The sequence below is a fragment of the Babylonia areolata genome, chromosome 14 (assembly GCF_041734735.1).
Source record: "Babylonia areolata isolate BAREFJ2019XMU chromosome 14, ASM4173473v1, whole genome shotgun sequence".
NCBI lineage: Eukaryota > Metazoa > Mollusca > Gastropoda > Neogastropoda > Buccinidae > Babylonia > Babylonia areolata.
The window spans coordinates 27,607,876-27,667,875 of record NC_134889.1 but is presented as its reverse complement, the minus strand read 5'-3'; the positions used below and the strand labels follow the sequence as shown (position 1 = coordinate 27,667,875).

The following is a 60,000-nucleotide window of genomic DNA, read 5'->3' as shown; positions in this document are numbered from 1 at the left end:
TCATGTTAGACTTACGGCCGCTCCCTCTCCTTGCTTTTATTTCTTTGAGGCGATCGATGGTGTGATGGTGAAAGATTTGTGAACGCCTCATCACTTACTGAATTATGCCTCAAACTGCCATAAAAATATCGACAGAATCAGTCGGAATTCACAGTTTAAAATAATAAACCATGTGAGTTAATGCCCTTGAATTGATGAAACGTAAAAATTTTCAGTCTTTACTTTTCTCAAAATGAAGTCCTTTTCACTTCATACGACGTTTAGAAGTACCTGTACTTGGCTCTACGTGTTATTAGTTTAACAAAATACTCAATTTTCATATCAACTTTAAAACTATAAAACTAGAATGAACATAAAAGAGAAATTGAATCGACCGTGTCAACCGGGTATAACTAACTGAAACTTGTACATCTATCTAGATCCAGAGAAAACGGCTAAATGTTGCAGTGTGATTGCGGCGATAGCCACGTCTCCTTTACCGCGGACTTAAAAAGAATTTTTTATTGCCCTTAAAGATTTTTTGAATGCCCAAGATACACCAGAATAATATGATTTAAACAGCGCTCTGACTGCGAATACCGCAATCGATTTATCGCCCTTTAAAAAAAGCATGTTTAAATATTATATTTTTGAACGTCAGTTAAGGAGCCACGATAGTGCAATGGGTAAGACAGTTTCTTCTCACCCGAACACGCGGAGTTCGAATCTGCTGTTAGGACTCTTTCTTTTCCTTTTAACCCGAAGTTTTATAATAACAAATACAGAACACATTTTAACGATTAGATTTTTTTTTTTTAAAGTGTATCACAAGTGAGTCTTCAAGGCCTTGCCTCTCTTTTTTTTTTTTTTTTTTTAAATAATTTATAGATCATTGTTCACGACTATGTTCATAAATTGAAATGTTACTCTCTCTCTCCCTCTATCTCTATCCAGCACCCTCTTGCCCTCTCCCCCCTCACCTACCCCCCTCTCCCTCTCTCTCTCTCTCCCCTTGCACTCTCGCCCCCTCCCCCCCTCTCCTCGCCCCCCCTCTCTCTCTCCCCTTGCACTCTCGCCCCCTCGCACCCCCCCCTCTCTCTCTCCCCTTGCACTCTCGCCCCCTCGCCCCCCCCCCTCTCTCTCTCCCCTTGCACTCTCGCCCCCTCTCCCCCTCTCCTCGCCCCCCCTCTCTCTCTCCCCTTGCACTCTCGCCCCCTCGCACCCCCCCCTCTCTCTCTCCCCTTGCACTCTCGCCCCCCACCGCCCCCCCCCCTCTCTCTCCCCTTGCACTTGCCCCCTCCCGCCCTCCCCCTTCTCCTCGCCCCCCACCCCCTCTCTTTCTCCCCTTGCACTCTCGCCCCCCACCGCCCCCCCCCCTCTCTCTCTCTCCCCTTGCACTCTTGCCCCCTCCCTCCCTCCCCCCTCTCCTCTGCCCCCCACAACCCCCCCCTCTCTCTCCCCTTGCACCCTCGCCCCTCGCACCCCCCTCCCCTCTCTCTCTCCCCTTGCACTCTCTCTCCCTCGCACCCCCTCCACTCTCTCTCTCCCCTTGCACTCTCGCCCCCTCGCACCTCCCCCTCTCTCTCTCTCCCCTTGCACTCTCGCCCCCTCGCACCCCCCCCTCTCTCTCTCTCCCCTTGCACTCTCGCCCCCTCGCACCTCCCCCCTCTCTCTCTCCCCTTGCACTCTCGCCCCCTCGCACCCCCCCCCCTCTCTCTCTCCCCTTGCACTCTCGCCCCCTCGCACCTCCCCCCTCTCTCTCTCCCCTTGCACTCTCGCCCCCTCGCACCCCCCCCCCCCCTCTCTCTCTCCCCTTGCACTCTCGCCCCCTCGCACCTCCCCCCTCTCTCTCTCCCCTTGCACTCTTGCCCCCTCGCACCCCCCCCTCTCTCTCTCTCCCCTTGCACTCTTGCCCCCTCGCACCCCCCCCCCTCTCTCTCTCCCCTTGCACTCTTGCCCCCTCCCGCCCTCCCCCCTCCCCCCTCTCCTCGCCCCCCACCCCCTCTCTTTCTCCCCTTGCACTCTCGCCCCCCACCGCCCCCCCCCTCTCTCTCTCCCCTTGCACTCTTGCCCCCTCCCTCCCTCCTCCCTCTCCTCTGCCCCCCACACCCCCCCTCTCTCTCTCCCCTTGCACTCTCGGCCCCTCGCACCCCCCTCACCTCCCCTCTCTCTCTCTCTCCATGCACTCTCAATATGTCTGTCGGCTCGTCCACACACTCCTTCCCCCACCCCCACTCCCGTTTTTATTCATTTTTTATTTCTTTATTGCGGGTTACGTACTTAATGTTCATCATCATCATCATCATCATCATCATCATCATCATCATCATTATTATTATTATTATTATTATTATCATCATCATCATCATCATCATCATCATCATCATCATAATCATCATCATTATTATTATTATTATTATCATCATCATCATCATCATCATTATTGCTATTATTATTCATTATTAATGTTTATCATTTAGTAGTAGTAGTAGTAGTAGCAGTACCATTAATGTCAGTACTAGATGTAGTAGCAGTAGTTGTAGTAGTATATTGTCATTATTATTATTGTTGTTGTCGTCATCGTCATCCTCCTCCTCCTCCTCCTCCTCCTCATCATCATCATCATCATCATCGATCCTCCTCCTCCTCCTCCTCCTCATCATCATTATCTAGGCCTTTGCATGAATAAAGCATCCTGAATCATGTATTTCATTGCGTAGTCTTTTCTCAAGCTGAACGAAAATACACGAAGGGCCTTTCTGAAGCAAACAAAGACAGAAAAGAGGTGTTCCTCTTCAGTAAAGAGCCATTTTGAAGCAGACAAAACAAACAAAGCAGACAAAGAATACAAACAATCTTACTGAAGCAGTCATATGACACACAGAGCCTTTCTGAAGCAGATGAATATATAAGAAATATCCCCCCCCCCTCTCTTTTTTTTTTCCACACAGATAAAGAACACAAAAAAAGTCTTTCTGTCAAAAACTACCACCAGCATTGTTCAAGCTCACGTATAAAGTAAAGAAACAACGAGCCGTTCTTTAACATGCAAATCATATAAAAGGTGTTTCTTTTTAAACAGACCTAAAGATAAAAAAAAAATAGGGGTGTGTGGGTGGGTGTGTGTGTGTGTGGGGGGGGGGGAGGTGGAGATCTGTTCTTTAGCTGACAAAATCAAGACAGAAAGCAAAACAAAGAGACTTTTTTTTTTTTTTTTTTTTCAAGCAGACAATAAAGATAACCGTGTTCAATGTGGACTGAGACACACGTCTCTAAAAAAAAAAAAAAATTTTTTTTAAAGGAAGAAAAAAGAAAAAAAAAAAAAAAGGAGAAGAAAATCTAACAGGCAGTTTGGTCCAAGCAGCATAACGTTATTTTAATTAACATTGGAATGTCAGCATTTGTAAATCAATATATTTTTTTTTACGGTAGGAGAGGAGGGGGTGAGGGAGTTGTGCGGTGAGTTGGATGGGGTGGGGGGGGGGGGGGGAACAGGATAGACGCAGGATGAAGTCAAAGATGAATATCATTAAAATGAATAATTCTACAGTTAAAGACAATTACTTAATGCAACTGCGTGTTTCATTCATTTCGAGGCAAATTCTCGCACATAATTTTGAAATCATTGACATAAAAAAAATTAAGCGTCATTTTTTTTTTTTTTTTGCAAGCCTTACGTATCGTGGAAAAATTGAAGTGTTCGATACCTCCGAAAACGGAGTATGGCTGCCTAAATGGCGGTGTGTAAAAACGGCCATATACGTAAAAGCCCACTCGTGTACATACGAGTGAACGTGGGAGCTGCAGCCCACGAACGAAGAAGAAGTGTTCGATACTTGCTTTGGTTTTTGTTGCTGTTCATTTAGGCAAAGTTCTAGCATGTCATTTATTGACATCGAAAGTTCCGTTTCGTTTTTGCAGGCTTTGTGTACAATGGGTATATCGATCTGTACTTGGGTTTGATCTTCATTGTTGTTCATTTAGGCAAAATTGTAACACGTCATTCATTGACAACGAAAGTTCACTTTCGTTTTTGCAAGCTTTACCTACCATGGGTATATCGATCTGTACTTAGGTTTGATCTACAGTGCTGTTCTAACGTGTCATACATTGACAACTAAAGTTCAGTTTAATCTTTACGTACCATGTACTTGGATCTGGTTTTGTTGCTGTTGCAGAATGTAAAGCCAGAAAAGACACGTCGTCACCAGATGCCTCCCGTCTTTTTAGTGCACCAGCAGATGTCTACCCTGCCACGCGAAACGATACGCAGAAAACAGCGACCTCCACAAATCATAAGGCGACGTGGTGTGGGAGGCAAAAAAACCCCATCGATTTGCATTTAGTTCTGAGATGAAAAACGTTTATACGTAAATGTAGAGCGATATAAGTGTTGTTTATAGCCTGTGGTTGCTGGTTGTTGAAAATCGAATAACGCGAAGAAGAAGAAGGAACAGAAGAGCGACATCAACAACAACAACAACAACCACTACTACTACTACTACTACTACTACGACAGAACAACAGCATTGACTCAATAAACATCGTTATCAACAACTGACAAGCAACATTAACGACAGCAGCGGCAACAGCAGCGACAAGAACAGTAGCAAACCACCACCACCAACAACAACATCACCAACACCACCAACACCACCACCAACACCACCAACAACAACACCAACACCACCACCAACACCGGTTGCGAAGCCTGAAAGAACAAAGATAACGACAATATACTTCCATCAACGAAGCATACTGCATCTTCTTTGAAAGAACAAAGATATCGACAACATACTTCTATCAACGAAGCCATCTTCTCTGAAAGAACAAAGGTATCAACAATATACATCTATCAACGAAGCATGCTGCATCTTTGTTATTTTGCAAGAATCAAGGTATCGACACCACACTTCCATCAACGAAGCATACTGCATCTTCTTTGAAAGAACCACGGTATCGACAATATACCTCTATCAACGAAGCATTCTGCATCTTCTTTGAAAGAACAAAGGTATCGACAATATACCTCTATCAACGAAGCATGCTGCATCTTCTTTGTTATTTTGCAAGAATCAAGGTATCGACACCACACTTCTATCAACGTAGCATTCTGCATCTTCTTTGAAAGAACCACGGTATCGACAACATACTTCTATCAACGAAGCTTACTGCATCTACATTATTATTTTGCAAGAACAAAAGTATCGACAATAGACTTCTATCAACCAAGCATTCTGCATCTTCTTTGAAAGAACAAAGGTATCGACAACATACTTTTATCAACCAAGCATATATCTATAGATATACATATGTTGATAATAACTGATGCAACGACACCACTGCAATACACAGCTCCTTTACTTTGAGAATCTTCTGAAGACGACAACACTTTAGTCCGAAAAGAAGAACCAAGCCTTTGACAGATTAACCCATTGACCGCAGCTGACGTACACGCTCATCAGTGAAGGGACTGTCACCCCGAAACGGACTGAGCAGAGTCACAGGTGAGGGAAAGTGTCAGTCTTCATTCTTTTATTTGGACTTTTTCCAAGACTTTGGGGTCGTTACTGCATCGCTTTAGTTGTTTGTTTGGTGTGGGGTTTTTTGTGTGGGTTTTTTGTGTTTTTTGTTTTGTTTTGTTTTTATCGAAAATCAACGCTTAAAGATTTCACAACAACCGCACTTAGAACTGATGACACGCTGATCTCTTTTTCGCTCAGGCTCAGCAGTCAATGGGTTAATCAATCAAGTCACGCAGACATTACTTCGTGACCACATGGTGGAAAGACAGCAACAACAACAACAACAACAACAACAACAACAACAACAACAAGAATAACAACAGCGACATCAACAACAACAGAAACATCAAGTGATAGAAGAAGAAGAAGAACAACAACAACAACAACAACAATAGCAGCAGCAGCAAGAAGAAGAACAACAACAACAGAAACAGCAACAACAACAACAGCTGCAGCAAACTCATTATTATCAAAGGGGGACAAAAAAGAAGAGGCTCAACAACAAGAACAGCAAATACTACAACAACTACAACAACAACAACAACAACAACAACAAAACAACAACAACAACAGCAGCAGCAGCTGCAGCAGCAGCAACAACAACAGCAGCAACATCCAGAAGAACAAGAACACCAACAACAACAGCAGCAGCAACCAAACTACCATCACCACCACTACCACTACCCCACATCCCACCCACACCCCACCCACCCACCCACCCACCCACCCCTTTCAGCCATGGGCTCTGGCAGCGTCTACATGCCCAGCCTCCCCACTCCCAGGACCCTCCGCATCTCCCTTACCTCCCCGCACCGGAAGCCCTCCCTCTATGACGTCAAACCGCCCGCCATGACGTCACAGGACCAGCAGAAGCCCAAGCTGCTCAAGCACCTGGTGACGCAAGAGCAGATGAACGACATCGTCTCCCGGCTGACGAGGCCCACCTTGTCCACGAAGCTCAAGTCCTCTCGTATGCACCCCACCGTGAGCTACGTGGACATGAACTCCTATCGCTGGGACCGTATGGCGCTCTACTCGGACTATCAGAAGCAGCTGTACCACTCTTCAGGCACCGTCAAAAACACGTTCAGGAAGTGCACGGGACAGCGGCGGGTTTTTGTGGGTTACTCTTACGTGTAGAATGTTGAATGTTGTTGGTTGTCGTGCGTGCAGGGTTTTTTTTGGGGCTGGCCCGGGGTGGGGGGGGGGATCTTGGGGGGCGAGGGGAAGGGAGTAGGGGGTTGGAGGGAACAGGTGGTCAGTCTAAACAGACCCAAACAGACAAGACAAACAAACAGACAATTGATGACGATGTGGATACTTATGTAGGTGTGTGCTCAGAGAAGTCATTCCACTCCTACGTGTAGAATGTTGGTTGTTGTGCGTGTAGGGTTGGTTGTTTTGGAGAGGGGTGGGTGGGGAGGGTGTAGGGGAGGGGGTGGGGGGGGGGGGGGGTGGGGTGCGGGAGGTCAGTTCAAACAGACCAGACAGACAAGCAAACAAACAGATAATTGATGATGTTGATGATGTGGATACTTATAAGTATGTGCTCAGATAGGTTAGTCCTACGTGTAGAATGTTGGTTGATGTGCGTGTAGTTTTTTTTTTTTTTTTTTTTTTTTTTTTTTTTGGTTGGGGGGGGGGGGGGGGGAGCAGGTGGTGATTTTAAACAGACCAGACAGACAAGCAAACAAACAGACACTTGATGATGATGATGATGATGATGATGATGATGATGATGTGGATACTTATACAGATAAGTATGTGCTCAGAGAGGTTTCAACAGGCTTGGATCATTACAGCTTGAATAACTGATCGATTGATTGACTGTGATGGATACTTTAATAGCGCCTGTCTTCTTTCAGAGACCGAGTTCAAAGTGGGTGTTTTTTTTCTGTTATTTTATTTCTATTTTACGAACACGGAGTCATTTATATGACAGGCTGCCTGCCGACTAAGAGCTGCTTTTGGGCGATCATCATTCGTTTCCTGTGTTATTCCAAAAGGTTTCAGTCACGCCGCGCGCGTACATACACACATACATGTATGCACGCACCGCGCGCGCGCACACACACACAGACACACATATACGCACACACACAGACACACACACACGCATACACACACACACACACACACACACACACACGCACATACACACATACACGCGCGCGCGCGCGTATCTTTTTTTTGTGTATAACCTTTTCGCCCCTTTTTCGGGTATGAGCATGCTGGGGTTGTTCTTGATTCCATGACCCAACGAAAGTCGATGTGGACGACAGGATCTTTAACGTGCGTTTTCACCAACCAATGAGCAAACAAAAACTTTCAGCTGTTTTCAGATTACAGGAAAACTCATTGGACTGGTTTTTTTTTTTTTGATTCGTCATTTGATAGAAAGATGGTGTGTGTGTGTGTGTGTGTGTGTGTGTGTGTGTGTGTGTGTGTGTGTGTGTGTGTGTGTGTGTGTGTGTGTGTGTGTGTGTGTGTGTGTGTGTGTGTGTGTGTGTGTGTGTGTGTGTGTGTGTGTGTGTGTGTGTGTGCATCTGTCGCTTTTGACAACCAGATAATGAAAGGTGTAGTTGCAACTTGGTAGATATGTTGTTGTTGTTGTTGTTGTTTTGAGACAAAAGATAGATTTGACGTTCCCCAAAACCGACATCTACTGTGTATTTGGAAGTTGTGAGATGTTGGTATTCTTTTTGACTAACATGTCAAGTATAACACTTCAGAAAAACACAGACGTTTATTCTTCGGGTGATTTCTTTTTGTTACCATAGTTTAATGTATTCAGTTCAAAACACTTTATCGTATGCTTCAAACCATTGAAAACAGAAAATTTTCTTCGGTCTCATTCAAATGTTCGTCAACAGATAAGTAAAATACCATTTTCTTTTAAAGATGAATATCCCCTACGCCTTTCCTTGCTTGCAATGCACACATCAATCATAAGATAAAAGGAAAACATTTAAGTAAAACAACAACGGCTAGGGCTGTACCGGTTGGGGTGTATTCCCGGGGACCGCTTCGGTAGCCGGATTGGCCTAGCTGGAGATGCGAACACACCAGTGGACCTTGCCCAATCTCCCCTATCAGTTAACAGAACATCCCTCGGTAGCCCAGCTAAATTGTGCGCCCTACAGCAACCTCCCACAACGCGACAATTTTCATCAGCATACTGATGTTGGTCGTTAAGTGAAAGAAGAAGAAGAACAACAACAACAAGAACAACAACAACAACAATAACGACCCGTAACTTTTATGACACATTTGTATCACACCTTTTAATGATTGCAATACCTTTCAACAATTGCAATGCACAACAGAGATAATAATAATAATAATAATGATCATAATGATCATAATAATCATAATAGTACTAATGCTGCTCAAAGCGCCTTACATCATCGAGCCAGATATAAACATAACATAAAACATTACAACAGCTCAATCCAATGCTTTCAAAGAATGAATTTTTAAAAAAAAGTATGATCCACCAAACAATAAAAATATTAAGTAAATGATGCTTAGATATTAAAAAGAAATACATTCCATAAAAACACACATTTTTTAGACACACACATACACATACTACTTGCCAGTAGCTCGATGGGTGGACAATAAGACGTGAGAAAAGACGTGTACTTCATTTGGAGGACATCAAAAGATCCCAAACCTTTCTTGGACACAAAGCGGGCGCTCATCCAGAGAATTCAGGAAGCAGTTTTCAATCAATCTTTCAGGTTGTCACACAGGCACCAAGTATCGGGTTCCTCTGTTGTAAAGACTCCACTTTGTAACAAGATAGAATATTTCTTTTCCTTTTTTTTTTTTTTTTTTTTAAAGATGATACAGTACAGGTGTGTAGAGTTTAACGACCCAAATTGGCTGACGCCCTCGTTAAGGTCACGTTTGTTCAGGGTTGGAGTGTTGTACTTATTTACTTACTTATTTTGGCCCTAGCACCCTCTGAAGCATAGACCATCACATAGAGGGTGAGGTTGAGGGTGATGGAGAAAGAGCGGTCACGAATGGTTCATGTAAATCCTAAGTTCTTCTTTCATGCAAAAGCACCTTGAGCTCATGGAGAGAAAGGGTGCTGTTATCATTAGTATTGGTAATAGTATTATTATCATTATTGTTGTTGTGTTGTTGTTGTTGTTGTTGTTAAAATTGGCCCACTTTTTCCTTTTTTTTTCTTTTTTTTTTTTAAGCCATAGTTGCATGTACGTCCGTGGAGCGCATTGTTTCGTTTTATTTTCTTTGGTTGCTGTGTTGTTCTCTCTCTGTCTCTGTCTCTCTGTCTCTGTCTCTCTCTCTGTCTCTGTCTCTCTCTCTCTTCGAAACGAAGTTTTCTTTACTGGCCAGAAAATAAGTAAACACACACACACACACACACACACACACACACACACACACACACACACACACACACACACACACACTGCACTCAGGTGGCCCCTTCCTTGCTGAGGTGAGCAGCTCAAATTTCACATGGTAAAACATGTTGCGACAAAGAATAACACAATACAATACAAGACAGTACAATTCAGTACGGTACGGTATGGCACAATACAACACAATATGATACGATACAATACAATACAATACAATGCGATACGATATGACACAACACAACACAACACAGCACAGCACAGCACAGCACAACACAGCACAACACAACACAACACAAAACAGCACAGCACAGCACAGCACAGCACAGCACATTACAACACAACACAGCAAAGCACAACACAACACAGCACAGCACAACACAACACAGCACAGCACAGCAAAACACAGCACAGCACAGCACAGCACAGCACAACACAGCACAACACAGCACAGCACAGCACAGCACAGTACAACACAACACAACACAACACAACACAACACGATACAGTGGATACAAGACAATACTGTACGGTTCGGTATGGTAAATAGGTATACAATACAACACAATACAATACAATACAATACAACACGGTACGGTATAGTACGTGACGTTACGATACGATGAGATTCAATACGATACAATACAATATAATACAATACAATATAATATAATATAATATAATATAATATAATATAATATAATATAGTGCAATGCAATACAATCCAATATGATACAATGCAATACAATCCAATACGATACAATGCGATACAATACAATACAATACGATACGATGCGGTATAGTATGATACGATGCGGTACAATACGATACAATACAATACAATACAATACAATACAATCTGATGCAACACAACACAATACAACGCAATGCAACGCTCACGGCGTGGAGAGTTCTCATGCCAGTTTAACCCACTTTACATCTTCATCCTAGCCCTTCGGATTATGTTGTATCAAAACCTTTACACCTTCCTCCTAGCCCTTCGGATTATGTTGTATCAAAACCTTTATATCTTTATCTATTATCTTCGGTATATGTTGTATTAAAACCTTTATATCTTCATCCTAGCCCTTCGGTATATGTTGTATCAAAACTTTTGTATCTTCATCCTAGCCCTTCAGTATATGTTGTATCAAAACCTTTACACCTTCCTCCTAGCCCTTCGGATTATGTTGTATCAAAACCTTTATATCTTTATCTATTCTCTTCGGTATATGTTGTATCAAAACCTGTATATCTTTATCTATTCTCTTCGGTATATGTTGTATTAAAACCTTTATATCTTCATCCTAACCCTTCGGTATATGTTGTATCAAAACCTTGATATCTTCATCCTAGCCCTTCGGTATATTTTGTATCAAAATCTTTATATCTTTATCCCAGCCGTTCGGTATATGTTGCATTAATACCTTTACATCTTCATCCTAGCTCTTCGGTATATGTTGTATCAAAACCTTTATAATTTCATCCGGGTCCTTCGGTATATGTTATATCAAAACCTTTAAATCTTTATCCTAGCCATTCGGTATATATTATGTTGTATCAAAACCTTTATATCTTCATCCTAGCCCTTCGGTATATGTTGTATCAAAATCTTTATATCTTTATCCCAGCCCTACGGTATATGTTGTATCAAAACCTTTAAATCTTTATCCTAGCCATTCGGTATATATTATGTTGTATCAAAACCTTTATATTTTTTTTCCAGGTCCTTCGGTATATGTTGTATCAAAATCTTTATATCTTTATCCCAGCCCTACGGTATAATTATGTTGTATCAAAACCTTTAAATCTTTACCCTAGCCATTCGGTATATATTATGTTGTATCAAAACCTTTATATTTTTTTTCCAGGTCCTTCGGTATATGTTGTATCAAAATCTTTATATCTTTATCCCAGCCCTACGGTATAATTATGTTGTATCAAAACCTTTAAATCTTTATCCTAGCCATTCGGTATATATTATGTTGTATCAAAACCTTTATATTTTTTTCCAGGTCCTTCGGTATATGATCGGTGTATCAAAGCCACACCATCGCGTTTCGTGAAGATATCAATCAGTCCCGCTAGGTTTTGTTTTGGCAACACCTGTTGCTGTTGCGAAAGTCATATGGGTTATATTCCCGCAAATTAGTTCTTAGCTCAGGAGAGAGAGAGAGAGAGAGAGGGTAAGGTGTGGGGGGTAGCAGGTATGGAGGAGAGCAAAAAAATATGTTGTGACAAAAGTCAATACAGTAGAACACGATACAATACGATACGATACAATACGATACTATAATGATAGCGATACCATACCACACCATACCATACCATACCATACCATACCATACCATACTATACCACACAATACGATACGATACGATACCTGTACGATATGATACAATACGATACTATAATGATAGCGATACGATACGGTACGATACCACACAATACCAAACCATACCACACAATACGATACGATACGATGCGATGCGATAACGATAAGTAAACGATACGATACGATACGGTACAATACGACACACCACGATACCATACCATACGATAACGATAGCGATACGATACTATACGATACGATACGATACCATACCATACCATACCATACGATGTGATTCGATACGATACGATACGATATGATATGATAACGATACGATAATAAAAAAAAAGAAGATAATAATGAATATTTGCACACCCTAACTCCGGAGAGTCCAGAGCGTTTACAAATTCAGTTAACACACATGCATTGATGCAGATACACTTCATCACATTCATTTGCCTATACGCATCACAAACTAAACAGGTCACACACACACACACACACACACCCCACACACACACCAGGCATTCATACCAATACAGCCCCATCCCTCTCACCACCTACCACCAACAATCGCAGACAGCCACACAGGGCGGGAAAACTAATCATAACATCTGTGGAAAAGGTGAGTTTTAAGAGCTGATTTGAACGAGGACAAAGACTGAGCGTGTCGGACAGAATAAGGAAGTTTGTTCCAGATGACAGGTCCAATGGACGAGAAAGCATGGAGTTTCTTTCGCTTGTTTGGTATGCGAAAAACGTGAGTGTCACAGGAGGAACGCAGAGACCGAGACGGAAAATAGATCTGGAGGAGTTCCTGAAGATAAGGAGGAGCAGAGCCAGAGATAACTTTATAACAAAAAAAAATATAGCATTATAACAAAGGAGAAGCTGTGGGTTTACACACGATGCGATGCCGAAGCTAAATGATACGTTTCGATAATTATGGAGTGACGGCCTAGAGGTAACGCGTCCGCCTAGGACGCGAGAGAATCTGAGTGCGCTGGTTCGAATCATGGCTCAGCCGCCGATATTTTCTCCCCCTCCACTAGACCTTGAGTGATGGTCTGGACGCTAGTCATTGGGATGAGACGATAAACCGTGGTCCAGTGTGCAGCATCCACTTAGAACACGTAAAAGAACACACGGCAACAAAAGGTTTGTTCCTGGCAAAATTCTGTAGAAAAATCCACTTCGATAGGAAAAACAAATAAAACTCCACGCAGGAAAAAATACCACCCAAAAATGGGTGGCGCTGTAGTGTAGCGACGTGCTCTGCCTGGGGAGAGCAGCCCGAATTTCACACAGAGAAATCTGTTGTGATCATATATTTTTTTAAAGAAAAGAAAGAAAAAAATACAAATCGATTCTATTACGATAGCAGTAGGATACGATACACTAACGATACGGTAGTGATAACAATACGACACGATAACGATAACAATACGATACGATACGTTAACGATAACGATACGATACGATACGATACGATACGATACGACAATGATAACGATAACAATACGATACGATACGATACCACACGATAAAAATACGATACGATACGATAACGATTGTAGATCTGTGGGATCATTAACTGTGGAAAAATAGAGCTGACTCGACTATAAACCTGTAGAAATATGGGTTAATTCAAAAGTGGGAATATAGAGTTGTGGAATCATGAACCTGTGGGAATATAGACATGGGATTATAAACTCTGGGATTATAGATCTGTGGGTTCATGAACTATGGGAATATGTAGCAATTGGAATATGAAAATATGGGAATGTATAACTTTGAGATAATCCAAATGTGGGAATATAGAGCTATGGGATAACGAAACTGGGAATATAGAGCTATGGGATATTGACACTGTGGGAATATAGAGCCGTGTGCTAATAAAATGTGAGGATATATACATGGGATCATAAACCTCTGGGAATGTAGACCTGTGGGACTCGACCATAGACCTGTAGAAACATAGACATGGGATCATAAACCGTGGGAATATAGAGCAATGGGTTCATAAACTGTCTGAATGAAGAGCTATGGGATAATTAAACTGTGGGGATATAGAGCTGTGGGATGATTAAACTATGTGAATATAGAGCTGTGGAATTATAAACTGTGGGGATATAGAGCAGTGAGATCATAGACTGTGGGGATATAGAGCTGTGAGATCATAGACTGTGGGGATATAGAGCAGTGAGATCATAGACTGTGGGGATATAGAGCTGTGAGATCATTGACTGTGGGGATATAGAGCAGTGAGATCATACTGTGGGCATATAGAGCAGTGAGATCATAGACTGTGGGGATATAGAGCTGTGAGATCATAGACTGTGGGGATATAGAGCTGAGGAATAATAAACTGTTAAGCTATAAAGCAGTGCGTTCGTAATCTGTGGGAATATAGAGATGTGGGATAATGAATCTGTGGGAATATAGAGCTGTGGATTCATAAACTGTCTGAATGAAGAGCTATGGGATAATTTAACTGTGGGGATATAGAGCTATGGGATGATTACACTTTGGGGATATAGAGCTATGGGATAATAAACTGTGGGAAAACAGATCTGTGGAGTGGGATAATTAAACTGTGTGAATATAGAGCTATGGGATAATAAACTGTGGGAATATAGATATGTGGAGTGGGATGATTAAACTGTGTGAATATAGAGCTGTGGGATGATTAAACTGTGGAAATATAGAGCTATGGGATGATTAAACTGTGGGGATATAGAGCTATGGGATAATAAACTGTGGGAATATAGATATGTGGAGTGGGATAATTTAACTGTGGGGATATAGAGCTATGGGATGATTAAACTGTGGGGATATAAAGCTATGGTATAATAAACAGTGGGAATATAGATCTGTGGAGTGGGATAATTAAACTGTGTGAATATAGAGCTATGGTATAATAAACTGTGGGAATATAGATCTATGGAGTGGGATAATTAAAATTGGGAATACCGAGACAGAGACAGTGACACATAGCGACACTGACACAGAGACAGAGACAGAGAGACAGACAGAGACAGACAGAAACAGAGAGAGGAAGAAACACTGAGACAGAGACAGTGACACAGAGCGACACTGACACAGAGACAGAGAGACAGGGACAGAGACAGACAGAGACAGAGAGAGAGACAGAGAAAGAAATACCAAAACAGAGAGACAGAGAGAGAGAGAGAATACCGAGACAGAGACAGTGACACAGAGCGACACTGACACAGAGACAGAGAGAGGAAGAACTTGTACCGAGACAGAGACAGTGACAAAGTGACAAAGAGTGACACTGACACAGAGACAGAGAGACAGAAACTGATCGTATCTGAATTTTATCGTGAATTTGTCTGTCGATTCCCCCGATCACAGCGACTTGCCTGCGGCGGGTTTGTGTGACAAGTTTTATTAACGGCCAACTCGCATTTCTTGCCACACAGTGCACAGAGACAGAGAAAGAAATACCGAGACAGAGACAGTGACACAGAACGACACTGACACAGAGACAGAGACACAGAGAGAGAAAGAAATACCGAGACAGAGACAGTGACACAGAACGACACTGACACAGAGAGAGAGAAAGAAATACCGAGACAGAGACATTGACACAGAACGACACTGACACAGAGACAGAGAGAGACAGAGACAGAGGAAGAAATACCGAGACAGAGACAGTGACACAGAACGACACTGACACAGAGACAGAGACAGAGAAAGAAATACCGAGACAGAGACAGTGACACAGAACAACACTGACACAGGGAGAGACAGAGACACAGACAGAGAAAGAAATACCGAGACAGAGACAGTGACACAGAACGACACTGACACAGAGACAGAGACAGAGAGACAGAGACAAAGAAAGAAATACAGAGACAGTGACACAGAACGACACTGACACAGAGACAGAGACAGAGAGAGACAGAGACAGAGAAAGAAATACCGAGACAGAGACAGTGACACAGAACGACACTGACACAGAGAGACAGAGACAGAGAAAGAAATACCGAGACAGAGACAGTGACACAGAACGACACTGACACAGAGACAGAGACAGAGAAAGAAATACCGAGACAGAGACAGTGACACAGAACGACACTGACACAGAGACAGTGACACAGAGACAGAGAAAGAAATACCGAGACAGAGACAGTGACACAGAACGACACTGACACAGAGACAGAGAGACAGAGAAAGAAATACCGAGACAGAGACAGCGACACAGAACAACACTGACACAGAGACAGAGAGAGACAGCGACAGAGAAAGAAATACAGAGACAGAGACAGTGACACAGAACGACACTGACACAGAGACAGAGACAGAGAGACGGAGAAAGAAATACCGAGACAGAGACAGTGACACAGAACGACACTGACACAGAGACAGAGAGAGACAGAGATACAGAGACAGAGAAAGAAATACCGATACAGACAGTGACACAGAACGACACTGACACAGAGACAGAGACAGACAGAGGAAGAAATACTGAGACAGAGACACAGAGACAGAGACCAACAGAGACACAGAGACAGACACTGGAGACAGTGACACAGAGTGACACTGACACAGAGACACAGAGACAGTGACACAGAGTGACACTGACACATAAACAGAGAGAAACAGAGAGACAGAAACTGATCGTATCTGAATTTTATCGTGAATTTGTCTGTCGATTCCCCCCATCACAGCGACTTGCCTGCGGCGGGTTTGTGTGACAAGTTTTATTAACGGCCGACTCGCATTTCTTGCTTGCCACACAGTGCACAGAGACAGAGAAAGAAATACCGAGACAGAGACAGTGACACAGAACGACACTGACACAGAGACAGAGACACAGAGAGAGAAAGAAATACCGAGACAGAGACAGTGACACAGAACGACACTGACACAGAGACAGAGACACAGAGAGAGAAAGAAATACCGAGACAGAGACAGTGACACAGAACGACACTGACACAGAGACACAGAGAGGCAGAGACAGAGAAAGAAATACCGAGACAGAGACAGTGACACAGAACGACACTGACACAGAGACAGAGAGAGATAGAGACACAGACAGAGAAAGAAATACCGAGACAGAGACAGTGACACAGAACGACACTGACACAGAGACAGAGAGAGACAGAGACAGAGAAAGAAATACCGAGACAGAGACAGTGACACAGAACGACACTGACACAGAGACAGAGACAGAGAAAGAAATACCAAGACAGAGACAGTGACACAGAGCAACACTGACACAGAGACAGAGACAGAGAAAGAAACACCGAGACAGAGACAGTGACACAGAACGACACTGACACAGAAACAGAGAGAGAGACAGAGACAGAAATACCGAGACAGAGACAGTGACACAGAGCGACACTGACACAGAGACAGAGAGACAGAGACAGAGAAAGAAATACCGAGACAGAGACAGTGACACAGAACGACACTGACACAGAGACAGTGACACACAGATGGAGACAGAGAAAGAAATACCGATACAGAGACAGTGACACAGAACGACACTGACACAGAGACCGAGACAGACAGAGAGAGACAGAGGAAGAAATACCGAGACAGAGACACAGAGACAGAGACCAACAGAGACACAGACACGAGACAGACAGAGACAGTGACACAGAGTGACACTGACACAGAGACACGAGACACAGAGACACGAAACACAGAGACAGAGATAGTGACACAGAGTGACACTGACACATAGACAGAGAGACACAGAGAGACAGAAACTGATTGTATCTGAATTTTGTGGTGAGTTTGTCAGGTGATTCCCTCGATCACAGCGACTTGCCTGTGGTGGGTTTGTGTGACAAGTTTTATTAACGGCCGACTCGCGTTTCTTGCCACATTTTGCACGGCCGACCTCTCGCGCACAGATGGCTCTTTATGTGTGAACGGTAAGGGAGTGTCGGTTTTTCTTTCAGGTCTAGTTGTGCTTGTTGTGTATTTGTGTATCGTTTGTGCGTTGTTTGTCTTGTGTGCTTGCGTTGTGGTTGTGCGAATTGGAGACGTTAGATGAAAACAACTATCAGGCAGTATAATCATTTTCCTCTCTCTCTCTCTTTCTCGTGTGTATGTGTGTGTGTGTGTGTGTGTGTGTGTGCGCGCGCGTCATCATCCGTGCTATTGATACAGTGGGAAGGTCGAATATCACACAGGAGAGAGAGACCCCAGTACTTGCTGACTGAGTCACAGCAATAGCTTTCAACAGTGCCTGCCTGTTCATTCATGAATTTTCGCTAGTAGTGCCTGCACACGCAGGACATGTCACCTGTAAGCCCCCACGCCCCCACCCCGACCCACCCCCACCCCTTACCTGACCCCCAAAAGACGCGTCCACATGACATGAAAGGCTGGTATTGTACAGGTTCATTTTTACATGAAAGGTAGCTGTTTACAGCCACTGTTTACATGAAAGGTTGGTATTGTACAGATTCATTTTCACATGAAAGGTTGGTACCTTGTACACACCTTGTTTCCGCACGAAGGATTAGTGTTGTATACTTTTTGCTTTCATGAGTTGTTTGGTATGATACTCTCTGTGGCTGCCTTCACCTCTACACTCCATCTCACAACGATCAGCATCGGATCCACTCTGTTTACGCATACCCAGATTCAAACACTCGACTGTTGGCCGCCGTTCTTTCTCTGTCTCTGGACCTTGCGATTGGAATGAACTTCCTCTTTCGCTTCGTCAAGTCTCCACACTCAGCTCTTTCAAGTCTGGACTTAAAACCCACCTCTTCTCAAAATAGCCTCCCTTGCCTGCCCTTCCTTGTCTTTAGTTTCTATAGTTTTAGAGTTATGCATGCGTGTGAATGACTGGTGTGAAAGCGCTTTGATTTGTCTCTGCACAAGACTCAGCGCTATATAAATACCATTATTATTATTTATTGTTATTATTATACACTCCCGCTTTACGTGAAAGCTTGGTGTTGTACGCCCCGTGCTTACATGACAGATTGACAGCATACATTCCTTGTTTCCATCAAAGTTTCACAATGCACACCCTTTGTTTACATCATTATTATGTCGGTGGTGTACATTCCTTGCATACTTGAAATGCTGATGTCATGATGTTACGCCTGTGAAACTTGGACAGTGTACCAACGACATGCCAAGAAGCTGAACCACTTCCACACAACATGCCTAAGGAAGCTACTGAACATCAAGTGGCAAGACAGGACCCCAGACACAGAGGTGCTTGCAAAAGCCACCCTTCCCAGCATCTTCACCATCCTGATGCAGTCCCAGCTTCGCTGGGCTGGACACGTGGCGCGCATGCCAGACCATCGGCTGCCCCAAAGGCTCTTCTATGGCGAGCTGCAACAAGGGAAGAGATCACACGGAGGTCAGAAGAAGCGCTTCAGAGATTCTGTGAAAGCATTTGATATCAACCCTGACTCCTGGGAGGAATCTGCAGCGGACCGTGACAAATGGCGCGCTGCTGTGCACAAAGGTGCCAAGTTGTGCGAGGCCTACAGGACTGCTGCTGCTGTTCAGAAGAGGCAGGTCAGAAAGTCACGGGCAAACAAGCTCCCTGACAATGATATGCCTGTCTTTGTCTGCCCCAACTGTCAGCGAACATTTCGTGCGCAGATTGGACTATTCAGCCATCTGTGCACTCACAGATAGATTCATGAGCATCCCCCCCCCCACACACACACCACCCTCCCCCCATCCCCCAGCTGGATGACAACGATGGTCATCATTGATCTCGATGGACACACACCACCACCACTTGAAATGCTGTTATGAAAAGTGGAGTATTGTACATTCTTTGCTCACAAGAATGGTTGGTATTGTGCGCTTCTAGGTCGCATGAGCGGGTCTGGTTTATCTATTTATGTATTCATATATTTATTTATCTATTCATTTATTCGTTTTTGCTGGCCCATCATCAGCACCGTTTCAGTGGCACTACTCCCACGCCGCCCATTCCGAGTCCCCCGTTGCACAGCAACACCCGGGTTCGTCTGTCGCAGTCCCAGCAGTGGGGCAGTCCAAAGAAAACTGATGATGATAGGCCGCCAGGAGGTCATACACCAGAGGAGACCCTGTATTGCTAGGCTGGTTGAGAGTCCCGCTCCCCTCACCCCCTCCCCACAGTGGAGACCTGCCGACATGTCCCTCGCAGTAGTGCAGTGCCCCTTATTCGTTGGTTGGCTGGTTGACTGGTGGATTGACTGATTCATCCATTGATCTGGTCGTTCATCCGTTTATTTAGATATCTTCTTCTTTTTTCTTTTTTTTTCTTTTTCTCTCGCTGACGAAACGAGTCATTGGCAATTTTAAGAGGACCAAAGAGTAAGCATTATCACATTTTCATATTCAGCCCTCTGGGCGAAGGATAAAAGAAAAAAGGAAAAAGATTAATGAAAAATACAAATTATAACACGTGCACAGATCATATCATTACAAACACGTCCGTCACCTCGTGTTTTACCTCCTCTTGAATGACAGGAGGTGTGTGTGTGTGTGTGTGTGTGTGTGTGTGTGTGTGTGTGTGTGTGTGTGTGTGTGTTCGTTCGTTCTTTTGTTTAACGATTTTAAACTGATGCTCGGCAGTATTTGAAATTTGAACTGTTGTACTTCTCAAGATATACCTTGCTGATGCAAGTTTCATCTATACTTCAAAGGGTAAAATCTTTATTTCTGTGTATGTTTTTAAAGTTGAAGCATGAACTGGAACACCAGTTGCAAGCTAAAGTGCTTTACTATCCACACTTTGTATTTTGTAACATGTATTTTGGTGCGTAAAAGAATACCTCTTGTGCATAGGTTAGTTTTGAGCGTACTCGCGATGTTGTTAGGTGTATGCGTACAGACGCATCCTAATCCCTAGCTTTTGTCAAGAGGTATTCTAAGTGTAGATTCCATTTTAGATTTATAATGCGAGATATACGCCAAGGAATTTTACTACTTGTTTATATTCAATCACTGACCCACCTATTTCAAAAGTAGGTAATGCGTGTGGGCCACAACAGGATGAAACAGAACCGTGCAAGATTTTTTCTGGTTGCAGAATCAACCCATTTTCTGATATTATAGTTAGTCAGCTGATTTAGTTCTTCTTGATGCAGCCTCTTTGCATAATTTATGTATCTAAGAGGAGTATGTTTATTCATTAATAGTTTTATCCATATGCATATATCGTCTGCATATTGTACCTTTTCAGCATTATTTGACAAAGATTGTAAAAGATCATGTGTCAAGATGTTGAAAAGTATTGGTGCAATTACTGATCCTTGTGGGACTCCCATGTCAAGTGATCTGGAGTTAGAGTAAGTATTTCCTACATTTGTTTGGATTATCGCTTAAAAGAAAAGATTTGAAATGATTAAATATGCAACCCGATAAACAGATTAATTTTTATTTCATAGAGTAATCCGAAATACCATACTTGGTCATATGCTTCTTTTATGTTTAAAGAAAGTGGCTAGCACATTTTGTCTACGAGCAAATTGATGTTTGATCTAGTAAGTAAGTTTAACTACGTGGTCAGCCACTGTTCTCTTTTCTAAAACCTGCTTGATTAAATGGACTTATAGTTTGTGTGTGTGTGTGTGTGTGTGTGTGTGTGTGTGTGGTTGTTGTTGTTGTTGTTTGTTTGTTTTCCACAGTAATGAAGAAACCTATTTAGCACAATTCTTTCCATTAACTTCCCAACATATGAAGGCAGAGCAATTGGTCTGTAATTGTTTCTATCAGTTTTTTGTTTGCCTTGTTTGAGGAGAGGAACCACTATGAACTGTTTCCATAAAGTGGGCAAAGTACCGCTTGACCAACAAGATTGAATTTGATTATGTAAAAATCTGAGGAACTTATTCGGTAAATGCTTTAACATTTCATTTGAAATGGCGTCTGGTCCCACAGACGTTTTTTTTTTCTCCGGTACCAAGTGAATATACAGCTTCCTTCATTTCTATAAAAGTGATTGGGGCATTTGTATAATGTTTATAGGTAATTTGTGGATCATCATATTTTTCGTTTGCTGCTTCCTTTTTCCTTAGAGGTCTTTCTTTGTCTGGCAAACCCTATGTACAACTGAATTTTGCAAACATCTGCAAATGCTTCAGCTTTTTCAAAAACTGTTGAGAAATCTTTATTTTCAAATTTTATGTTGTAAACAGGATTTACACTTTTTTCATTACTTTAAGTTTTCTCCAGACTTTGAGGATATCTTTTTTTTTTTCCTCCGAAACATCTTTGTTACATAAAATCTGACCAGTATACCTACTGTGATTTGGCCTGTGTCAACATCCGGTTGATTTTTTTTTTTTCAATTTTTTTTTTATCTCCTTCATTTCCGTGTGCGTCACCACTGAGCTTATAAATTACTGAGCTCGATGGGCCTCACTGGCACGAGTTAATACTTTCCCAGTCACACTTTGTTGCCGGAGAACACACTGCGGTGTTTCGTTTCTGTACAGAGAAAAGACGGGGCAGGTGATTTCTCTTCTTTTTTAATGGCACATGTACATAAATGCTGACTTATCTAATTAGATTATTCAACGCAAAAGCAGCAGACTATTTCGCCGAGAAAATACACTACACATTTTAACGAACTTAAAAAAAACCCAACAACAATCATTTATATTTTTATTTATCTTTTTTAAGTGCATATTACATGTGAGTCTTGAAGGCCTTGCCTCTCTTGTTTTGGTGTGATTTTGTAGATGTTTCTGTGTCACATATGTGATTTATTAGCAGCCCTGAAAGAGAATAAATCCGCTGGTAGATTTTCAGTGCGTCACACTTGCCTTGCTTGCTGGATAAAAGGCGTTCCGATCTGCGGGTTACTGTCCAATTTTGTTGGAGATTGTTGCGTCAGTTTCAGTTTCAGTAGCTCAAGGAGGCGTCACTGCGTTCGGACAAAACCATATACGCTACACCACATCTGCCAAGCAGATGCCTGACCAGCAGCGTAACCCAACGCGCTTAGTCAGGCCTTGAGAAAAACAACAACAAAAAACAACAACAAAAAACAAAAAACAAACAAACAAAAAAAACGGGCGAATAAATAATAGATAAGCTTGCATAAATAAATAAATAAATAAAAATTATAATATAGAAAAAGGTAGTAGTAATAATATTAGTAATACTAATAAAATGATAATAATAAAACATAAATAAATAAATAAATAAGACAACAATGGTGATAAATAAGCGAATAGATGTAAAATATGAAGACACACATTCACACATACACCCACACATGCATAACAGAAATGCACCAAACATGCAGTTTCACATATATGAAAGCACAGTCAGATACATATAAACGTACATGAGCTCCAACACACACACACACACACGCATTACCGTGCACCTCCTTTACCCCCCTCCTCCACACACTCATTTCTAGTCTAAGTATCGCAGCTTCCACGGCACACACACACACACACACACAAACACACACTCACAGAGATGAACACTTACTTGTACAAGCACATATGAAAGCACAGTCAAATACATATAAACGTACATGAGCTCCAACACACACACACACACACACACATTACCTTGCACCTCCTCTACCCCCTCCTCCACACACTCATTTCTAGATCTACGTATCGCAGCTTCCACGGCACACACACACAAACACACACTCACAGAGATGAACACTTACTTGTACAAGCACACACACATACGCCCATATCTCCCACCCCCAACCCCGCACATACAAAGATATATATATATATATATATATATACACGTTCCAATATCCTGTTGCTCCCACAGTGTAGGCATGCATACACTCACATACCTCATCCTCTACCCCACCTCCCTCCGCACTCCCACCTCCCCTCACACACACACACACACACACGTACACATATCTCTCCTGACACTTGTGTACACTTTCACTCTCGCGCATTCACAAACGCACTCAAAAGCACAGACCCACACATACACGCAAACACACACAGCCACCACTGACTGGCCGCAAGAGGGATGGGAAAAGATCTCTGATGCCAAGAACGTGGCGTCTAGTGTGTTGCTCGGTCTATTGTAATTGGAAAGGCCCACAGAGACTCTGTTCCGTTTTGAAGAAATTTGCGCAATGTTGGTTTGGAAATGATGCCGATATTTGTTTGATTTGCAAAGCATCGTGCTCTACCTTTCATGTTAGACTTGCGGCCGCTCCCTCTCTCTGCTTCTATTTCTTTGAGGCGATCGATGGTGTGATGGCCTTGTACCTGTTCTTTTTGGTATTCTTTGACTTTTCTGAGGATTTCCGATTTTCCTTGATGTAGGCTGCTCGTTGGTGTTGCGTTACCAGCAAGTCTGTCAGCTCGCTCATTTCCCTTAACACCTGCATGTCCCGGGCAGTATGACCATGTGAGTTTTTTAATCTGAAAGTTGCGCATTGCGTTATGCCACTCTGGGCTTCCCATTCCGTTTTCAATTTTCTGTATGAGGTTCATTGAGTCGGTTAGAATCATGGCATGTTGGTTTCCGGGCGTATGGATGGACGATAGCCACTGGAGGGCATGTGTCACAGCTTCAACTTCCATCGTTAGGCTGGAGGTTGTGACTTTGTAGGCAGCATTCTCTTCCCAAATTGTTTTTCCTTTTTGTTTCGCAGTGAATCCCCAACCAGACTGGTCTTTGGTGACTGAGCCATCTGTGTATATGATGATGTCCTCTTCTTTACTGTTTTCTTCTATAAGCAGCTTCACTTCCGCATCAGTTTTGCCCTCTGGCCATTCCCGACAATGTCTTCCTAGAGTGGGTGAAATGACTGTGTTGAATAGATGGTTGAGGTTTTCGGGGTTTTTCTCCCATTCTTTTGTTTCTTTCAGGTCTTGTAGTCGGCATACTAGCTGGATTGTGTCTTCTGCTTGCCCCATCCATGATCTTCCTCGTCCTAGACGGCTGCCTTTTGGTTCTTTGACTGCGTCATGCAGTGGGTTTTGAGGGTTTTCTAATGCTTTGAAGTAGGTCTTGACCTGTTCTAACTTGTTTCTGGTCTGCACTGAAGGAAGGTCAAGCAGGTATCGCATGGTTTCTGTGGGCGTGTCTTTTGTTGTTCCAAGGATCAGCCTCATAGCTTCATTTTGGACTCTTTCTAATTTTAGGAGGTTGCTTTGAGACGGTGTTGTTAGCCCAAGTCCGTAGTCGATCACACTGAGGACGAGTGATTGGTATAGCAGGAAGAGGTGGCGTTGTTCAATGCCTTTGGTTGCCATTGCTTTTAAGACTGAAAGGCCCTTTTTGCATTTGAGAACAGTATTTTCCGTATGTTTTCTGAAGGTCAGCATCCTGTCGAAGTGTATTCCTAGGTAGCGTAGGCATTCAGTTTTCTCAATTTGAATCCCATCGAATGACACAGAAGGTGGTGATTTGCTCGCGGTTTTGTTGTTGAGGGTGCACAGCAACGTTTGGGCTTTCGCTGGATTGATGGAAGATCCTGTGTCTTTGCACCATTGAGCAATATTGTGTAGTTGTTTCTGGACGGCTTCAGTTCTTTCCTGAGCATTTTTCGAAGTTTTGAAGACCAGGCCGTCATCCGCAAGGGTAAGCACCCGTGTTGCGTCAATGTCCAGCAACAAACCAGAATCATCAATATGTAGTTCGGCACATTCTCGAAAGTTTTCTTTCTTTCTTTATATATATATATATATATATATAATAAAATGGATACACTGGTATGTATGACCATCAGAACAGCAGAGGTAACTGCTTTCCCGACTATCCGGGCTAGAATTTGATTGTAGTGGAGAGCCAGTGTCCCGTGCCCAAGTTACATCCCCACTCTCTCGGTTTTTAGGACGGTTGGCGTTGGGATGGTTCCCAAAGGCCAGCTAGCCCCCACTGCTGCAGCACTAAGCGTCAGTGCAATTTTGCCTCCTACTTCGAGAGTCTTAGTCCTTCACAACAGACTATAAGCTGTAAATGATTTCCCATCGCTATGGGGAAACCATTGATAATATGACAGCTCTCATTTTGTTGTTGGCCCAACTGTAAACTTATATCAATCTGTGATGTAAGCTGAGCGTTGGCCTAACACAGGTAAGTCAGTATACACCCAATACTGTCACTGCATTCCGTTCAGTGTATCGTGTGACAGTTGTTGGTCACGTTTCTCCACAAATGCACTGCTGGTTGATGTTTCTTTCCAGAGAACTAGGGCATGTAATCACCTCCCTTTTGTTTCCCTTGTTTTTCTCTCGCCGAGTTCTTTTCCTGTTTCAGTTTGGGCTTTTTACGACCGTCTGGAACGGGTCAGTAAATACAAAGTTAATGCTAATTAATCTCATACATAGTAATCACAGCAACAAAGCGATAAGCATAGTAAGAGAACAGATGAAAACTAGTACCATACTATAATTAAAACAACGATGTACATGGTTAAAACCAGCTGTTATTCAACAGTATCTAAAATCAATGCACAATTATATAATTCACATAACCTCGCAGAAGGGATAAGGTAAAGAGAGCCAGTCAAATTGGCCTGCATAATCAGTTTCCGAGGCACAGTCGAAGCGTTGAGCCGTGTCAGCGGCGCGCTATTGGCAGGCGTTGTTGATGGCTTGTCGGCCGGGGACAGTCTTGGTTCTGTTATAGACACTAATGTCTCATTTCGGAGAGTGCTGCGTTGTTAGAGAGGGTGACTCAGCCCTGTGACGACTTTCACAACTCTTTCGTAGTCCGTCGAACAGAAACTCAATCAATTCTCGCGAACTCGCACGTAATTGGCTGGATTATCTACTTTGCTTACTGCTTCCGGGTCACAGGTGAGATCTGTGTTTGCCTCCGTCCACGTTTCACTTCCGTACATTCCAGTTTGATGTGATTTGTTTCGTTTTGTTTTGAAGCACGCTATAGTTTCCTAGATCTCGTGCCAACCCATTTTGCGTCGGATGCAACAAAACGTTGATCGGCGGATTCACAACGTCTTCAAACGTATGCTGTCATGGATTTCGACAGCGATCTGAAGTGCAGTGGATCAGTAGGGATTTCCTTGTGAATCTGGAAAACTTAATCGTAAGTTCGGCCGATAGACTAAGGGGGGGTAAAAAGGGGAAAAATAAGTAATTTTGATACTTCTTCTTTCCCTTGACTACCGCATTCATCATTGTGAAGATTCTGTAGACCATAGATATACTCTCTCTCTCTCTCTCTCTCTCTCTCTCTCTCTCTCTCTCTCTCTCTCTTTGTTATTGTTGTTGTTGTTACTTGAAATTAGGGAAAATGTGATTTTGTTTCGAATTTTATATTAATTTACTACAGTTTGACAATGTTTTAATACTCATTTAAAAACTTTATTGATTGAAGTTTTTGAATCAGTCATTATCAGTGGGATTTCAGGCGTTTTGTCAAAGACAGCAGTTGAAGAATACCAACAGAAATGAGGATAATCTGGCTAGGTCAGTTGATGCCATTAATGAATTACAGGGGAAAGTGATTAAAACAAACCGATTTCCGGGGTTCTTTTTTCTTTCTTTTTTTTTACTCAGTACACAAAACACATATATATAAATTATATGTGTATATGTATATATATGTGATAATATATATATTTGATAATATATATGATATATGACTGATATTGATATGATACTTGTATGTGTATATATATATATATATATATATATTGTATCTGTGCATATGATTATATACAGATATTATTATTATTATTATATAATATATATATTGATGTATTGTATTGTATTGTATTATTCTTTTTGTCACAACATATTTCTCCATGTGAAATTTGGGCTGCAGTCCTCAGGGAGAGCACATTGCTACAGTGAGAGCGCCACCCTTTTTTTTTCGTTTTTTTTCCATGTGCCTGCAGTTTCTTATTTTTCCTATTGAAGTGGATTTTTCTTAAAACATTTGCCAGGGACAACCCTTTTGTTGCCCTGGGTTCTTTTATGTGTGCTAAGATAATATATATATTGATATATATCTGTCTGTCTGTCTGTCTGTGTCTCTCTCTCTCTCTCTCTCTCTCTCTATATATATATATATATATATTTGTGTGTGAGAGTGTTTGAAATACTTATGTTATTCTGTGTATATCATTGACACATATATTATCAATGTGCAAGTGCTCTCTGGTGAATTTTATCCAGAAATGTCAAGATCAACTGGTGTAATTTTGCAGATTCTTTAACATATTTTTGTTGAATAGCTTTAATTCCTTTGGAGTGGACCTTGTTGCTTTGAACTGTTATGACTGAGTCCTAATGTTTTTTGGTGCTTTTTTTCCACAGCAGCTTGTGTTAGTGAGAAAGAAAAAAAGTTGTCCAGTTGTGAAGTATTCAACCTTTTGAGCAATGTGCTATGTTTATTTGTATTTCATTGTTGGTATTGTAAATTAGTACACAATCAGGCCTATATACACTCTAGATTGTGCCTATTATTAGTTTATATTATTCTCATACTGTACCTATTATTAGTTTATATTATTCTCATACTGTACCAGTTATTTATATTATTCTCATACTGTACCTATTATTAGTTTATATTTTCCTCATACTGTACCTATTATTAGTTTACATTATTCTCCTGCTTCCCCCAACCCCTCTATTGTTATTAACTAATTGAGGGTTCTTTTTTTTTCACGTGTTTCTTCTTCTTCTTCTTCTTAATCCTCTTCTACTTTTTACTATATGTGTGAAATATATAGACTATTAGAAACCCTTGCCTTCTTCTTCTACTTCTTCTTCTTAATCCTCTTCTTCTACTTTTGACTGTATTTGTGCAATATATAGACTATGAGAAACCCTTGCCTTGTTCTTCTTCTTAATCCTCTTTTTCTTCTACCTTTTACTGTATTTGTGCAATATATAGACTATTAGAAACCCTTGCCTTCTTCTTCTTCTCCTTCTTCTTAATCCTCTTCCTCTTCTACCCTTTACTGTACTTGGGGTATATATAGACTATTAGAAACCCTTGCAATAAAAGTTAAATGCATGTTTGTGAGAGAGCAAAGAGCGAAGGTGGGGGGGGGGGGGGGGGTGGGGGGGTGAGGAGGAGTGAGGGAGGGCCTGGGGGTGTTGTAATGGCTGCTTTAAAGATGTTCATATTACAGATGCAGAACTGAACTCACACACACACACACACACACACACAAATCATAAGAATTATTTGAAATTGTGCCTTTAATTTCTCCAGGTGAACTGGCCAGTCCTAGATGATAGAACACACAGAACTACATCTCAAAGAACTGGAGATCACAGCTGTCTAGATTTCTGCTTTAGTAAGTACAGAGCTGTAATATTTGAGTGTGTGTTTGTTTTGTTTTGATGTTTGCTTTTTTCTTCCTTTTCTTGAAATAATGGTAGAAGGCATGTTAATTATTGTAAACACTTCCATTTGAACTCTTGGTTACATGCAGTTATATGATTAATTTTGTCTTCTGATGTGAAGATTGTTTCTGTAAAATGTACTTGAATTCCCTCATAAGTAACAGTCTATGAGACAGCACTTTTTCCTGTGGTGAAATAGAGAATGCAAACTGTGGTTTTTCACAGAGTATCAGTTATATGTCATACAAACACTTGACAAGCAAGACTGATTTCCAAGTGTAGAATTTAGTTGATGCTACTATAATGGTAGGTTGCAGTGTTTTCCTGCTCCAGGGGTTGGCATTGTTGTTATCCTTGACCTTTCAGACAAGGGTGAAGGTTACAAGGGTCATTATCTCCCTTGTGTCATCTGCTATACATATTGGCTTATTATTACATTTACATTTTTGTGTTTGATGAGGGATTTTGTGTTGCAAATCACTTACATTTTGGCCTTTTTCACTGTGTTGTGTTGAGTCTGGTGATGTATTGCATATGAATTTGTAATGTGTGATGTGCAGTACAAATCTACCGACTGCTATGTTTTGAGTGTAACCCCCCTCCCCCACCCCAAAAACAACAACAACAAATAAACTAAAACAAAAGCAAAACATTTTGAGCGTAGCCTGCCCCATCAAGTTTAAGAATGCTACACTGTAGTGTTGTGCTTGCATTAAAAATGCCATGCTGAAGTATTAAGCTCTAGCACTGATTTAGAACGATAAGACAAGTACATTTTGAAAAACTGATACAGTACAAATCTACCAGCTGCTACGTTTTGAGCGTAGTTTGAGATCAGCTACTTTGTGAGTACAGTCACAGGCTATCTATAGAAGTCATTAAGAAAAGAGTGTACATCTGTACATACTGCATACTGTGTCAAACACTTTTCATGTACGCTTTTCTAATATATATTTCTTTTTCTTTTTTTGTTTGTTGTTATAAGTGTTACTGAACTGCGTGTTATACTTAGAATCAGCAGGTTTTCAAACAATGCACATCCTACTTTGGACATGGATTGTGAGCAGTGTATTGAATGTGAGGCTTACTGAAAAATAGTTAAAAGCATAACAACCCTTTTGAATCACAAATGCCCATTTTGAAGTTCTTTTTATGGCAGAGGTCTGTTTAAAAGGATAACCAACCTCATGAAGCACAAATGCCCATTTTGAAGTTCTTTTTATGACAGAAGTCTGTTTAAAAGGATAACCAACCTCATGAAGCACAAAGGCCCATTTTGACTTTCATGTGGCAGAGATCTTTTGACTTTCTTGTGGCAGAGATCTTTCAACATTCAAATATTTTCAGTCACACGAATGTTCATGCTTGAGAATAGCTCTCGTTACTGCTGTTGAGCAGTACAGTACAGCATTCTTCCCTGTGCAGATGGAATGGCAAGGGGGCGTGGGGGGTGTCTTTCAGACTAAAACACTGCCCTCACCAGCTATAAATCCTGAACAATAAATTTCCCCTTTTCTGTTGCTCTCTCTGTTTCTGTCTTCTTTTTTTTTTTTTTTTTTTTTTTCTTTTCTGTCATCTGTTCACTTTCTGTGTTTTTTGTTGTTCTTTTTTGCACCTAGAATGTGTGAGGTGCTCAATGGCTTTTGTGTGTGTGTGTGTGTGTGTGTGTGTGTGTGTGTGTGTGTGTGTGTGTTGTTGTTGTTGCTTTGTTTTCTATGCCTTTTGTTATGTAATACTTTGTAGGTTATGTGTAATTTTCTTAATGTTTAGGTGAGTACTTTTAATCCTCTGTTCACAAATAAACAGAATGTTCAACATCTTGAGTATGTCCTAGGTTTTTGTACATGGGTATGTCTACAGTTGTGCCTACTTTTGTTTTCAACAATTTCAACCAAGGTGTGTTTTGTGTGTGTGTGTGTGTGTGTGTGTGTGTGTGTGTGTGTGTGTGTTTTCTTTGTTTTTCCAAATCTGAGAGGATCAGTTGGTTTTTTTTGTGTTTTAGTTGTTGTTTTTTGCCCTCAAAGGGCTCTGAGTGTTAGGCTGGGCTATAAGCAACAGTGATATGGCTATGAATAATATGCAAGGTCTATGGGAGTAGTGGTAACTTTGTTACATGTGAGCCTTCAGATCTTTGCCTCTTGTTTTTCGTCGTATTAATCAATTTTTGTGACCAAAAATGTAGGTGCTATATTGATGATTTGTTGCTTTATTAGTGTAACTCAGTTAGGATGTTTGTTCAGAGTACTTAAGTTAACTTAAAGCATTGAAGAGATGGATTCTGCAGGTCGGTCTGTCTTCCGTCTACTTGTGTTGTCTGTCTGCCTGTTTCCCCACTACCCCTTCCCTGTGTCTATCAGTGTCGTGGCTCTCTGTCTGTCTATGTGCATGTGAGTGCTTTGACTGCACAAACACATGATCTCACTGTCTTTCTCTGGCTTACTCTCTGTCTCTCTCTGTCTGTCTGTTTGTCTTTCTCTCTCTCTCTCTCTCTTCTTTCTGTCGGTCTCTCTGGGACTCAATATTTCATGAATTAAACTATTCGGGGGAAATGTAAGGATCTGTACTGTCACGGCTCATTGGCGATCGTTGTATGTGTTCATGTGCAACTCTTTTACACCCCTTCTCCCCCATTCTCTCTCCTTTCTCTCTCCCCTCACTCCCTCTCCACCTCTCTCCTTCACCTCTCTCTCTCCTTCGTGCGAATGCACGTGCATATCTGGGGATATGCTGTGGCATGTCCCTTCTCCTGAACATTTTTTTTTTTTTTTAACTCTGAGCGAGTTCAGAAATCTATCTGGTTTGGAGAGAAAATTCCCCTGGGTAGTAGTATAGGGAGTGGCAGTCATCTGCCTAGACCTCTCGGCCTTTTTATGTCCCCATCAAATCTTCATCTTTTCTACTTCCATCTTATTTTATTTATTTATTTTCATCTTTTGTTTGTTGTTGTTGGGCGGTGTACGCAAGTACACTTCTGCAAGAAACTTTGTTTTATTCATCTTAGTCAAAAAAATTTTCTTTTTATGTAGCCATGTACCGAGTGGTTCTAACAGGGTACGGACGGTACAAAAGAACTAACTAAATGAGGATTGAATGAAAGGATAGATGAGAATTCCCGCGCACAGGCCAGGAACATATAGAGGCCAGTCACAAATGGGTTTTTCTATTGTTTTATTTACAATAGTTATAAGAACATAAAAAGAGAAAACTAAGAAGAGAAGACTGAGAAGAAGAACTAAGAGAAGACAGTGCCTGGAATGACACAAATAAATGTCATTAGCACAACATGTCGGCACAAGTGAATAGTAAAGCACATGTGTACATATTACATGGAAAGACTACCACTTGGAAATGCATATTTGTGAAGACCAAACACTGACATCAAATGACATTTCTAATACATTTAAATAGCGCAGTTAAAGTGATTGAAGCGATGCTGACTTGGTGAAAGTACACCGACAGTATAGATTAGGTAAAGCTTATACCATGTCAGAGTGACTCAAATGAATCAGTTTATCATGTAGCACTATACTGGAGTAAGCCGTATAGGAGAGAGCATGGTAACTAAATTACAATTAACAGACTGATACATATCAGGTGGTTTTAACCAATAACTGATATTAATCAAACACTATCTTGTAATCATGACATAATACTACACACACCTTAGAGTACTGAGCACACTGTAGCAGTACAACTGATATTAGCATGTAAAATAATACATGAATAATAAACAAGATAATAGAATCAGTGGCTTTGATATTATACTGGCAAACTGATAGACCAGATAGTAAGTGAAGAACCATCATGGCTTAACCATTAAGTGGTGAATGAACTTTATGCACTCACTAGAACATTCTGGAACAAACTATCTGTGTCCAGAGACGTCATTGACTGTGACGTTAAGAAGAATCAAATGGAACACTGCTCCAAGCATATGACGACATGGCAATTATTTAGATCAATCATAGCCGAGCTGTGACTAACATATCAAAGCAATAACTGGACATATTCATATGAACACAAGTACTGTGTCGAACAATACAATTTACAAATCAACACATTCTACACACTAGTACTTACAGCGATACGTAGCGAGGTGTCAGCGGTTGTGAGAACAAACACACTCATACTGCCCGCGACACAGCAAGAGAGAGAGCAGGCTCTGGTCAGATGACTGACCAGGTATGAAATGACCATTCATCACTCACTGTGCCAATTTATACAGGTTAAGCGAACTACAAAGACAATCACGTGTGCTGCAAACCAGATCGTCACTAATCAGCCAAATCAGACAACAAACTGTGTTTGTAACAAGGTGTTCATTGACAGATTTCTTAATGATTCCCAAACTGATTTTCGTCGGATAAGTTGCAAAAGAAAGAGCTGAACACCTACTTTATCATGAGTATAAAATGAAGTGTTGATTATTTAAGATGAATTTATAATCTTAATTTAAGTCACCTGAACAGGGTCAGTTTTAACGAGCTCGTCGCGGAAAATTACAAACTGCGTTAAATCAGTTTAACGTAGGCAAACATAATTGGAATAGATTTAAAGATGAAACTGCGACGATTCTGCCAGTATATAATACTTGTAGTTTACTGATCTGACAAAAGAGTTATTAATTAATTACGGTAGAACAGAAACACAAGTTTCCGCTCAGCCAATGACGTACCGCGATGCGACACTGGGCGAGACTTGAGTAGGCTGTCTGGCGAAAACAAAATGATGTAATCGGAGTGACGTCACACAATACTGGGCGCGGGTAAGGAGGGAAAACTGTTATCTGCCAATACAGCTTGTGCGTGAGGCAAACTAATACAGCTTGTGCGTGAGGCAAGTATTGGTCACATTAAGATGGTGTTGGTGTCAAGGAGATTTTTGAAGTGCATTCCATGTTTGTGCAACTGGGTTAGCCAGTGAATTTTTTCTAATGTTGGTGTGGTAGTGTTCTGAACAAATTTTCTTTACTGAGTTCCTTGTACTACGCTTATCATTGTCCGACATTCTAAAGATATGTCTTGCATTTACATCATTTATGTTATTTAATATTTTATAGGTTTCAAATCCAATCAAATCGCCTCTTACTCTTCTACCTTTTAGTGAATGTAGATTTAAATATGTTGTAAGTCTTTGTTGGTAACACATATTCTTGCATTCTTTTAATAATTTCGTTGCTCTTCTTTGGACCCTTTCTAATGCTATAGATCGTCTCTTAAGGTATGGGTGCCACACAATATTACCATATTCCACATGCGATCTAACTAATGCTTTATATAAATTGAGAAATGTATCTTTGTCTAAGTAATTGAAGGCTCTCTTAATTACACCAGTCATTTGATTGGCTTTATTTATAAAATTATCAACATGTGTATCAAAGGAAAGTTTATTGTCAAACATTATTCCTTGGTCTTTCTCACTATGGCATTTCTCAATATTCTGTGTCGTGTTTTCTATTTTCATATGGTAATTTTTATTTGGATTTTTTCCCTATGTGCATTACTTTACACTTTGAAACATTAAAATAAAGGTTCCATTTGTCAGACCATTCTTGTAAGATAAGATAAGAATAACTTTATTATCTCCAACTGGAGAAATTGGGTCAGGTGCATTATCACAACATAGACAAGTAAACAACATGGGGACCATAACTGTAAAAGTCAACAACAGCTTTTACGAATATTACGAAGATACAAATGTAAAAAATATCACTTACACCGTTTCATACATACATCCACCTACTGCAGGTAATAACTAGTATTCTTTATGTAAAAACAGAAAGAATTAAGAAACATTATTTGAATATAATTATAAACATAGCCTACTATGCTGCACATTGATTATAATAGACAGATAAGATAAGAATAAAGATAAATTGCGGAAAAACGCAACCAGATAATCAGCAACCCCCCCCCCTCCCCGCACACACACACCCCACCCCACGCACGCTGATTACTTGATTAAACAAGAGTAATAAACATATGTTCTCAAATAAAAGTATTTCACATATTCGCTTTTAAAAACATTGCAATTAATTATTAAACAGAAATATATTTAGAATATGGACGTTAGCATTAGACATATTCCATTGTACATTCATCCTGCATATTGCACATTATACCTCCTACATATTGCACATTCATTATAACCAACTGTCACGTTTTTAAACTCGGTAAACACCCACCCACCCACCCACCGACACCACAACTCGATCAAGGTACAGCTTATCATGCACGGACTTTCACACGTCTCACATGAGAGTGCGCGCGCGCGCGCGCACACACACACACACACACACACACACACACACACACACACACACACACACACACACAGAGTTCTCAAGAATTTAAAAGATGGATTGAACGTGGAATAAAAGTCTTCAGAGCTCTGGATTTCAACTTAAAAGTTCTGTAGCGTCGTCCTGATGGCAACAGCTCATAATACTTTGCTAAAGTATGGGTGTCGTTAGTTGCTATGTGCCTGCTTTTTTTAACCACGCGACTTTCATACAGCTCTTGTATACTATCTTGTTTCACTCCCACAATTTTACTGCATACACTCATGACATCGTTCAAAACACGTTTACTCCTCACTCCCAAACTTCCATACCAGCACATAAATGAAACTGTGAGCACGGACTCGATACAACATCGATAATAACTTTGAAGAATATTTGAATTTATACCAACATTTCTAAGCTTCTGTAAACAAAAATTCTAGATTGACATTTCTTATGAATGGAATCAACATTTCTGTCAAAAGTCAGCTTATTGTCTAAGATGGTCCCTAAATATCTATATTCATTGACCCTCTCCACTGTTTGACCATCAATAACAAGGTTAGCTACAGGCAAGGGGTCTTTCCGAAAATCTATTAACATTTGTTTTGTTTTCAATACGTTGAGATCCAGATAGTTTTTCTCACACCAGGAACAGAACTTTTTAATTTCACTGAAATAAATAGCATCAGAGTTGGACAGATCTTCAATTGCTGAATCATCAGAATATTTTATGACAGTAGTTTCCTCCGTGCCTCTGCTGTCATTTGTGTACAGTGTAAAAAGAACAGGGGACAACACTGTACCTTGGGGTGCACCAGTAGAAGTAGATTTTAGAGAAGAGTGGGCAGAATGAAAGCGGACGGACTGAGTTCTATTGAGAAGAAACCTTACTATCCAAAGAGTAAGCTTCGGATCAACATCCATGCCTAGCAGTTTTAGGGCAAGGAGATGAGGTTGTATTATGTTAAAAGCAGAAGAGAAGTCAACAAAAAGGATACGAACAAAAGATCCCGTGTTATTCAAATGAAGGAAAGCATTATGAAGGAGAGTTAGGATAGCATCGTCAGTACTTCTTTGTGCTTTATAAGCAAAGTGAAGAGAGTCAAGCTGCTGTTCAGTGAAAGAAAGAAGATGTCAGAGAATAATTTTTTTCAAAGCATTTCATCACTACTGAAGTCAGGGCAACAGGACGGTAATCATTTAGTGTGGCTGGGTTCTTTTTCTTGGGGATAGGACAGATAGTAGATTTTTTTCCAGATGCTGGGGACAGAGCAGTCCTTCAGAGACCAGTTGAAAATTTTACAGAACACGTCACACAACTGGGAAGCACATGTTTTCAGTAATGTTCCACAGATATTGTCGGGGCCAATTGCCTTCGTGACATTCAGTTTTAAAAATAAAGATTCAACAACTTTTGCATCAATCTCAAAGTCTTCACGTGGGTTCCTGTCTTTGATCTTTTCATGCAACTGTGAGATAACACTATCCAGTTCCCTTCCCAGATCATTCCTTTCAAAGCGACAGTAGAAATCATTCAGTTTATTTGAAAAATCAGCCTGTTCATCCTTTTTTTTTATTTCACAAGCTACTGTTTTCCTTTTCGTTTCTCCAGTGATAATTTTTAACCCATCCCATGCATCTGCCATTTTTCCTGTCTGAAACTGTTGCTCTACTTTTGATTTGAATTCCCTCTGTCCCCTTCGTAATTCACCTCTAAGCTTCTTTTGTATCAGTTTCCTATCCTTCTTGTTCCCTGACTGAAACGCTACCCTTTTCTCGTTTAAAATTGTTTTGAGAGACTTTGAGATCCATGGTTTGTTGTTGGGGAAAAGTTTAATTATTTTTGTCGGAATTATCATGTCTTCACAGAAACTGATATAAGATGTAACAACATCAGCTGCTTCATGAACATTCTCACATGGGTCAGTCAACACACTCCAATCAGTACAATCAAAACATCCTCTTCAGTTCATCCACACTCTCTGACGTCCAAACTTTCACACTCTTTTTCACAATCGGCTCTGTCCGTATCTTTGGTCTGTAGGCTGGGATTAAATGAACAACATCATGATCAGATACACCCACTGGTGCAAGGGGAACAGATTTGTAGGCATTACGAATGTTCCCATAACACAGCATGTAGTGTATATAGATCAGTTTGGAATGTGTGATTGTTGCGTGCATCACCATAAATTTTAGTGTCATCTGCAAAAATTTTACAATACTTTGTATACAATCAGGAAGGTCGTTTATATATATTGTGAAAAGTACTTGTCCAGGAATACTGCCCTGTGGAATACCACTGATTACGTTTGCACAAGTTGACTTTTCTTCTCCTATCTTAACTAATTGTGTTCTACCTGTTAAGAAGCTTCTTGTCCAGTTCAGTAAGTTACCAGTAATACCACACAAGGCTAATTTTAATAACAGTCTTTCATGTGAGACAGAATCGAATGCTTTTTTGAAGTCTAAATAAATTTTGTCAATAGATGCACGGATTCGGTTGTGTGTGTGTGTGTGTGTGTGTGTGTGTGTGTGTGTGTGTGTGTGTTGGTGTTAAAACTTCAACAGTGTCATTTTCTCTGAAAATACTTTGTTGTCTAACACAAAATTTGGCACAAAGATAGGAAAAATTCTCTTCTTTCCACTCATACTGTTTTGGGGTTGTTGTTTTTTTAATGACAAAAAATAAACCCACAGCAGTAAGTCACAGATGAGGCTTGAACTCACGTCTTACCATTCATCTGTACTGAATACTGACCGCTTTGCCACGGTTGCTGCTGTGCATGTACACTTTACTTACTGCTGCTCTGTAGCTGCCTAGGTTGTTTGTGTCTCCCATTGTGATCACGTGGGACTGCTGTGCACTTGGACAATTCTGGAGCAGACATTTTCTTTGTGCACTTTTGGATAGTTCTGAACAGAAATTTTCACACACACACACACACACACACACACACACACACACACAAAAGTAGCGTTAAACAATACAACGAGGAAATTCACTGTGGCTGCATTTGCATTTCCACTAGACTGATGTTTAGACTAAATACTTTCATTAAAAAGAAACACAGTCTTTTTTGTGATTGAATCATTTGAATACATTGTGTTTGTGAATGTTTCCACTGACCTTTTCACAGGGACTTCAATTGCTCGAGGACGGATTTTCTTGAAATTCTTCCGACACTAACTGGAAGGACATAGCATGCGGGGTAGGAAGGGGGATGAGGATGAAACAAAAGTATCCTCTTGATGCAAATTTAACGCTGTATTGTATTCTGTTCTATTCTATTCTATTCTATTGTACGGTGCTGTATAGTGATTACTCTTTTGTCACAGCATATTTCTCTGGGTGAAACTAAGGCTGCTCTCCCCAGGGAAAGTTGCTATAATGAGAGCGCCACACCTTTTTTTCTTCTTCTTTTTTTCTGCCTGCAAGTGGTTTTGGCTTAGTTTTTTTCCCGTCAAAGTGGATTTGTCTGCGGAATTTTGCCAGGGACAACCCTTTTGTTGTTGTGGGTTCTTTTACATGCACCTAGTACATGTTGGACACAGGACCTTTTTTATCATCTCATTCGAATGACTAATGTTAATTTCAGCTTTGGACTATATATATATATATATATGTATCGTTATTTGTGTGTATCTCTCTCTCTCTCTCTCTCTCTCTCTCTCTCTCTCTCTCTCTCTCTCTCTATATATATATATATATATATATATATATACATATATATGTATGATAGTGGTGTCCGACTATGACTATCAGAACAGCGGAGGAGGCAACTGCTGTCCCGACTATTTGGGCCAGAATTTGACTATAGTAGAGAGTGTCTTGCCCAAATCTCTCGGCCAAGAGGGTTTCAGTCGGTATTTGGATGGTTCCAAAAGGCCAACTAGCCCCCCAAGGCTGCAGCACTAAGAACCAGTGCAATCTTGCCTCCTAGTTTGAGAGTCACAGTCCTTCACAAAAAACTGAGCTGTAAATGATTTCCCATAGCAGTGGAGAAACAATTGATCATACAGCTCTCACCATATAATTAAAACAACCCACTCACAGACATGGCAAACCGATATGTCATGGGACAGCCATTTCATACGTTTTCAACCCATTTTCCATCATCCGCATTTGAGTGTGTGTGTGTGTGTGTACGCGCGCGCGCGTGTGTGTGTGTGCGTATGTGTGTCAGTGTGAGCGAGCATGCATGCTTATGTGCATTCGCATGTGAGCTTGTTTGCGTGTGCATTCACATGCTTGTGTCTGATCTGGATGCAACTCAGCGTGCATTTGCGACGTTTAATCCACGTGCAAACTCGTGTCTGTATCAGTGTTTCACCCGATGCACGTGTTGTTTCATGTACGGCGTTATGTATATGTGTTGTTTCATGAATTAACGGTGTTTAATTATATATATATATATATGGTGGTGTTTCATGAACGGCGTGTTATATATATATATATATCGAGAGAGAGAGAGAGAGAGAGAGAGAGATTATAGTGTTGTTTCATGTACGGCGCTTAAAGCCCATTACATAGGGAGTTTGTGCCATGTAAGCACTATCTATCTATCTACCTATCTATCTATCTATATATATCTACCTATTTAATAATAATAATAATGGTACTTATATAGCGCTAAATCTTGTGCATAAACAAATCAAAGCGCTTTCGCACCAGTCATTCTCACGCAAGCATAACTCTAAAACTGAAAAAAACTAAAAAGACAAGGAAGAGGCAGGGAAGGGAGGCTACTTTGGGAAGAGGTGGGTTTTAAGGCCAGACTTGAAAGAGCTGAGTGTGGAGACTTGACGAAGCGAAAGAGGAAGTTCATTCCAATTGCAAGGTCCAGAGACAGAGAAAGAACGGTGGCCAACAGTCGAGAGTTTGAATCTGGGTATATGTAAGTGGAGTGGATCCGAAGCTGATCGTAGTGAGCGAGATGGAGTGTAGAGGTGAAGGCAGCCACAGAGATAGGAAGGGGCTGATTTGTGAATACATTTGTAGCATAGAGTGCTGATCTTGTACTTTATTCGGTGTGAGACAGGGAGCCAGTGGAGATGTTGCAAAAGAGGAGTGGTGTGCTCAGATCTTTTCTTTCTGAGGACGAGTCGGGCAGCAGAATTTTGTATGCGCTGAAGGGACTGAATGGATGAAGCAGGCAAACCAGACAATAGAGAGTTACAGTAGTCAAGGCGAGAGAGAATGAGAGAAACGACAAGTCTAGATGTTGCGTCAGTGGACAGATATTTCCGGATGGAACTGATGCGCCGCAGTTGACAGTAGCAGGATTGACATGTCTGATTGATAAATGTTTGCATGGACAGTGTGTTGTCAAGGACAACGCCGAGGTTCCTGACTGAAGTGGACAGAGGGATGGATGTACTGCCAAGTTTGATTGTATTAGTTGTAATGGAAGAGAGTTTTTGTTTAGTTCCTATGATCATTGCTTCAGTTTTGTCCGCGTTCAATTGTAACTTATTTAGTGTCATCCAATTTTGAATATCCAGGAAGCAGTTAGATGTTTCTTGCAAGAGCGACAACAGTTTTTCAGGTGTATCACTCTTCTGGAGTTGAGTGTCATCAGCATAAGAATGATGACTGACATTATGGCGGTTGATAATTTCAGCGAGAGGAGCAGTGTACAGTGTGAAGAGCACTGGGCCTAAAACAGATCCCTGTGGGACTCCATGTTCAATTTTAACGGGTTCAGACTGGAAATTATCAACAATGACAGACTGGAATCGATCAGTGAGATAAGATTTGAACCAGTTTAGAACAGTGCCGTTGATACCAAATGTAAAATGAAGACGGGAAAGGAGGATTGAATGGTCTATCGTGTCAAAGGCGGCTGACAAGTCGAGAAGAGTGAGAAGGGAGATCTGTCCTGAGTCGGACGCTAGAAGTAGGTTATTCAGGATGTGGAGGAGAGTGGTTTCGGTGCTGTGGTCAGCACGATAGGCAGACTGAAATGGGTGGATGAGATTGTTGAAACAAAGGTGATTGTTGAGCTGCTTCAGGACAGCTTTTTCAAGGAGTTTGGACAGGAATGGAAGATTAGAAACTGGTCGATAGTTTTTCAAAATGTTTGAGTCAGGGTTGGATTTCTTCAGAAGAGGCCGGACTATTGCAGTTTTGAAAGTGGATGGAAACGTTCCAGTGAGAAGGGATGAGTTGACAATGTTGGTGATTGTGGGGAGAAGCTGTGAGACACACTGAGAAAAAACTGAGGCTGGTATAGGATCGAGCTCACAGGATTTTATTGTCATTTCTTTCAGGATTTCATGGACATCTGTTTCAGTTAATGGATTAAAGGAATGGAGAGGAGTGCCGTTGAATTGAGGATCAGGATGAGTAGGTTGGAAAGGCATTTGGTCTAAGATGGTACGAATATTCTGGACTTTGTCAAAAAAAGAAAGAGGAGAAGACATTGGGGAGTTCAGATAAAGTGTAGGCAGAAGGAAGAGGAGTCTTTTGCAGTGCCGAGAAGATTTGACATGATAGTGTAAAGAGATTTGGTGGATGTGGCATCGAGAACTTGAGAAGAAAAGAAGTTTGTCTTCGCTGATGAGATCATATGTTTGACTTTATCTATTTGTTTTCGGAAGATTTGATTGTGGACTTTCAGTTTTGTTGATCGCCATCGCCGTTCCAATTGACGACGTTTGCGTTTTGCAAGTCGAATGTCTTGTGTGTACCACGGGGCGGAAGGTCTATCAGGGAGCATGCGGGTAGTGGGGGGTGCATGTTCATCCAGCAGTTGAGAGAGGACAGAGTTGTAGTGTGTAGAGACATTGGTGTGGGAAGAAATTTTGGAAAGGCGTTCAGCAGCTTGAGAAGAAAAAGTGTTAATGTTGATGGATTTCAGGTTGCGACGAGTAACGGATTTTTTGGTTCTGGTAGGTTTTGAAATATTAAGCAAGAATAATACAGCAGAATGGTCGGAAGAGAGTTCGTCAGTTACAGTCACTGACGCAATCATAGCATCGGAGTCACGTGTGATGAGCCAGTCCAACGTATGGCCAGATCTGTGTGTTGGTTCTGTAACGAGCTGAGAGAGAGAATGATTGGACAGAGATAGACATAGGCGTTTGACATCAGAGGAAGTTTGGTTGTTGAAATGAAAATTGAAGTCTCCGAGGATGATAAGTTTGTCAGAACGAAGGTTGTAGTAATCAAGTAATGTTCGGAACTCATCGTGAAACAGAGAAGACGTTAGGTTATTTTTACGACTAGGAGGAGGACGATAGAGACAACAGAAGATGATTGAGTGACCGGGAACATTGAGAGTGACTTCGAGCATTTCAAAAGTGTTATGTGGAAAGGCATGGTTATGGGAGAAGGAAAGGGAAGACTCCAAGATATTTCTATAGACGATGGCGATGCCACCTCCACGAGACAGTCGAGGAAGTGACTTGGTTTTGTATCCAGGGGGGGTCAGTTGTTTAATTTTGGGTTCGTGACCTTGTAATTTCAACCAGGTTTCAGTGAGAAATACGATATCAAAATTATTTTCAAAAATATAATCAGAAATATAGTCAGTCTTTTGATCAGGGCAGACAGATTGAGCATTGAACAGGCAGGCTAGAAAGAGATCAGGGGCAGGCTGAGAGAAATCTAAAGGTGAAGCAGGTGAGTCAGACAGACAGGCAACGGAAGGAGACGATGGTGACTGAGCAGTGGAGGACAGTGGGAAGGCAGAGAAAGGTCCGGGAGTTGAGACAGGTGTGGAAGGGGTAGAAAGCAGACCAGGGTTAATCACGGGAGATACACCACATTTTGGAACAGTGTCAGAAAGGACAGTGTCACGGGAAGTAAAGGAGTCAGCTTGAACATGAGTGTTGAGGTTGTCGTTGACAGTCACAGCAACAGCAGGGCTGACATCGGAGACAGGACGATCAGTGCTGGGGACAGAGATCCACAAACGGCGAAGTCTGCCCGCTCTGGTTCCTCTTTTTGTCTTTGCTCTGCCGATGCCCAGGCTGATTATTTATCTCTCTAACGCGCATCTGTATCAGTGTTTCATGTGCGGCCGCGCTTAGAGCCCATTACTCGGGGAGTTTGAGCCATGCACTATCTATTATTATATTGTAATCATGTCAGTTGTTGCAGGTTCAGAATGACGAGCACCAACTGGCCTCGACGAACAGACCCCAGAGGTCCGATTCTGGGCCTACTCCTGATTCTGGCAGGGTTCACTGTATACCGCAGCCTCCTCTTACTCTGTCCACAGTCGCATCCAATTGTGTATGAACGACAGTCTGCAGACTCCCCCCCTAATTGTCATCCAGACCATGGTGGAAGGTTCGGAATCGGAAACAGAACATTTACAGAATTGCGCCTGGAAGGCCTGGAGGTCTTACTGTCCCGGGGCCCCAAGGGGTGGTTCCGGGTGAACTGTGACCAGAACAAACAACTCCGTAAGGTGTCCATCTCCGCCTCCGCAGGGAACCTGAGCTTCTACATCTATAACACAGCGTCTGAAGACAGCTCGGCCACCAAGCGAGCAATCGGTGGCTGGTATTTCGAGCAGGACGAAATCGCCAAGTTTCTGTCAGTGTCGGGTCACCTTCCTCTCATCGACGTGGGCGCAAACTTGGGACTTGTGGCCCTTCAGGCGGCGATGCAGAGGAGACAGGTGGTGGCGCTGGAGCCCATCAATCAAAACGCGATCCGCCTGTGTCGCTCCGTTCTGGACTTTGGCCACGCCCCTTTGGTGCAAGTGATCCGGAACGCGGTGTCTTCGGAGGAGGGGAACGTGACGCTGGCAATGGCTTCACCGGCCGGCAGAACGCGCTACGAAGTGACCAGGACAAAGACGTGGGGCTATGAGCCGACAAACGCCTATGCCATTCATCTGGATCGTCTGCTGGAGATTCTGCCGTTCAAGAGGGCGGCTTTGAAGGTAGGGTTTTGGGATATGGAGGGGCGTGGGGGGCAGGGGGCACCAATCAACTGAACCGTTTGCCCGAACAAGAGAGAACGTGGCTATATCTAGTTCCATCTCGGTCAAATAGTGTCTGTGCCCGGTGGATTAAGCTGTGGAGTGTTTGTATGTCTTGTAGATAAAATGACCAACACTCGGCTTATATCACAGATTGACATAAGTTTACATTTGGGGCCAACAGCAAAGTGAGAGCTGTGTTATCAATGGTTTCTCCAGTCAATGGGAAACCATTTACAGCTTAGTCTTTTGTGAAGGACTATGACTCTCAAACTAGGAGGCAAAATTGCACTAGCTGTTAGTGCTGCAGCCTTGTGGGCTAGTTGGCCTTTGGGAACCATCCCAACGCCGACTGTCCTAAAACCCTCTTGGCCGAGAGAGTGGGGATGTACTTGGGCAAGACACTCTCCACTATAATCAAATTCTAGCCCAAATAGTCGGAAAAGCAGTTGCCTCCTCTGCTGTTCTGATGGTCATGATCGGACACGACTGACAATCATATAGATAAAATGTACGTTTGCTGACGTGGCTCGGAGTCCGAGTGTTCCTACCAAATTCGAAATGTTCCAATCCAAGTTCATGATTTTTCCTATAAACACTTGACAGGGGTTGGCATCTCTGTGGGCACCTTCCCTGTAGTGGAAACCACCACCACGTCAATATATACATAGCAGCAGTTTCCGTGAATCTGAGGACACAAGCTCCATGTAGCCATAGAAGTGAAAGGAACTCAAAACGGAGCTCAGGGCATGAAAAGCCACAGAGTTTGAAACATTGTTTCTGTTGTGAAGATGAGAATGATGACGATGCTGCAATGGAGGTACATTTTGGTCTTGGTTTTGGTGTCGTGTACTGTACCATGTCAAACGGATGACAATCCGTAGATTTGTTTTGTTGACCAAACGTCGCGACTGACTCAGTGCTGAGACGCGTCTGCTACGCCGGTCGTCTTCTCAGCCAGTCAGCGCTATTCCCTGCCTCAAGCGCTGAAGAGTCATTCCTTTGGCCAGTGGCTGACTTGACGGGGTCTGTCAGGGCTTAGCGGAGCTGAGCTTGTCGCAAAATTTGGCCAACACAGAGCAAAGCTATAGGCACAGTTTACACCGCTTTGACATGACAAGTAAGCTGTTGTTTAACCAAACGTTTGGGGGTGGTTGGGAGGGGGTGGGTATAATGCAAACTACCTGTACAATGTGACAGTGTTGTTCCCGGCGCTTCCTTTTGCTTAACACATTTGTGACCTCCCTTGCATTCTTTTCGGATCCCGGATCAATAGGGGAAATTGGTTTCTATCGATTCTTTGTCTTTCCTCCCCCTTATTGTTCTTGCTGATAGTCCAGCCGAACGCAAGGGCCATATCAGGACTGCTCTCCCCCTTATGAATCATTTCATCTATATTATTTGTATCTGTTGATTTTATTCCTCTGTGTAGATCTTTGCACATTCATTTTGGAATGAAGAGTTGTTTAGTTGTTACATGCGCTTGTTTTCCTCCACAGATATATATGTTGGAATTTAACTCGATCCAAGTGAAGGCGGTATACCAAACACATCACTGCCCCTGTGTCAGTGCTTGTCTTTCTCCACAGATATATATGTTGGAACTTAACTCGATCCAAGTGAACACCAAACCGGCACATCACTTTCCCCGTGTCAGTGCTTGTTTTCTTGACAATGCTCGGGTTATATAACAGCTGACCACTCGTGCTTAGTACACAGTTGTGGTCTCTCGTGCACCCTGTTTGGGGATCCCCAAGCATACGATGCAAACTGAATATGAATTGTTTTATATAAGTATTGCATTGCATGTTTTTTTTTTCTTTTTCACAATATAATTCATTGCCTCATTTTCTCCCGATGTATTATCATTCGTGGACAGCTATAGGAAGTCGTTGGATTGTGAATTTTTTCTCAGTTATGATTTAAAGCACCACCATACTGTTATTGATGTCTCACTTACCATGGGGGCTTAGTCTTTTGTGAAGGACTATGACTCTCAAACTAGGAGGCAAAATTGCACTGGCTCTTAGTGCTGCAGCCTTGTGGGTTAGTTGGCCTTTGGGAACCATCCCAACGCCGACTGTCCTAAAACCCTCGTGGCCGAGAGAGTGGGGATGTACTTGGGCAAGACACTCTCCACTTTGATCAAATTTTAGCCCAAATAGTCGGAACAGTTGCCTCCTCTGCTGTTCTGATGGTCATAGTCGGACACGACTGAATATCATATACACCATGGGGGTTAGGGGTTGGGGTGGGGGGTGATACCTCAGTGCCATTGCTGGGAAATGTGACGAGTCCACAGGGAACCAGACGGTCGTCATATTAGGCACACGATTGACTCTCGTCGGCACAGAGAATGAAAGTGCCCCCCCTCCACCCCCCCAAACGCTGTCTTTGAAGAGTTTATATTGTTCCTTTCCCTCCATATATATATGTGTGTGTGTTCAGAAGAGGCAGGCCAGAAAGTCACGGGCAAACAAGCTCCCTGACAATGATATGCCTGTCTTTGTCTGCCCCAGCTGTCAGCGAACATTTCGTGCGCAGATTGGACTATTCAGCCATCTGCGCATTCACAGATAGATTCATGAGCATCCCCCCCCAATCCCCCCCCCCCATCCCCCAGCTGGATGACAACGATGGTCATTATCGATCTCGATGGACACACACCACCACCACCACCACCATATATATGCCCCTGACCGCTGTCGCTGGAGGATGCTGTGCTCTAGTGGCGTAAAGACGTTTGAAAACAAGAGAACGCTGGCCATTAAGCAGAAGCGTGAGCGAAAGAAGCAGGGCTCAACTTCTGGAGACGTTTTCCCTTGCAACACATGTGGGAAGTGCTGCGCACCCAGAATCGGCCTCTTCTCCCATATGAGGACACACACCGACAGATAAGCCTGCTTGCTTACTCATCCGACGAGAGACTCTATCTTATATATATATATATAGAGAGAGAGAGAATAGAATATGTCTTTATTACCAAGTGTACCGGGGTCACAAGGAATATTGGGGGTGGGGGGGCGGGATAGTACATAACAAGATACAAACATAAATCGAAGATCATACACAAACACAGATACAGTAGAAATTAGGATATATACAAGTGCATATCAATATAAAAACTTGTGCATACTAACACACACACACACACACACACACACACACACACACACACACACACACACACACACACACACACACACACACGTTTGAACAAAAGCTGAATATTACATGTGGATGGGGCTGTTGACTAGATCTTCCGGTTGATGGTTGTTGGTTGCACAATTCTATTTACCACACTGGATTTGTTCGAGAGACAGGGCATGACTGCTTTGGGGAAAAAGCTATTGTCGAAGCGATTGGTTTTCGTCCTTCTGTACCGTCGACCAGAGGGGAGCATCTCGAAAATCCCAAAAGCTGGATATGATTCGTCCTGGCTGATTGATTTTGCTTTTTTGTTATATATATATATGTATATGTGTGTGTGTGTGTGTCTGTGTGTGTGTGTGTGTGTGTGTGATTTATTTCTCTTCACATATAAATTATTTGCAAAATTATCCAATTACCCCCGAAAACGGAGTATGGCTGCCTATATGGGGTAGAAACGGTCATGCACGTAAAAGCCCACTCGAATGAACGTGGGAGTTGCAGCCCACGAACGAAGAAGAAGATTTTTTTTATTTTTTTTTTTTATTTTTATTTTTTGAATGACAGAAGAGTCGTTCAGTTGTTATCAGCGTGCTCTTGATTATCTAAACTGTTGTGTTGGTTTGGAACTAATTAACGCGACACTTCCAAAGACACATCCGTGAAGCAGATGGACTCAACAGCGTGGTTCCAATCTTCTGCCCATGGCACACTCAGCTCTGGAGCTGGCGACACGTTGAAAGGACTCAAGAACTCAAAGAATTCAATGTTTGACCTCCAGCCTGTAAACATTTGAGGTGCACATGGACACACATGAAAAAAAAAAAAGACATTCAGCGAATGAATGGAATAATGCCAGAAGTGTTAACACATTCGTTGTTGTGAAAAAAGAAAAAAAAAAAAAGAATCCTGCTTCAAGGAGTTCTTCCCTTCTTTTGAACGCATAGAATATATTCACAGCAGCATCTCTGGTTACGCTCACGTCTTCGTTTTTAACAACTGTGCCAGTTCTACATGACGATCTCGACTAAACTACCTGTGTTTAAAAATAAACTACTCTCTTAGCAGTATGTAAACATCGTAATGTAGCAGAAAGAGAAATTCATCCTCTATATGATTGCAGAAAGGACATATCTTTATAATATAGTTATATCGTTTATTTTTTTTTTTTTTTCAAATAATTTATTCCAAATCTAAAATCCCATAATGATGACTCTCCTGAGCTTCACACCCACGTCTGTCTCGTCATTTGTCCGCGACACTGTCCTCTTCACCACGGCAGCGGGTATCTAGGGTTGTTTTGTTTTGTTTTTCTGCTGGGGTGATGGGGAAAATGTATGGCAGTGGTCTGTTGACAGAATGATCTACCAGCAGATGAAATGAGTCAAGTTCTTATTTTGACAGCCACCATCTAAAAAGACGACGAGTGTATATCCGATTCATTGGTATTAGTATCTTGCAAAAAGATACTGACAAAAAGGATGAAGTTGATAATACCAGTTCCCCCCAAGTTGATAATACCAGTTCCCCCACCCTCTTACCCATACTTACCATTCCTTGTCGCTTTCATACTCTGTCTCTGTCTGTGTGTGTGTCTGTGTTTCTGTCTCTCTCTCTTCACTATTTTCATTTCTTTATCCTTTTATCCCCAACGCCACCCCCAAACAGCGACAACAGCAGAGTTCACTGCCGAAGTAGGAGAAACAGCAACATCAGCAGTAGGATAATCACAGACAGCAACCACAGTAGGATAAGCACAGGCAGCAACAACAGCAGCAGGATAAACACAGACAGCACCAACAGCAGTATGATAAACACAAACAACAACAACAACAGCAGTAGGATAAAACAGACAGCAGCAACAAGAACAGCAGTATGATAAACACAAACAACAATAACAGCAGTAGGATAAACACAGATAGCAATAACAGCAGTAGGATAAACACAGACAGCAACAACAACAACAGCAGCAGGATAAACACAGACAACAACAACAGCAGTAGGATAAACACAGACAGCAACAACAACAACAGCAGCAGGATAAACACAGACAGCAACAACAGCAGTAGGATAAACACAGCAACAACAGCAGTAGGATAAGCACCGACAGCAACAAAGGCAGTATGATAAACACAAACAGCAACAACAGCAGTGTGATAAACACAAACAGCAACAACAGCAGTAGGATAAACACAGACAGCAACAACAGCAGTATGATCAACACAAACAGTAACAACAACAGTAGGATAAGCACCGACAGCAACAACAGCAGTATGATCAACACAAACAGCAACAACAACAGTAGGATAAGCACCGACAGCAACAACAGCAGTATGATAAACACAGACAGCAACAACAGCAGTAGGAGAAACACACACAGCAACAACAACAGTATGATAAACACAAACAGCAACAACAACAGTAGGAGAAACACAAACAAGAACAACAGGCAGTACAGGAGCCAGTAAGATCGTGGGGGTGACGAATTCTTCTTCTTCGTTCATGGGCTGCAACTCCCACGTTCACTCGTATGTACACGAGCGGGCTTTTTACGTGTATGACCGTTTTAAACCCCGCCATGTAGCAGCCATACTTCGTTTTCGGGGGTGTGCATGCTGGGTATGTTCTTGTTTCCATAACCCACCAAACGCTGATATGGATTACAGGATCTTTAACGTGCATATTTGATCTTCTGCTTGCGTATACACACGAAGGGGGTTCAGGCACAAGCAGGTCTGCACATTATGTTGACCCGGGAGATTGGACAAATCTCCACCCCTTACCCACCAGGCGCCGTTACTGAGATTCGAACCCGGGACCCTCAGATTGAAATTCCAACGCTTTAACCACTCGGCTATTGCGCCCGTCAGGGTGACGAACAAATACTGAGTGCAAAAGTCTGTGTGGAGGGCGCGTTGAGACAGATCTGTGTCGTCATCGACATCGAGAGAGGGGGGGGGGGGATGACATGACAAAACAATGATCATTCCAGATCAATTTCTTTCTTTCTTTTTTTTTTCTTTTTGTTTTGATAGATTGACGTGGAAAGTCACGAGGGGCACGTGCTGGCCGGTGCCGAGCAGCTGTTCCAGGAAGTGGACATCCCCTTGGTCTGGATGGAGTGGATCCACGTCAAGAACAAGCCAAACTACGGCGGCGTCTTCATCATCCAGTTCATGAGGAAACTCGACATGGTGCCTTTCAACCTCATGACTGGCGAACAACTCTCCATGGACAGTTTCTTGCAGTGGCCCTTCTCCGTGCTGTGGAAGAGAGCAACACATGATTGATTAAAATTTTTACGACACTGACCAGACCAGAACGTCCAAGAACTGCTGAAATCATGTCCCCTGGAGGGTGGGGGTGTTGGGGAGTGGGAGCGAGAGTGGTAGGGGTGGTCGTACACACAGTCCTAATGACTAAGTGATATACGAAGTTTGCTTTCGGTGAAAGGGTTGCATATTAAATTCAGAGCATTGCTGTGTCCAAGTTGCCATATTGTGTGTGTTTTTGACTCACTTGTGTAAACAAAGTGAGTCTATGTTTTAACCCGGTGTTCGGTTGGCTGTGTGTCCGTGGTAAACTTTAACATTGCCATTTTCTCTGCAAATACTTTGTCAGTTGACACCAAATTTGGCATAAAAATAGGAAAAATTCAATTCTTTCCAGTCATCTTGTTTAAAACAAGGCGTTTACCGCGGACTTAAAAAGAATTTTTAATTGCCCTTGGAGTTTTTTTTGAATGCCCAAGATACACCAGAATAATACGATTTAAACAGCGTTCTCACTGGGAATACCGCATTCGATTTATCACCCTTTAAAAGAAGCATGTTTATATGTTATATTTTTGACGTCAGTTAAGGAGCCACGATAGTGTAATGGATAAGACAGTTTCTTCTCATCCGAACACACGGGGTTCGAATCTGCCGTTGGGACTTCCCCCTCCCCCCCCCCTTTTTTTTTCCTTTTAACCCGAAGCTTTATAATAACAAATACAGAACACATTTTAATGATTAGATTTTTTTTAAAGTGTATCACAAGTGAGTCTTCAAGGCCTTGCCTCTCTTGTTTATTTTTTATTGGCTCACTTGTGTGAGCAAAGTGAGTCTGTATTTTAACCCAGTGTTCGGTTGTCTGTGTGTATGTGTGTGTCTGTGGTAAACTTTAACATTATCATTTTCTCTGCAAATACTTTGTCAGTTGACACCAAATTTGGCATAAAAATAGGAAAAATTAAGTTCTTTCCAGTCATCTTGTTTAAAACAATATTGCACCTCTGGGATGGGCATAAAAATATAAAAGAAGCCAAATTATATGCAAAATGAATTTACTGTTATATTTACATTCTTTTATTCACTAAACTTGGCACTTTGATCTGATAATCTGACACAGCATCAATAGCAGTCATTTTTATCATTTTTTGTTCAGACAGGAACTTTTTTTTGCTGTGCATGGAATTTTTATATTTCTGGAGCATCTCTTTGGTGCAGCTAGTAAAAAAGATAAATTAATCTGTAATTAATGGTAGGGGGTTTAATTTCTTTTAAACTGATCTTTCTCATCTTAAACATTACATTTTGAAATTATACTCAGTACATAAAAAGCTTGTGTGTTTTATTCTCACTGTACAGGGCTTTCACTATGTACATTCGCCCAGGTGGTCTTTTTCGGAAAATACTAAAATCAATACTGCAAGTGGACTTTACAGATCTATTGGCTGAGCCCTGAAGGTCATGGGCAAAAACCAATTGCGTACACATATTTATACATATTCAAAGTGCGTGCTCATATTCCTCGCGAACGCGAAGGATGATATTTTGTTTCAAGTTGTTGACCTGCCCGTTCAATCCAATATTCAATCGACAATCCCCTTTAACATGTGATGGAAAGTTGGAGAAGAAGACCGTTAAATATTTATTCAGAGAAAGATTTAATAATAATAATAATAATGATAATAATGGTATTTATATAACGCTGAATCTTGTGCATCGACAAATCAAAGTGCTTTCACACCAGTCATTCACATGCCTGCATAACTCTAAAACTGGAGAAACTGAAGACAAGGAAGAGGTAGGGAAGGGAGGCTGTTTTGGGAAGAGGTGGGTTTTAAGGCCAGACTTGAAAGAGCTGAGTGTGGAGACTTGACGAAGCGAAAGAAGAAGTTCATTCCAATTGCAAGGTCCAGAGACAGAGAAAGAACAGCGGCCAACAGTCGAGAGTTTGAATCTGGGTATGCATAAACAGAGTGGATCCGAAGCAGATCGTAGACATTGAGTTAAGATAAAGTGTAGGCAGAAGGAAGATGAGTCTTTTTTGCGGTACCGAGAAGATTTGACATGATAGAGTAAAGAGATTTGGTGGATATGGCATTGAGAACTTGAGAAGAAAATAAGTTTGTCTTCGCTGATGAGATCATATGTTTGACTTTATTTATTTGTTTTCGGAAGATTTGATTGTGGACTTTAAATTTTATTGATCGCCATCATGACAGGATGGCAGGTGTGAATAAGACCCTAATTAAAGTCATGATTATATGGTAATATGAAAAGGTCAAGGTCACTACTTGGCAAAATAGAAAAATGTAAGATAGAGGGCGTGATATGAATTCAAATTTAATCATCCTTGATCTTGTGACTGGCTAATGGGTGCAGCACAATCCTCTAAGAAATTCAAAATCAGCTAGAGGTTAAGGGTCAAGGTATACCTAGCATATGGTATTGATAGGAAACATATCTGCATGCAAGAGAGAAAGTCTTTTATAGATATTCTTAAGCAAACTTGGTACAATGATTGGTCATGGTGACACCTATGAAAAGAAACAAAGTCAAAGATCAAGGTCACAACATGGCCTATTGGGAAAAAGGAAAACAGGAAAAAAGAACTTTGTTTCTTCCATCCAGTTTTCATTGGTATACCATGTTGTTGTTTGTTTTGGCCAGAACATCAATGCAGTGCAGATTTAGATGTCTAAGGTCAAGCTCATAACAGTGAGTCTTTTTTCCAGATTATCCCCTTTCACATGTGTGGTTTTTTTTTTTTTTTTTTTTTTTTTTTTTTTTTTTTCCAAGTGAGTCTTGAAAGCCTTGCCTCTCTTGTTTTTGTTTTGTTTTGTTTTCCTACCAGCAGCTGCGAGCAGCACAAAGCGGTTTCCCTGGCAGATCTGAGCATCTTTGGGATAGTCACAGCTGTGACCGTGTTGTGGAATGGGTTTTTTCACAGCTGTGACCATGTTGTGGTATGGTTGTTTTTTTTTCACAGCTGTGACCATGTTGTGGAATGTTTTTTTCACAGCTGTGACCATGTAGTGGAATGTTTTTTTTTCACAGCTGTAACCTTGTGGAATTTTTTTTTCACAGCTGTGACCATGTTGTGGACTGGTTTTTTTCACAGCTGTAACCTTGTTGTGGAATGTTTTTTTTCACAGCTGTGACCATGTTGTGGACTGTTTTTTTCACAGCTGTAACCGTGTTGTGGAATGTTTTTTCACAGCTGTGATTGTGTTGTGGAATGTTTTGTCACAGCTGTGACCATGTTGTGGAATGGGTTTTTTTTTCACAGCTGTGACCATGTTGTGGAATGTGGAATGTTTTTTTTTTATCACAGCTGTGACCATGTTGTGGAATGTGGAATTTTTTTTGTTGACAGCTGCGACCATGTTGTGGAATGTTTTTTTTCACAGCTGTGACCTTGTTGTGGAATGTTTTTTGTGTTTTTTTTTCACAGCTATGACCATGTTGTGGCGTCGTTCGCGTTCGCGAAGAATATGAGCACGCGCTTTGAATGTGTATAAATATGTGTACGCAATTGATTTTTGCCCATGACCTTCAGGGCTCAGCCAATAGATCTGTAAAGTCCACTCGTCGTATTGATTTTAGTATTTTCGAAAAAGACCACTTGGGCGAATGAACATAGTGAAAGCCCTGTACACTGAGAATAAAATACACAAGCTTTTTATGTATTGAGTATAATTTCAAAATGTGATGTTTAAGATGAGAAAGATCAGTTTAAAGCAAATTAAGTTTACACAAGTGAGTCCAAAAAAAGGGCGGGGGGGTGGGGGTGGGGGTTATTATATTAGTGAGCACAGTCAGTTAAGTGCTTTGATGATTGAGGTATTTTATTCATCTGTCGGCGATATCGAAAGCACCACTAAACTGTGATTGGTGTTTCTGGATAATAATGGTGAGGATGATGACAGCAACGACAACAACAAAACCATAACAACAATACTACTACTACTACTAATGATGATGATATAATAATAATGTTAAGATAGTAACACATTTATACAGAGCTTTCAACCATATGAAAGCTCTTTCGAATACTACGTCAGTCAAATACAAACTACAGCACACGCACGCACGCACGGAATGCAAACACTCATGGAAGAAACAGATATGGATCCACAGAAAACAGCTGGTGGAATGGAATGCCGAGAGACCACTTGAAAAGAAATGTTTTCACGTTTGTTTTACTGGATACGAATGGGGTACTGTGACAGAGTGAAAAAGGCAGTGAATTCAAGGTTTTTACGGTTGAAAAACTAAAGGCGCCCATGCCTTGCTTCTCTCTATCGAATTTGGGATCGCAAAAGATCCTATCACCAGGACCTCAGGACCTACATATCTTTTTATGACCTTATCAGTGTTTACACTCCCTCAAGAAATCTCCGCTCTTCTTTCTGTACTGTTACCTTTTTGAAACTTCCTCGTGTCAATACAAGAACCTATGGTGAACGTTCCTTCTTTCTTTGTTGCTCCTCACATCTGGAACAGCCTTCCTCATCATATACGTGCATCTGATTCGGTCTCTGCTTTTCGCTCTTCACTAAAAACTCATCTTTAAAAAAAACCCAAACCTATCTATAAGCACTCTCAGCTTCTTTCTTCTCCAACACCATCCATGCCAGCTCACTTTGGATGCATGAAGAGTGTGAGAGGGAGAGTGGGGTGGGGGTGGGTGGGGGTGAGGTTTTTTGAGAAAGAGTGGTCTTGAATGATTTATGTAATTTGTAATATTTTCTTTCATGTAAAGCGCCCTGAGCTCTGAGAAAGAAAGGGCTGTATATAAATGTACATTGGTATTAGTAGTTGTAGTCTTGGCGAGATGTCCAAGGGACATACTTGCCCAAAAGGGTCGGAACTACAAACACAACTGAGGTGCAGTTCAAGAAAACACATGGAAGCATTGTGATGTATGTGACCAGTTTTAATTCAGGTACTGGGATTGGTTTTAAGTACTGTGATGTTTTATGTTTTGGTGATATTACTATTGGTGTTGGGCGTTGAGATAGTTATGTGGAAGGTGCATTGGTTTGGTATTGTGGTGTGTCATGTGTGCAGTGAAAGTGGTGTGTGTGTGTGTGTGTGTGTGTGTGTGTGCGTGTGTGTTTGAATGTGCTTTGGTGTTTGTTTGTTTGTCTGCGTTGGTTATGGATGTTTTTTGGGTTTTTTCAGTTTGTGTTTAAAAACAATGTATGTTTTACTCGTCGGGTTTTTACATTGCACAGCGCAGTCGAGCAAGTTTTTGCCTGAGGGGTGCTGTGTGGATTGGATTATCATTGTTGTTATTTCCTTTGATGCGGTGTTCGTTCGTTTATTTATTTATAGTCTGTTCATCTAAGATGATGATATTAGACTGATGCGGTCTCTTTTTGTGGTTTGTTGTGTTTAAATCTTCATTGGATCGGCCATCATTATTTATTATAATGGATTATATGATTATACTATTTGAATTGGAACTATTGTAATTTGTGAAGCGCTCAAAACAAATTTGTTTCATTCAGCGCAATATGAATTTAGTATTATTATTGTTATGAAAACATTGGAGACAAAACAGCAGTCATATCCAGGCATACAGTTGGTTCTCTCTTTCAGAGATAAATCATGTGCCCCCCCATTTTACCCCAGCATCACACATGACAGTTATCCTAGACATGCACAAACCAGTGAGCAACAATCCAAACTTTCGTTTGTTACAAATGGGGAGGAAGGTGGCAGAATGGTCAAGACGTTCATCTGTCAATACAGAGTCCGTGAGGGTCTGGGTTCGAATCCCGCTCTCGCCCTTTCTCCCACGTTTGACTGAAAAATCAAACTGAGCGTCTAGTCGTTCAGATGAGACGATAAACCGAGGTCCAGAGCAGCATACACTTGGCGCCCTGTAAAAAGAGAACCCGTGGCAACAAAAAGTGTTGTCCTCTGGCAAAAGTGTGTATAGGAAGTCCACTCTTGATTGGTACACAAATGTATATGCATGCACTCAAGGCTTGACTACAAGGCCACTGGGTTATGCTGCTGGTCAAGCATCTGCCTGGCAGATGTGTAGCGTATATGGATTTGCCCGAACGCAGTGACGTCTCCTTGAGAAACTGAAAACCGAATTTGTTACAAATATGGACAAATTGGAAAGTAACTCAGCTATTATAGATATATACATATATGTATGTATGTGAGCGTGCGTGCGTGCGTGTGTTGTGTGTGTGTGTGTGTGTGTTGATCTTGGTTTTTCGAACTTTAATATGTTAGTAAAATGAATATCACACACACGCACGCACACACACACACACACACACACACACCATTAATCTGTCCCTCTCAAAACCCACTTTACCTGGGACCGCAAAATAAGTAAGTCAATGGAGTCACGTGACTTCCTTTGCAAGCAAGACTAGGGCTGTGCCGGTCTGGTGTATTCCCGGGGACCGCTACGGTAGCCGGACTGGCCTAGCTGGAGGTGTGAACACACCAGTGGACTGCTGTCAGTGAACAGCACATCCCTCGGTAGACCAGTTAAATTGCGTCCAGCAGCAACATCCCACAAAACAACAATTTCCATCAATATACCGGTGTCAAGTGGAAGAAGAAGAAGAATTATCTATTCATGCAAACGTACCGCAATCGTCTTAATACCTGCATTTCCAAGGGGAGGGGGGAAAAAACACCCCTGTTCCCGTGTTCAGTTGCTGTTTATAAATCGTTTTAGAATTCAATGGTTGTTGTTTCTTGTCCTCATTTAATTATACAACTGTGCTAAACTGGATGGAGTTGTTGGAGATTATATCCTGGAGTTTATTTGCTGCATGACATAGTTGAAACGGTGCTTCATTTTCTTCGTCAGTTCTTCAACGTTATATAAGGTGGCCTTGTGTTTTTGACGATGCTCAGTTTTTCGGCATATTTATATTTTCGAAATGTTTTCAGATCTGACATGCTTCTGAACTGATAAACAAATAAAAACAAGAAAAAAAATTCTGTCTCGTGTGCATGTGTGTGTCATCACAGTTGCGTGCATGAGCTTAAGCGTACATACGTGTTTGTGAACGAATGTTTTTGTTTATTTGTTTTTTTGTTGTTTTTTTGTACAAGTGTGCGTGGTCATGTGTCTGTGCGTTCCTAGTGTATATATAGACGTGTGTGCTTGTACATGCACGCGTTTATGAGGGAGTTGGAATGCGCACGTAAGCTCTGTGAAACTGTGTCACCGCATGCAATGTACAGTACGGTGAGTGTGTGCCTGTCAGCAAAAATCAAAGAGGAAAACGACTAACTGACACATCCTTCACTGATTACCCTGCACACATCATTTAGTATGTAAAAAGAAAAACATTTGCCGTAAGTTAATATTGCATTTTGAGTGAAACAATTGTGTGTGTGTGTGAGTGTATTTGTGTGTGGAGGTGGGAGTGAGTGTGTGTGTGTGGATGGGTGGGTGTGGGTGGGTGAGAGTGAGTGGGGGAAAGTGAGTGGGTGTGTGTGTGAGAGAGAGGGTGTGTGTGTGTGTGTGTGTGAGCGAATTAGAATCATAATTATTTATCATGAACCGTGAACAAAAGGTGTGCAGACACGACAACAAAGGACAAGAGCCAACCAAAGTGAATGGCATCGTGTTTCTTTGAAATATGAATGTAGGAATAATTCATATTTTACCAGCTTTGTATTTGTATTACTTTTTATCACAACAGATTTCTCTGTGTGAAATTCGGGCTGCTCTCCTCAGGGAGAGCGCGTCGCTACACTACAGCGCCACCCTTTTTTTTTTTTTTTTTTTTTTTTTTGAAGTGGATAATTTTGCCAGGAACAACCCTTTTGTTGCCGTTGGTTCTTTTACGTGCGCTAAGTGCTTGCTGCACACAGGATCTCGGTTTATCGTTTCATCCGAATGACTAGCGTCCACACCACCACTCAAGGTCTAGTGGAGAGGGAGAAAACATCGGTGGCTGAGCCGTGATTCGAACCAGCGCGCTCAGATTCTCTCGCTTCCTAGGCGGACGCGTTACCTCTAGGCCATCACTCCACTCTACAAAATGATATTTTGTATATATTGTATACGGTATTATATATATATATATATATATTATTTTTGCTACCCAAGGTTGTACAGGGTCGTAGTTACAGAACTGACTGACTGTATTATCAAAAATTGTAAACTCTATAAAAAACAAAACTAAAAAAAATTCTCGTAAATGTTGATATGTAATAATAATGATAATAATATATTATGTAGCGCTGAATCTTGTGCATAGACAAATCTAAGCGCTCATGCACGCATAACCCTAAAACTGGAGAAACTGAAGACAAGGAAGAGGCAGGGAAGGGAGGCTATTTTGGGAAGAGGTGGGTTTTAAGGCCAGACTTGAAAGAGCTGACTATGGAGACTTGACGAAGCGAAAGAGGAAGTTCATTCCAATTGCAAGGTCCAAAGACAGAGAAAGAACGGCGGCCAACAGTCGACAGTTTGAATCTGGGTATGCGTAAATGGAGTGGATCCGAAGCTGATCGTAGTGAGCGAGATGGAGTGTAGAGGTGAAGGCAACCACAGAGATAGGAAAGGGCTGATTTGTGAATACATTTGTAGCATAGAGTGCTGATCTTGTACTTTATTCGGTGTAAGACAGGGAGCCAGTGGAGATGTTGCAAAAGAGGAGTGATGTGCTCAGATCTTCTCTCTGAGGACGAGTCGGGCAGCAGAGTTTTGTATGCGCTGAAGGAACTGAATGGATGAAACAGGCAAACCAGACAATAGAGAGTTACAGTAGTCAAGGCGAGAGAGAATGAGAGAAACGACGTCTAGATGTTGCGTCAATGGACAGATATTTCCGGATGGAACTGATGCGC

The 60,000-nt window shown here is 41.7% G+C and overlaps 2 protein-coding genes and 1 long non-coding RNA gene across 6 annotated transcripts; all 3 read left to right on the top strand.

Annotated features, from left to right (window-relative positions):
- Window positions 1-6,242: 6,242 nt before the first annotated feature.
- On the top strand, window positions 6,243-6,662 carry LOC143289668 (uncharacterized). Its single transcript, XM_076598715.1, has one exon. It carries the CDS (start codon window positions 6,243-6,245, stop codon window positions 6,642-6,644), a length of 402 nt encoding a protein of 133 aa, XP_076454830.1. The 3' UTR covers window positions 6,645-6,662.
- An 11,408-nt stretch (window positions 6,663-18,070) lies between these two features.
- Window positions 18,071-54,109, top strand: LOC143289967 (uncharacterized). 4 transcript variants are annotated; one of them, XM_076599247.1, is made up of 4 exons: window positions 18,071-18,142; window positions 29,379-29,463; window positions 43,903-44,695; window positions 50,920-54,109. In XM_076599247.1, the coding sequence occupies exons 3-4, from the start codon at window positions 43,910-43,912 to the stop codon at window positions 51,172-51,174; spliced, it is 1,041 nt and encodes a 346-aa protein (XP_076455362.1). In that variant the 5' UTR covers window positions 18,071-18,142; window positions 29,379-29,463; window positions 43,903-43,909; the 3' UTR covers window positions 51,175-54,109. The 4 variants fall into 4 exon arrangements, with proteins under 4 accessions (XP_076455362.1, XP_076455363.1, XP_076455360.1 ...); XM_076599248.1 differs by having other exon boundaries at window positions 43,894-44,695; XM_076599245.1 differs by lacking the exon at window positions 18,071-18,142 and adding an exon at window positions 26,942-27,239.
- LOC143289968 (uncharacterized) lies at window positions 40,430-54,109 on the top strand. Its single transcript, XR_013056303.1, has 2 exons — window positions 40,430-40,636; window positions 53,072-54,109. It is a non-coding gene; the product is annotated as an uncharacterized LOC143289968 (long non-coding RNA).
- Window positions 54,110-60,000: the final 5,891 nt, after the last annotated feature.

Excerpts from the sequence above, each read along its gene's own strand:
- LOC143289668 (XM_076598715.1), top strand. The coding sequence starts at position 6,243 with ATGGGCTCTGGCAGCGTCTACATGCCCAGCCTCCCCACTCCCAGGACC.
- LOC143289967 (XM_076599247.1), top strand. The coding sequence starts at position 43,910 with ATGACGAGCACCAACTGGCCTCGACGAACAGACCCCAGAGGTCCGATT. Across the intron at positions 44,696-50,919 it reads TCAAGAGGGCGGCTTTGAAG|ATTGACGTGGAAAGTCACGA; the intron begins GTAGGGTTTTGG and ends TTGTTTTGATAG.